We start from the raw sequence: 72,089 nt of genomic DNA, 5'->3' as shown, positions 1-72,089 counted from the left end.
TTAAAATACTATAATATTTTGAATATTAATATTCTAAATATTAATTCTAAACCCTAAACTATAAATTTTGTAAATATGAGATAATATTTAAACCTGAAGTTTCAAAGATTAATCTCAATATATTATCTACAAAACTATAAGTTCTATGAGTATGGACAATATTTGAACCTGAAGTTTTTAAAATTGGATAGATATAATTAAATTGACTTTTTACATGACTCTCTACCTATAATTTATGAGCCTTGAAAAAGTGATTAAATAAAATGTCCCAAAATGACAAATCTAATGCCATTATATTATAGACATCACATTCCTGAATGATTGCAAAGTGAATATGTGGATATAATGATAGATATACTAAATTCGTGGAAAAATTTGAAAGATAAATTTAAATATTAGATTTAATGATACTCCTAATAGCTCTATAATTTAGTACAACTTTGTGATTTTTAGAATTTTTTTCCCTAATTAAAGTAATGTGAAAGAGAAAATATTCTTCACATTTCATCTTTATAATGTGCTCCTGTAATAACAATATCGGGAAAAGAAATTCTAAATTATTGTTATATTTCTTGTTAATGAAAAACCATCAAACTCGTCTAACAAACAATGCATCATTCCCTAAAGTGAACGCAACTACCAAAATTAATTATCATGGGTGTAAGTAAGGTCTTGGATGAAACAATTTTGACCCAAAGATGATTATAATAGAAAATCTTAGTCATACCATTAGAAGTGGATTAAGATTGAAATGAAATAAAAAATAATGTAGAGTAAACTATAAAATAATCAGTGTGGTTGTAAACATCATTGGTTGCATATATGTAGTATACACAAACATTCGGTGGATCTATATTAAACAACTACAAAAAAATAATCAAAGTTTTTGATGATTTGGATCATATTGATCTAATGAATCTTGATGTTTCATGACTTCTTTCAAGAATAAACATATATGTCACTTGACTAATGACATGCATGCCCAAAAATCCTTATTTTCATAAATAAACATATTTATAGTTTCTATAACTAAAGATTTCCTATATTACTCTAGAAGAAATACTGAAAGTTCTCTCAGAGGCCACAATTTCAATTGCCTTAAGGGAAAGCATTTTGTCCTTGTTTGGATTGTCTTGCCACCATGGAAGTGTATTAAAATCTGACATGATTGATTGCTGGGCAGTCTTTACACAACTTTCTTCTAAGTAGATTTCCAACTTCAACTAAACGATTGGTTCTTATTATATCCTCCTCATGTGCTTCCTTAAGCACTGCCAAACTTCATTTCTAACAGATTTACCATGGGAAATTCGAGACTTGGATGTTTTGCCTACAAGGTTGGCATCCAAATAAATGCATAATATTTTAAATAAAGTTTTTAAACAAGTAGTTAATGAAAAATTAGACTTGATTCAATAAACTATGTTTGTGATTGTGCGATGCTTTGTTTTTTTAAGGAAGCAATGTCCACACATTCTTTGTATAATGATTCTATTGTCTTCTATTAACGATATAAAATGGGAAAAGTCAACTTAACATATCAAACTTTATCATAGAAAAATCACAAAGATAAATAACAAATTATAAATAAGTAAATTAGTAATATGTCTAATGAGAACAAAATATGTAAAAATAAAAAAAGCCACAATTCATTTCAAGTTATTTACCTCAAATCCATAGTGCTTAGCAATAGCCATAGACACATTTACCTTTCTTAATACTTATCAAACTTAATCATTATCTCATGTTTGCCAGATACGGATCAAGATCAAATTCCTGTTCTATAAAAATCTCCTTAATCCTGTTACTATATTGGTTAAGTCATTGAAAATCTTCAAAAACTCATAATGACAACTACCTCACCTCACTTGTTTTGACATTCTTAACGCTCTCTTGGATGTTTTTAATAACTTGTTTAATCTTATCAACCCTATCTTCAACCAATAGATTGATAATGTGAGTTATGCACCTAATGTGTTATGAGATTTCTATCACACAAGAGTGTTGCTGGCGATGTGAAACAAAGTCCTTAAACATGGCAATGTATCCAATGGTGGGATATATTTGCATCTTCTAAATTGTTTAATACTAATTGAACTTAACTTTGTAAGAGAAAAAAGCCAATCACACAGTTTAACGCCCATGAATGATCTCACACTGATTTTCTTAAGATTTGGGTGTGGCTTTAGACCTTCTAACACCTCTACTTCATCTATTCCTTCATTTCCTTGAACCTCTCTATCATCACTTCTTCACTAATCCAATGTCAGAGACCGAAGAAATTGCTTCCCTTTTAAGTTAGCCGACTTTCTACTTGCCTTAAATTTTAGGTTTTTAATCTTGAGTTTTCCTCTCAAGTTGTTCAGCATATATAATTCATCTATCCCACTATGATTACTTTTTCTATTGGCTCATTTAGTTCTTTGGCTTACTACAGATAGTGGTAAAGTCTAAAGATTAGTTAAATGCCTCAGTCCATTTGGTATTCCAATTAAAGAATTACACTTTTTATTTATAAGATGTCTAAGGTTCACCATTTTTTTTAAATATCTCTTGGTAGTTCCATAAGCTCACTACAGCAAAGGAGGTCTAATGTTTCCAAATTTACTAGTCTTTACAATGAATCAAAGAGTAGTTTAATATCTATACCAGAAAAATTAAGATATCACAAATGCTTCAACTTACCAATTAAACTCAAAACTTCCCCATTGAATAAAGCAAGGGAACCCGAAAGCCCGAAACAAAGGAAATGGTAGAGTCAAAGACATATAACAACCCAAGAACACCACTCCTTTTCTTTCTATCTCGCCAAACAAAAACAAGATTGAAAACAATAGAGAGCACTGCACATAAAGACTAAAGAACAAACCATACTTTGCCAAATTAATAACACCATACTTTGTAAGTTTAACTCTTGTGGGAAGTTTTCCCTTCATAGCTATCAAAGAAAAAGAAGATGTCTAGGAATATATTTTTTATAACACACCACCCCATTCCAATAAACCTATTGCCTTTTGGCTTTAATTTCATTCCAGGCTACGTTGATAGAGAACTTACCTTCATGGTTGAGGAGCTGCACCAACCTGCCTTTTTCACTTGAAGGTAGAAATCAATTAGGTTCTTAACCTCCATTAAATTCCAAGACAAAACAGTAAGCCATCTCTAAGCTTTTCCATTGACTATCATCTTCACTTTGCAATTTAAATTCAAATGAGCTTTATAGGCAATTCTTTCTCCAAACCTATCAATAATAGGACCAAGGGGATGCCAACAATCTTTACAAAGAAAAGCAGCCTTACCATTACAAATCTCTATCTTGATTCTATTATTAACAAAATCCCAATCACCAAAAATATTTCTTCTAATCTTCTCTATGTTTTCTTTCTTCACCTTGGTGTCAAGAATAACACACAAGTCAATCTTATTCTTAGCTATAACAAGTTTTATTTCCTTTTGTTTTAGTGGGGAGTTTAATCCCCTAATATTCTAAGCTACAAGATTAATCATTAAAAGGTTTGGTGGAATTGGACTCTCTTATCTTCTTAGCAAGTTTCTTCTTTTGGAATTTGCTCATCGTGATACTTAAGGCCCTATTTATATCTTTTTCATCTACCTTTACTAATTTTTTGAATGTTATAACTAAAGAAGATTCCATTTCATCATCATTTGAATGAGGCTCTTCTTCCCCTTTCCCACCTTTATTGATTATAATGCTTGAAGGTTTTCCATTTTTATCTTACTTATCAACAACTCTTTTTCTTTTCTCTTCTTAGCTTGCTCTTTACTAATCTTAATCACCTCTTTTCCTTTTTCTGCTAATTTAGCCTCATAAGCCTTGGGAATTGACTCAGTCCTCATTTCTTTCTCATTGAATGTTACCTCTTTAACAATGTGACAAATTGTTCTAGGAGCTTCTTAGTTCTATTACCAATAATATCCTAAGTTGGTAGCACTTTATTCTTACAATTTTTTTTTAATAAAAGCCTCTTTATCATTGTTTCTTTCTCTGCTTCCAAGACTCTTTTTAAGATGTAGGGCACTACTTTAAGACTTTTTCTCAGCATTTATTCTACATTTTTCTTGAACATGGTCGTAACTTTTACATTTATTACATTTCAATAGCCTCCAACTGTATTCAACCTTTAATTCCATATTACTTTCGTCTGGTAGCTCCATGTCAATAAAATTTGGAAAATTTTCTTTTATCTTCATTTCAATACACACTCTCACAAATTCCAACTATAATCAATCATCTATCACCGAGTCCAAACAAAGTGGCTTTCCAAGGCTACTCGTTAAGTGACTTAGCCATTTGGCACTCCAAAATTCCAATGGAATATCATAAATTTTCACCTAAACTATCACTACCTTGATGTTCTCCGTTTCCATTACAAATTCCTCTTTCAGCTTTGAACAAAAAAAGGCTAGCCTCCCATAACCCAAGTTTCTTCCTCAACAACTCTCATGAGATCCTCTTCACTTTTGAAATTGAGAATATACATTCATCTTCCATTAGTAGTGATCTTTTAAAGGCCTAAACTTGCTCACATGTTGTCGACATATCTCTACACCATGAGGAAAGGAATCTTTCTACTAAGAAAGAAACTGATTGCACATAACTCCCATTTTTTAGCACTTTGGTCTACGACTTCCTTTGGCAAAGCTACAAAAGTTTTGTTTGGAGACCTCTTTGAAAGAGGAGGGAAATACTCCAACTTTATTACAATCTTCTTAGGGTCGAATAATTTACTTCAAGGCTTCGACATGGAGGGATTGCTCTTGGCATCACCACTCTCGATAGAAAGGGCATATCCCTAGAGGAAAAACTAAGTTGAGCGACCCTAACCATTTGACACTACTTACAAAGAACCACATACTTCCAACACCCTGCTTTATAAAGAAACAACCTATATGGAGGAGGAAAAAACATATAACAAGACCAAATAAAACACGTTGGCAAAAATAAACACTCTAGCAGCCACGTAGCAAAGGAACCACATGGATAGAGTCAACTAATCCACAAAATGCCAGTGCATAAAATTGAACCCAACAACATACCACCCATAAGCAGGAACACCTTCTCTTCCAAGGATAAAAAGTAACGAGCACTAGTCGGAGAGGAAGCATTAACATAATTTTTACTATACCACTACAAGGAAACCACTAGAAAGAGGAAACCTGAAGCCACCATACATAAACAAAAATAGAAAACCTAAGCCAAACACACCAACACCACCACCTAAATGCAGAATAACCAGGTACTGTAACAACATAGAAAGGAAAAATGACATAACCACACACTCTACAACATAGACGAAAAGGAAATGACATAAGCAAACCACAAAAAAGGGGAAAAAAGAGAAAAACAAGGGGAAAACTAGAGACTATAGGGGTCCCCAATGGGGAGGCTAGCACCAAAACAACCACCAGCCAAACGAAGGAGATAGAAGAAAATCAACAATGGTTAAGTAATAAATAGGAAGGGATAAGTGTTTAAGGTTTTAGAGAAAGGAGAGAGCACATGATAGAAGAGAGAAAAATCAACCCAAAAAATTCTAAACCCTAATATCCTTGCCTATTTGAACTCAACAATTTTTGAAATCTTAACCCTCCAAAATCTAATGCTCGTAAGTATTCATAACTTGTTAAAATTTCATCACCCTCATCTAAGTTGAAACCCCAATTTAATCTACAAAACAAAAGCAAAGTTCTTATATTATTTCCACTATATAACACAACTAGAAATGTCTATGATGTTTTTACTTCACCACAATCAAGTGATAAATGGTGATATCTTACATTCACACTTTTAACCTTATCAAAAGTTTGCATTGTGCATTCAATTCATATAATTAATTCTGCAAGGTCATGCATATGATCATGCATCTTACAAGCGAGTATATTACCCCATCTATCATGTTCTGGATTTTGGAAAAAAGATCCTAAAAATAAAGTTCTAAAATACTTATTACCAACATCTTCTGGACATTCATTGTTTGACATTTGAAGAAACCTCTGTGCCATCCAAAGAAAAATAAATTTTTGTTTCTTAATCTTATAATCCTTTGGAAACAATGCACAATACGCAAAACATTGTTTCAATTTTGAAGCTACATGATCATAACTGAGCTTGAGTGATGGTAAAATATCACCTTTGGCATTTCATTATCCTTTAAATTTAACCAATATCTACCTTAGTATTACCAGACAATAATAGTGTTATTATCACTATGATAAGAGGTACTCTACCATACTTTGCTACAATCCCCTTTCCCATCTTTACTAATTTTGAATTTGATGATTCCACCCCATGTTTAAAGGTAATTTGAGCAAACAAAGACCAAGATTATTTTTCATCTAGTGCTGCCAAGGTATAGACATAAGATTCAAGTTTACTAGTAACTTTAGCAAATAATTTTGTATGTGTAGTAACAATATCTTGCTTCCTTTTGAACCATTCATTAATAGATTAGTCAACTCATTCCATTTATTTTGCTTATCATTCCATACATCATCCAAAACTAGTAGATATCTTTTCCCATCAATTTCTTTTCTAACGAATTCTTGTAATTCATTTCTTTTTGAGTTGCAAATTTTATTATCTTTTCAATAATTATCTTCACTGTAAAATCCTCGTAGACATACACCCACATCCTTAATTGAACATAGTTTATGACATTCTAATTTGCCTATCTATTTCTATTCATCACCTTGCACCATCGAAGTTCAATAGAGAAATTGTCTAACAAGTCATTTGCACCATAAAATGCATCTTTAAGCCTTTGGAACCAATTGGTTACCTATTGGTTCATTTTGTTGTGTTATTCCTCAACATCAAGAAGAGTAGATTTGATAGTGTTAGCAGTGTCATTGAGTTTTTAAATCTCATCCTTTACGCCTCATGCCAATTTGCCTTTTTGGAGAAGTGTTAGAGACTTAAATGAAAAGAAAGAGTCTTACATCTAATTAAAGTGAGTGGTATATGAATGTGTGGATTAGACTTTAACACAAGCCAATTGGTTTTGTGTAATATAGGTTTCGATCTTCACACTTATAGACCAAATATATATTTTTGACGTATCAAAACACAAGTCAAACGGTAGGTTTAACAACCTAAAGTATTCCTGGATACAAGTGACAATGCACCTAACCAAAAACCAGTTGAGCCAAACAACAAGTTTAATAGCCTATGGTAGTTGCTCTAGAATAGGGGTGTTGGGACTCAAATAAAAAGAAAGAGAGTCTCACATCTAATAAAATTGAGTAAAGTGAGTGATATATAAGTGTATGGGTTAGACCTTAACACAAGCTAAGTAATTTTGTATAATATGAGTTTGGATCTTTACACCTATAAGGCCAATATATTTCTGACATGGTATCAGAGCACGAGTCAAAAAATAGATCTAATAGTCTAAGTGTTCCTTGATACAAGTGACAATGTACCCAATCGAAAATTAACTAAGTCAAACGGTGGGTCTAACAACCTATGGTAGTTGTACTTGAGTGAAGGTGTTGAAGACTCAAATAAAAAGAAAGAGAGTCTCACATCTAATTAAAGTGAGTGGTACATAAGTATGTGGATTGGATTTCAACATAAGCCGATTAGTTTTGTGTAATATTAGTTTCGATCTCCACACTTATAAAACCAATATATATTTTCGACAAGAAGCAAGGACCCCAACCCTTCCAAAATTTTCCAATGTCTTTAGCCATTTGTTGTCAAAATGATTTTTTTCAAGAGATAGCTGTAGAAATTAATTGTAAGACATGCAATGTTGGCGATGTTCATAAACAAAAGTAGTAATATTACGACTCAAACAAAAAATATGAAGAAGATATCTTTGCATTTACATCCATCCCTTTGAGAGTAGCAAATAATGAAAAACATTATCATTATCATTAAAAAGGGTGTCTAAACCTATCACTACAACAAATTTAATAAAAAGGTGGCAAAACTTTTTGTCTCAAAAAGTAAAAAATTCATCCTAAAAAATCATTCAAGACAAAAGATTAAATCATCAAAAAATGTGTGTTAGCAATTGGTAATACCTACGAAAAAAGAAATCATCCCTAATAACTAGTTATTATGGATAAAATAGTGTTTCGTCATAAAAAGATACACATTTTGGGACAAAATTTTTTGTCCATAAATGAGGCAAATTTCATCTAAAATAACTTTATTTCGTCCCAAAAAAAAACACACTTGGGGAGAAAATTTTTTGTTCCAAAAAGAACACATTTAAAGATAAAAATTTTTGTCTTCGATATTGTGGTGAATATGTGATGAATACGGGACAAAATTTTTTATCCTAAATTATATAGTGAATTAGTGACAAATTATTTTGTCCTTATTATACTATGAATTTAAGATAAATTTTTTTGTCCTTTATTATGCAATAAATTAAAAACAATATTTTTTGTCCTTGATTGTATAACAAATTAGGAATAAAATTTTTCATCCTTGATTATATGTTGAATTGAGGGCAATTTTTTTTTGTCATTGATTGTATAATGAAATTAGGGACAAATTTTGTTGTCCTCGATTATGTGATGAATTGAAGACAATTTTTTATGTCATTGATTATATTGTGAATTGGAGACAAAACTTTTCATCCTTAATTATGTGGTGAATTAGAAACAAAACTTTCCGTTTTTGTTCATATAGTGAATTTGATACGGGAATTTCAATCATAAATTAAAATTAATAGTCATATTAATCCTCAAAATTCAACCATTCATACAAAACATCATTTCAACTAAGTAAAAAAATATTAATTATATTAAGCTATTATTACTAAAATCAACTAATAACTAAGCATTAAATTGTTAGTACTACTACAAATCATATTAAAAGCTTTAACAGCAAGCACACAGGGCAGCATGGCTACTAGAAAGTTGGACAACCCCAAACCTGTCTTCCTTGCATGAGTGCACAATCAAAGAAGAAACTGCCCCCGCACACCAAGCACATAGCTGCATAAATTTGCCCAAGTCATTGAATTTGTTGATTTGTCATAATAATTCACATAAAACAAACTTAAAACATACCTAATCTTTAATGTTGGCTGATTTATAGCACAAAAATTGCCTTGATGAAAAGTTTATTCCAAGAGTTTTGAATGATTGTACAAATAGTATCCTAAGAATCAAAACATAATAATATGAAGAGAAAAAAGAATCATTGACAGTAGCACAAGTCATCAACACCTATGCTTCACATACATTAGTATCTTTTCCAAAATGCAAACAGAGGCAATATAAGGATAACACAGAAACAAAGATTAATGCAGACCACTTCTCAAGCTAATTGAACAGACAACCCTCTAAAACCATTAAACAATGCCTAACATCTCTCTGCATCATACAACAAATACTGACCATCTAATATGACAAAACACTTGAATACATTATTTTACAATTTTAATTTACTAATCAAAGATATTATTTTGTGGAACTCAAAAGCAACATATAGCCAAGACTATTTTTTTTTCCTATTTTTTTCCGAGCATCAAAATAGAATAAACTTGTATTACTCATTTGAAAAAAAAAAAGAGTTCAAGAGGGGATAGAAGGGAACAAACTGTCTTATATTCCACCTTACCATAGAGTATTTTTCAAAGAAATGTCATATCTTGACACAACCCATTTTGTACTTTGAAGCCATTGAAACATTACATCATAAGTTTAAAGTAATGGCATAGAACAGAGAGAAAATGATGTTTAATGCTAATAGTTTATAAAAATGTGAAAGAAGAATCATGAAAACCATATGGCTTGTAAGAATATATGATTAAGATCACACTATTTTGAGTCATGTAGCATTGAAACAAGTTGCTTCTATGGAAAATATATGTCCATTAACAATGGCCATAACCCTTTACTCCTCTGTAATAAAGCAAAATTCTTTCAACTAAACTACCCATACCAAATTCCATTTCCAATAAGGTTGAATCACCATTTTCCACCTCACAATCTCTTTTTCCTTCCCTAAATCCACCATAGAAAATGACACATATGAGCAGTTTCACCTATTTGCCACATTAACTTGGATTCAAAAGAAAGAATGAAAGCATAGAGACCAGAAAGATGACTGCAGTAACAATGACATAGATCCTACGAACTTGCTTATGAAAAAACCAAAAGATAGTGTTGCACAAGATTTTAAAAAAAATCAAATTAAATAATTTATCAACTGTCAACATATACACATAAATATATTAAATTGGACCTATAAGATTAATCAACAACAATTTCTTTTACCTGGAAGTTGTCCACTGGCTTAGATGGCATAATAGTCATGTTGTAAACACAAAAAAAAAGAGTCATATATAGCAGCCATGCTCTGTAATTAGCTTTAGCGTAAAAGATGGAGCATAACAGACACATGATATACATAAGACATTTTATGTTTGTTAATTAGGTTTGACTAAAATTTAAAAAAATCAATTAATACCATAGACTCAAATAAACCTTGCCTAAAACAATGAACACGTCAATTCGTGTTAACAATACAAAGCAAAGGTCATATGCAACATAAATGATCATCCAGGAATGAACACAAAACACGAAATCTAACCATATGGAAGGTCTGATAAAGGACAATAAAATGAAAGTTAAGAATCCAAGAAATTAGTCAGGTCAAGCTTAACTAAGTTGACTTACGATTTTTAGCACTTACTCCATAGATATCAAACTAGAGATGAATCATATATCAAAATGAAAAATTTTCTCTAACACAATTAAATATGGAAAACAAATTCTAAAAAAAATTCACAAATGGAAACTAAAAAAAAAAAACACTTCGAAATTCATAAGCTACCACAAATTATAACATAATATATAGGCTAAGTACTATGATTACTAGTGACTACATATTTTTGTGGTTTCATCAGCCGCATTTGCCACCACCATAAAAGAATTGGCACTATGTTGTTTCTTGATCAGAAAGAAAAACTAATAAAAAAGCGAAATTATAGAAAGAATTCGTGCGAGATTAGAATTAATATTAGTAAGTGAAGTAGCAGTAATTCAGAAGAGGATTTACCTTCAAAGAGGAAGAAATGTGATTGATTTTGGAGCCTTGTTTTTGTAAATGTTATTTTTCAGATTTCAGAGAAAATTAGCGAACCAAAAATAATATAATAAAAAAAGGAACGAAGGAGGTTGCCATGAAACTACCCATTTGAATTATAAATTTGTATCTACCTTAGTTATGAATTTAAATTGAATCGAGATCTAAATTTGAATTATTGATCAAAAATCAATCTAAAACAACATCTTTTTACTCAAGGTTTATTTGATTTAAAAAAATATTTTAGGATAAAATTTAAATTTTGTCCCCAAAGTAACATTTTTAGACGAAATTAAAATTGTCGCTAAAAATAAATCTTGCATTTTTGGAAATCCTCTAAAATTATCTTTCAAGGACAAAAATAAACTTGTATCCAAAAGTTACAATTTAGGACAAAAATAAAATTATTCAAAAAAATAAATTCTATGTTTTTGAGATGAAATTAAAATTGTCCTTAAAAATAAATCTTAAATCTAAAATTCATTCCTTAAAATAATCATTTTCTAAAATAATCATTTTTAGGCAACAATATATCGTCTTGAAAATTATTATCCTATGACGTAATTAAAAATGCGCCTAAAAATGAACTCTAGAATTATCGTTTTGGGACAAAAAAAATTATCCCTAGAATTATCATTATTTATGGGGGACATTAAAAATATCCTTAAAAATAAATCTTAACTTATTGGAAACGAAATTAAGATTTCATCTCTAAAAGTAATAATTTAGACAAAATTAAAATTTTCTCTAAAAATAAATTTGATGTTTTTAGAGATGAAATTAAGATTTTGTCCCTAAAAGTAACATTCTAAGATGAAATTAAAATCGTTTTTAAAAACAAATCTTATGTTTTTTAGATAAAATTAAAATTTCATCCCCTAAAGTTATTATTTGGGACAAAAATAAAATCGTTCCTAGAAGTGACATTTTAAGACGAAATTAAATTAAACACTAAAGATAAATCATACAATTTTTGGGACAAAATTAAGATTTTGTCCCTAAAAGTGACATTCAAGAATGAAATCAAAATTATCCCTAAAAATAAATTTTAACTTTTTGGAGATGAAATTAAGATTTCGTCCCTAAAAGTAACATTCTGAGAGAAATTAAAATCATCTCTAAAAATAAATTCTATGTTTTTGGGGACAAAATTAAAATTTCATCCCCTAAATTTATCATTCTAAGACAAAAATAAAATCATCCCTAAAAATAAAACCTATGCCTTTGGGGATGAAATTTAAATTTCATCTCCTAAAATTATCATTATGGGATAAAAATAAAAACGTCCTTAAAAGTGACATTCTAGAACGAAATCAAAATCGTTTCTAAAAATAAATCTTAACTTATTGGGGGCAAAATTAAAATTTCGTCCTTAAAAGTAATATTCTAGGATAAAACTAAAATTGTCCCTAAAAATAAATTCTATGTTTTTGTGGACAATACTAAAATTTCATTCCCTAAATTTATTATTCTGGGACTAAAATAAAATTGTCCCTAAAAGTGAAATTGTAGGACAAAATTAAAATTGTCTCTAAAAATAAATTATACGTTTTTTGGGACAAAATTAAGATTTCATCCCCTAAAATTATCATTTTGTGACCCTAATTAAATTGTCTGTAAAATTATCATTTTGAGACAATATTAAAAATATCCTTAAAAATAAATCTTAACTTATTGGGGACGAAATTAAGATTTTGTCTTTAAAAGTAATATTCTGGGACAAAATTATAATTGTCTCTCAATATTTTGTTCTTAAATTTAATATTTGTTGTAGTGTATAAAAACCATTCAACAATAAACCAAATTCATAGAAGTCAATACTATTATATATATTTTAACCAAGTTCCTAGAGAAATTCAAATTATATCTTAGTTTAAGTAGAACAAGCACTATGACCAAAAATTCATTGAATATCTAAAGCTTATAGGACTTTATGTAGGTATAGGATCTGACTATCTTGCAAACCTAATTTACATATGTCTATTCCTTTTACTACACCCCTAGTATTATTGCCTATATAAATCCATCTAATCTCTTTAAAATTCGATGAAATTCCACAAAAAACCCCTATATCATGAGCTACATGGTTTGTGGTTCCTAAATCTAGAGTCTATATAGAATAAGACTCAGTTAATTGTATAGTACTGGAAACTAACGTTTCATCACTTAAAGTAGAATGAGACAATATCATTTTTAGCTTCGTGCGCTCACGGGCGATATAACCTTTATTGCTACATTTGCAACATGTCATCTTGGTTTTGTCTCTTCTTCTAGCATGTTTATCATTCTATATCGTTTTAATTGCTTGTTCTTATAATTTGCCTTATGTGACCTCCTTCCTTTTCTTAGACTTGTACCACTTACATTTGAAGCCTTACAAAACTCTTGGAACTCGATTTTGCAGTATATGCATGAGTACTTGATCCAATTACCTCAAAGCACTCATCCTTTAGCTTAATGTCGTGAGAAATGTCAACAAAAGTCTTTATATTCTCATTATGGGTCATATGCACCTTTATATGTTCCCAACTATCAGGAAAATATCGTATTCCTACATGAACCTATATTTCATCTATCAAGTTGTGTCTAGTTCACTTCGGCTCTATAACCATATTTGACATGTCCCTTAGATATTATTTCATCGACTTGTTGAGGACCTTTTTCTATATGTCAAATTTGACAATCAACTACCTTAGTTTGAGGATTGTAGTTCCTCCAAAATTTTCTTTCAAAACCATTCTTATGACATATACAGTTGGGCATTACTAGTACTCTATACCAGATTATCATTCACAGAACTGGTCAAGATACCACATGTAATGAAATCTTTCTTTTTACATGCGTGACATATATCACATCATGTTTGTGTAAGACACTATTCAGGTATCTACCCCTTAATCAGTTGTGACTCTTCCATAACCTCATTTTATGGCCTTGAAGACATTTTGCCCATCTAGGATGTAGTGCATTTTTAAATGTCATACGTTATAATTATCCCTATTCAGTCTTTTGGTCTTATTCAAGTCAATAATTTCTAGAATGGCTTGATTAATTAGATCGTAAAGACATATCAAACACAACATTAATTATTGCAATTACATACACATCAATTATCATAATTGCAAATTAAAATTTAAAATATTTCACATAAGACACAAAATCAAAAGTTCACCATATTTCTAATTATCTTTCATGACTCAAAAGTTTGATATTTTAAAATTCAATCCAATTGCGTTAATATTAATTTCTGGATAAGAATTTCATTAAATCCTACAAATCTCAAAATTCCCACATTTAACATTTATAATAGGTGATACAACAAGTGCAACACAACTATAACTAGGACCATTTCATCATCTTGTACAATTCTTTGAGTTACTTTATTTACAATAAGGCCTCTATGATAGGCCAAATGTCTCACATTTCATTCATTTGGAAATAGCAATAAAGTAGTGGGTTTTTTTTATATTTATTACTATGCGCCACTTTTTTGCAATTTGTAATGTATCCACATAATCCCAAAAGTTCTTCATATTATTGTCCTGAATAACATCATTTATTACACGAGTCTAATGGTCATGCATGAATATAATTAGGCTATAAGAGAATGTGACTTACTTTTTAGTCTAAATCTTTATTATATATATATGTATATATTAGATTGTCAGTTAATCATATCTTATATTATATGTAATGGTCCTTAGTTAACAAGCTTGCATGAATTAGAAATATGTGTTTTGAAATACCGATACGTGTTTGCATAAGCGAAAATGAGGTATTACTTGCTTTTACTCTTTGTAGAACCCATAAATTTTGTTCAATGCATCGATCTGAGCATAAAATAGTTGTCGCATATTAGAAGGAAGAATTCATGCGCTCTGGCACACTTGAAACAATAATCCACAAGCTATCACGCACCAAAACATGGTCCCATACACCTCCACAAGTTGAAATAGTCTAGTATTACTAGTACTTGTATAATGCATTCTTATGACGTATGCAATTGGGCAACTTGCAACATATTTTTCAACTCAAACTCCAATCTGGATTCATAACTCGAATGGATTATGTTCAAGAGCGTGCGTGAGACTTTCTTGGGTACCTTTTAAAAGTGATTGACATCCTCGATAAGTAGATTTTCTAGTTTGAATATGGCTTGTCATCTAGCCCAAATATGTATAATATATAGTATTACAATGTAGCCTAAACAGGAATCCTAATCCTCTGAAATAAGAAAAATAATAAATAACCAAACTGAAATTATAATCCTATGAAATAGGAAAATAATAAATAACTAAATTGGAATCCTAATCATATGATATAGGAAAAATAATAAATAACAAGTCAAAATCAAACTAAATCAGAATTAGATTAAATTAGAATCAGATCTGATTAAAATTAGATTAAATAGGAATATGTTTAACACTCCCCTATAATTACAGCGAGAGCTCTCAAAACTACAATTGGAGACAAAAGGTAAAAAGTCAATTGCTTTAGGAGAGAGAGAACACGTTAGAGGGAAAGGTTGGGCTTATGTTGGCTCAATGTTATGTGACCAAAGATAGAAGAAAGATGTTTCCAAAAAGAGAATCACAGACCATTGAAGGCAATGGGGATTGAAAAAAAAACCATAGTAGTAGAATTAATAGTGATTGAAAAAAGGTTCGAATTAGCCATTAAAAGAAAAAAGAGACAAACAGTAAACAAAAACCTTGGTTCATTTCAAAAATAGAGAAATGATGGGACATCAATAGTATGGGTGAGAAAACAACCAATAGTAGAAAGATGAAAGCAGGTGCTCAATAGTGTGAGAGATGAGAGTTAGTGTTTAATTATGTGAGAGACGAGAGTGATGACTCAATCGTGAGAGAGACTAAAGTGAAGGCTCAATTGTGAGAGAGACAAGAACAAAGGCTCAATCATAAAAGAGATGAAAGTAGGGCTAGAGAAAAAGAAAAATCAGTTTTCAAAACTGAAGGCCCAAAATTGATATTAACCACTCTAATACTATGTAGAATTATGAATTGGGTTATAAATCAAATTAATATTATTGACGAAATATTGTATAATATATAGTATTACAATGCAGTCTAAACGAGAATCCTAATCCTATAAAATAGGAAAATGTTGGAAAATAATACCAATTTTGTAAATTATGAAAATAATTAATTACGTACCCAAATTACATCAAATTAATCGTTGGATGATCCATAGCATTCGATACATTATTACTTTTATATCCACAACATAGTTTGCTCATGTACTTGCATTTTTTTGAAAAGAGGAACCTTTGTATTTTGGTGTTGGAAGGAGTAATAAACATTAAGAGTAAATATTAAATAACAATAAAGAGTCTAAAGATATCGAAATAAGGTGAAACTCATAAAGTCTCACACAGTGAATGAGCAGGGATTCATCCTCTCACTATTTCAATTAGTTAACTCATTTATGCACCTATGGTATGAAACATGTGTTATAGTGTGTATTTTTTATAAATGTCATTACATCAACGCTGTAGAGATCTTATTTTAGTCACTACACCTAGCGCCTTACTTAAGTTCTTGATCATCTTCACACTTACAAATATTAATTAAGAACTCACATTTGATTGTCAAAAGTTATTAGGACAAGGGCAATCCAAAGTCATTATCAATTTTATCTATTCATGACCTTATATTGATTAATCATCAAGGCGACATTTCAATTAATAATTCATTTCTCGAGTAACTTGTCTCCTCTTTTTGCACTCTTTCAGCGTTACTTTTTTTAAGAAATATGTCTCATCTTTGCATACTTTTTCAACACCAAAGGTGACTACTCGTGTGAGTGAGCCAATCTTAAACTTGTGTGACATTATAATTTTATTGAGCTTTCAAATAAAATGATGTATATACAGTGAAATAACATGAATTTCGGGATGCAAGTTAAAAAAACAAAAATGATCTTGAATTCATGGTTTTTAACATTGTGTCACTAGTATAATATATAAGCTTAACAATTTATCAATCACAATTTATGCAATAAGAGATTTAACATGTTCAAGATATACATCTCTTAGAATAAGTTTAGTCGAAGCATCAGTGACCCTATGATATGTAGTTTTATATTGTACGCTCACTTTCCTTTTGAAAATGATGTCAATCATAAAATTATGTATAGTGTGATATGTTTGGTTCTTCTATAAAATTTAAGATCTTCTGTAAAGCTATTCCGGCTTGATATGATAGTGAATAACCATTACTCCAACAATATTGTTTTGTATACCCAATTCAGTAAGAATCTTCTTAATTGAATAGTTTCTTGCACAATCACTAAACAAGCTATATACTTGGTATATATTATGGATAAGACTATGCTTGTCTATTTCTTACTGTTTTATGATATGGACCCTTTTATAGTAAGGAAGCATAGCTAGAAATGGGTTTGTGTTGGTCTAAATTACCTCCCCAACTGGCATTTAAAAAGCCAATCAAACACAAATTTGATCCTTGATAACATAAACAATAATCCACAGTACCTTTTAAATATCTTAATCATCTTAAATGGGTTTAGTGTTCTAGTGCTCTTTTTCAAGATTCAACTGATATCGACTAACCAATTCGATAACAAAAACAAATGTCTGAGCATGTACGCGCCATAGCATACATAAGGCATCCGACGACATTTAAAATAGGATACTATTGATATTTCTCTTCTTTCATCTTGAGTTTTGGGACATATCTCTTGACTGAATAGTTCGCCTTTTCGCATAGAAGTATTAATGGGTTTACAGTTTACCATATTGAATCATTTTAGTTACTTTTTGAATACAATGCTCTTATAGTAAAATCAAAATTTCTTTAAATGATCCTTTTTTATTTTAATTCTTGATATGTAATCTGCCACACTTGTATCCTTCATGTCAAAATTCATAGATAATCAACCTTTAATAGTCATCATACGCTTCAAATCGTTTTCAACTATTAACACATTATTTATGTACAAAGATAAAATTATAAATTTATCATCAGACTTCGGCAGATAGACACAGTAGTCATGTTTAATCATTTTAATGTCATAAGATTTTATAGCCTTGTGAAATTTCAAGTACCACTATTTAGATAATTGTTTCAGGTCAAATGTCAATCTTTAAAGTTTACACACTTTGCGTTTCTGACCTGTAATAACAAAATCTATAGATTTTTTCGCATAGATATCTTTGTCAAGCTTTCTACTAAGGAAAGTTGTCTTGACATTCATCTGATGCAACTCTAAATCAAACGTTTCACTATAGCTAGAATCAAACAGACTGAAATGAATTTTACAACTTGCAAAAACATTTCTTAGTTATCTATACCTTCTTATTGAGTATAGTTTTTTATCACAAGATGAAGTTGTATCCATCTATTAAGTCATCCACCTTACGTTTGATTTTGAGAATCCACTTGTTCCCAATAGGTTTTCGACCCAATAGTAAATCAACCAAACTATAAAGTGGTTTTTTATCATCTTGGGGAGTGGTTATGAAAACCTCATTTTCAATTTTAAAACGTCATTTAGGTACTTTTTGATGTCTACTCCTATGTTATGGAGGATCATCACTTCTGCTATCTGAAATAGATTAGAACTTAATCTCACTGTTTTTTCTAGGTTGAGATGGATGAGGCAAACAATTAAGAATTATTGCTTCCAAAATAGGTTGGAGCTCAATCTCATTTGCTTCTACTATCTAGAACAAGTATAAATACTACCTTTTGAGACTCAACTAATGGTCGTCGAGATGTATTTATCCCTATTATTCTTCCATCTTATATAAATGAAGACTTATCTCAGTATCACACCAACTAGGAAAAACATCTTCTATGAATATAGCATCTCTTGATATGATTTCAATTAATATTCCAGTGGAATCCTTTCTAGTGAACACATACCCTTTGGAGTGTTTAATGTATCTTATAAAAAATATGTTTCTTTCTCTTGGTCCCAATTTTTCAAACTTATGGGGAAGAGTCATGGATAAACACTACTAACCTATGAAGTCATAATTAATTTAACTCAGGTTTTCTACTTGTCAATAACTCATAGGGAGTTAAAGTAATTGATTTAATAAACACTCGGTTAAGTACCTAGGTAGTAGTTAACACACATCACCCTAAAGTGATGTTAAAGATTTGTTTGTATTACTATTCCTTTATCATTACACAGTTCCTTGAAGTTTTTAGACAAATTCTCAAAACTTTAATTACTTCTTAAAGCTTATATCCTTTTGCCTAATTGATTCTCAACCTAATTTATATTGTCTAAAACAATTTATTGTCTCTAACTTATATTAGATAATGTAGATATGACCAAATCGAGTACACTCATATGTAAGAGGAATGAAATATGAGGCAACATGCCTTGCTTTAGCATTCATAGGACCACATATGACTAAGTATATGAATTACAAAGAATGTTAAACTCTTTCAGCTTTGTCAAATGGATTTCTAGTAATTTTTCTAACAAGGCAATAATCACATATAGGTAGTTCAAGTTATATGATAGTTCATAATAAACCTTCATAAGGTCATCTATTCATTCTATCTTGGCTAGTGTGTCTTAATCTATCATGTCATTTATTTGCATTCATATCCATACCTTTGGAGTAAAAAATAATGAAAAACTAACATTATCATTATCATAATAAGGGTGTCTAAACCTATAAAAACCATTCAACAACAAACCAAATCCATAGACTTCAATACTATTATATATATTTTGACCAAGTTCCTAAAGAAAATCCAATTATATTTTAGTTTAAGTAGAACAAGTACTAAGACTGAAAATTCGTCAAACATTTAGAACTTATAGGACTTTATGTAGGTATAGGATCTGACCACCTTATAAAACTAATTTACATATGCATATTCCTCTTACTACATCCTTAGAATTGTTGCCTATATAAATCCATCTTGTCTCTTTGAAATTCGATGAAATTTCATAAAAACCCCTTTATCATGGGCAACACTATTTGTGGTTCCTAAATCTATAGTCCATGTTGAATAAGACTCAATTAATTGTATAATATTGGAAACTAACGTTTCATCACTTAAAGTAGAATGAGACAATATCTTTTTTGGCTTTGTGCATTCACAAGCGAAATAACCCTTATTGCTATAATTGTGACATGTTATCTCGGTTTTGTCTCTTCTTCGAACATGTTTATCACTCTGTATCATTTTAATTGCTTGTTCTTGTACTTTGAGCCTTATACAACCTCCTTCATTTTCTTAAAATTGTACCACTTATGTTTGAAGCCATAAATAACTCTTGGAACTCGGTTTTGCAACGTATGTATGAGTACCTAGTCTAACTACCTCAAGGCACTCGTTCTTTACTTCAATGCAGTGAGAAATATCAACAAAAGTTTTTATATTCTTATTATGGGTCATATGCGCCTTCATATGTTCCCAACTATTGGAAAAATATCATACTCCTACATGAATCTGTTGTTCATCTATCAAGTTATATCTAATTGACATCGACTTTGGAATCATATTTGACATGTCCCTCAGACATTGTTTTATTGAATTATTGAAAACCTTCTTATATATGTTAAATTTGACAATCAACTACTTTAGTTTGGGTATTGCAATTTCTCCAAACTTTTCTTTCAAAACCATTCTTATTACGTGTGCAGTTGGGTATTACTAGTACTAGTATACTAGATTGTCATTCGTAGAACTGGTCGAGATACCACACGCAATGAAATCTTTCTTCTTACATGAATGATTTGTGTCTACATCATGTTTGTGTAAGACACTATTCAGGTTTTTACCCCTTAGTCAACTATAGCTCTTTCAAAACCTTATTTACGACCTTGAAGACATTTTGCTCATCTAAGATATAATGTATCTTTAAATATCATACATTATAATTATCCCTATTCAGTTTCTTGACCTTATTCAAATCAATAATTTCTAGAATGACTTGTTAATTAGATCATAAAGACATATCATACACAACATTAATTATTGCAATTACATATACATCAATTATCGTAATTGCACATTAAAATTTAAAATATCTCATATAAGACATAAAATCAAAAGTTCACCATGTACCCAGTCATCTTCCATGACTCAAATGTTTGGCATTTTAAAATTCAATCCAATTGCGCCAATATTAATTTTGGATGAGAACTTCTTTAAATCCTACAAATCTTAGAATTCTCATATTTAACATTTATAATATGTGATACAATAAATGCAACACAACTATGACTAGGATTATTTCATCATCCCATACAATTCTTTGAGTTACTTTATTCACAATAAGGTCTTTATGATAAGCCAAATGGCTCATATTTCATTGATTTGGAAATAGTAATAAAGTAGTGGATTTTTTTTTATATTTATTAATAGACGCAGCTCTTTAGCAAGTTGTAATGTATCCACATAATCCCAAAAGTTCTTCACAATCCTGTCTTAACTAATATCATTTATTACAAGAGTCTAATGGTCATGCATGAATATAATTAGGGTATATATCATCTCTTTTCCAATTAAGAGAATATGACTTACTTTTAAGTTTAAATCTTTATTTTATATATATTAGATTATCAGTTAATCACATCTTATATTATATGTAATGGTCCTTAGTCAACAAGCTTGCATGAATTAGAATCATGTGTTTTGAAATACCGATACGTGTTTGTATAAGCCGAAATGAGGTATTACTTGCTTTTACGTTATGTAGGACTCATTGATTTTGTTCCACGCATTGATCTGAGTGTAAAATAGTTGTCGCACATTGGAAGGAAGCATTCATGCACATTGACACACCTAAAGTAATAATGCATGAGTTGTCACGCACCAAAAGATGGTCCCAAGTGCTTTCATGTGTCAAAATAGTGCTCTGATATCAATGTTGGAAAATTAACTCATCAACCCGAGACTCTAATGCCAATGTTGGAAAATAATGCCAATTCTATAAATTATGAAAACAATTAATTGTGTTCTCAAATTGCATCGAATTATTTGTTGGATGATCTACAACATACGATGCATTATTACTTTCATATCCACAACACAGTTTGCTTCATGTACTTGCATTTATATGAAAAGAGGAGCTCGTGTATTTTGGTGTTAAGAGGAAAGGAAGAACCAAAAAAAAAAGTGTGTAATTCTTTTGCATAGGAAAGGTTGTTTCTGCAGTTTTGGGACATTTAAATATTTCCTCAACTACCAACCATTTTCTCAACTCCGACTAACTACCACCTAGGCAGTTAATTGTAAACGAGTCAAGTTAACCTGTTATAAGTGGATCCAAATATAATAGAAAAATAATAAATAACTAGACTAAAATCTTAATCCTATGAAATAAGAAAATAATAAATAACTAAACTGGAATTCTAATCCTATGAAATAGGAAAAATAATAAATCGTAAATTAAAATCAGACTTAATCAAAATCAGATTAAATTAGAATCAGATCTGATCAGAATTAAATCAAATAGCAATATGTTTAACAAAATTAAGCAAGCAACATACAACAATGTATTCATTCATGGGATTCTAGCCTTCAAGAAGCCATCCAAGGGGCCATCATCAAACCAACAATTCATACAAAAAAAAAACACGTACACAACATATACAAGCACACACTATAAATGCATATTTCATCCATAAATATTTAGGATTCAAGCGTTTTTTTTCCAAGGTTTGCAACAAAAGTCCAATGCATAAAGCCAACAAGAATTAACCCCAAACATGCATAAAACAAGGCCGAGATTCATGAAATCCAAGAGAAGAAAGTGACATCCCTACTCACCTAAAATTTGCTCCAACAAAGTTGGCGACAAGTTGGTTCTTCAAGATTTTGGTTGTCAAAGAGAGTTCCCTACCTGTCAAATTTCTTCTCTTCAGTTGTTAGAAGGTTGCTCTTTGATTTGCTACTTTAATGGGGAAGGAAAGGTGGTAGAATCCTCTTTTAAACCTGGTGGGAAGTTGTTTAAATATGCAATACATCCCACCTCATTTAGGGTTTTATTTTTGTTTTTTTATTTTTTATTTTTTGTCAATACATATTTGGGTGGCCAAATCCAAGCCCCCTTTTATTTTTGACCCAATCAGAATTCTATTTCTGATTTTGAGCTAGATTTGACCGAGTCAAAAATGAAAATTTAGGAAAATGACACTAGTGGCTCGAGCATAACTAAGGATATTACAAATTCAATGCATTTATTATGCGTTTTTTAGAAAAGAAAAAACAAAGAATATGTCATATTTGTCTATGTAATACAAAGACTCATTCTTTACATTTATACACAAATCAATATTATTACTTCTATATGCAGTCAAACAAATTTAATTTATACTATATATTAAATCAACAATCTTTAATGGAAAAACATGAGTTTTTAAAACATGCTTTGATACCACATGTAGGTCATAATTACATTTATTATAAAAAAACAATTAAACATCAAACTATCATATGCATGTAAATCACAATTTCATTCATGAAGATAAGTTAACCATCAAATCATTATACTCGTAAATCTTAAACTTCATGTTTCTTCACATAGTTTAAAGATAGATAAATATATCTTGAGCCATTGTATTTTGAAATCTATAAAACATAAAGAGAAATCATGAAGAATTCAGAAGATATTGATTTCTCTCACTTGACTTATTTATTTAATGATGGATAAAAATAACTTAAGTTTTTCTGTTTGTAAGTTGTTGCTATTAATGTGTTGTAGTGTTAGTATCGTGTAAAGGGTAGAGAAAGGATCAACTTTTATTTATAAAGTAAATTATCACTTTTCATCAAAAATCACATACTTATAATCAGCTACATCTTTCATTAGTCTGACCATTGTGATTGAATGATCATACTTAGAATTGTGTATATTTTTTTAATCTCCTAATAATATGTGAATAATCATATTGAGCTATCAGATCACTTTGGTTTTTCTTCAATTGAGTGTGACATCAAAATGTCCAAACATATCATTCTTTCTTTTAATTTCACACCGAAAATAACACTCAAAGTTAGAAGCTATAAATCCTTTAATTTTATGTATTATCAAAAGACTAGTACCAAAAATGTGCATATCATCTACATATGTAAAAACATATAATCACACATTCATCATCAACTAGTTTAGAATAAACATATTTATGTATTTCAATAGAAGAAAAACCATCACAAAGAAATGCATAATCAAACTTCTCATGCCACTATTTGGGTGTTTGATTTAGGCCATACGAAGAGACTTTTAAGTCCTCCATGACACCACAAAATTATTTTCAAAATTAACTTGTTCATTTTGTGCAATTTGATACATTAGAGATATATTAATTAAGTTGGAAATTACATTATAATTTTTCTTGAGATTATGCAGTAAAAAATGAAGGGTTTAGGGGTAAGGGTGCAAAATTTGGTTTGATATTGAAATTGAACTAAAAATGACCAAAATGACATTGTTTTAATGAATTTATATCAAAATTTTTTATGTTCATATGCTTGACGATTCGAATACCCCGTAAGCTCAAATTCAAATTCAAGCTAGATAATACAAAATTCTTAGGTTTGAGTTTGAGCTCAAACTCGCTAAACTAAGTTCGTTTCAAACTTATTTAAATCGAGTCAATAATTGAATTTGAGTCAACTTAACTCAAATCCATCTTTAAGAAAAGGAATGGTAAATATAGGATATTCTCATATAAAATTTTATCAAATAACTATCTTACTACTCAATAGCATAACCATTTCTCTCTCTCTCTCTTCCTTTCTATAACACTAGGTCATTACAAAATAAATTATTTTTTTCCATCTAAAACTTGACAAACCAAATAATTCCTTAAACATCCTTGATCACATTGCATACTGATAGAAGATTTAGCAAGGGAGCTGATAAAAAACTCTTACAAAAACACTTCCGACAACAAATCGACAAGACAAACATTTCTCCAAGTTGAAACAAGCAGGTAAAACTTTCAACGATGCAATGAGATCAATTTTGTTAATAAGGTTGCTTTAGCTATTATCACCCAACAATGCTTTGCCGATATATCAGTATATCACTAAATAATTAAACTTGTGAATTCCAACCACCAGACCCAGATGATAAAATAATGACAACTTTCTCTTATTCAATATCATAACTTGATTGAAATGTACACTTATTTAGCTTTTGTGGAAGCAATATAAGATGAGGATAGAACTTACACAATGGGAATATGAGATACTCAATTTCAGCGAGTGAGAGGCTTGTCAAAGTCCTTGACTTTACTATACTCCACCGGCAGTGGGATATTGAGCTCTGAACAAACCAACTCCATGATTCTTGTAGTTGTAGCACCATATGAGATTTATTCAATGACACTGCTATAGCAAACCTGTTTTTTATGCCACAGAAACCTGTTGATCCACCCATGCCTGAGTGCCCGAAACCGATAATTGATCCATCAGCAGCTTTATTCCTCTTAAACCCCAGTCCAAATTGCCCATTTGGCAAGGCCAAATACTCGTATTCACCCACACCCAGGAACGCATCATGGATTCGAGGGTTATTAAAAATCTTGCCACCCATATTTATGGGCCTAGTGCTATCATCACCACTAGCATCTTTACCCTTATTATTTGTATTGTTCTCTCAAGCAGAAGGCACATCCTTGTTTTTTTAACCTTTTGGTTTTTTGACTTCTCTTGTGAAGGAAATTTGGGGATGTGAGGGTGACTGCCAAGCGGTGGATTGGATAAAGAGGAATGTGGGGTTGGAATCTCTCCTCCATCAGCTAGAGTTGCATAGTAGCGTGCGACTGCACGGGCTGAGCAATGTAAATTACAAGAAGGAATGACAGCACGGCGAACGTACAAGATGTCGAAGAAAACTATTATTACACCTATCCCTTTTATTATCTTATTATCTCAAACCCGGATTATTTCATTATCTCAAAATACACTAAGTGTGATATAATGAAAGGAGCTCTGAAGTCTACACTATTAGTACATCTTTCACTAACTAAAATGAATAATCTGAGTTCGCTTTGTAAGTATGTATCGTTGGTCTCTCACATCTTTGAGCTTATTGGATTAAATATCAATGTTGATATCCAGCTTAAGCTTTTAGGTAGAGTGGTAACTTAACACAATATCATTGCCAAAGGTTGCAAAGTTTAAATCCCTACATTTCAACTAGATTAGAAAAAAAGAAAAAGAAAATCCATGTTCTATGAGAGAGAGTCTATTGGATAAATATCAATGTTAACAAGCCCCTCCCTACCTACTAGCTTAAGATTTTCGATAGAGGGGTATCCATGTTCTATGAGAGAGAGTCTATTGGATAAAGAAAATAAAGATTTTGGTTATTTTGCTCATGATGAATGACATAAAATGTACTAGAAACTTAAAATCTTTTTTTTTTGGTAAGTAATTCTTTCAAGGTTTCACAAACATGACAAAGTCATCTTCCTAAAAATTTTAATGCTCCACCGATTTTGCTAACCCCTAATTTTTTGTTTTGGAATCAAGGATTAGTTTGCATTTTTATACAAAAAATCCTAAAAACATGAAATATTGGGTAACAATGTGTAAAACCAATCAATAAAACTCAGGTTGAAGGACACTTTGGTAGCCAAATCTTATGATTTTACTTTTTTAATTCTAAATTTCTTAAATAAACAAAAGAAGTAGGTGTATCACAAGAAAACCAAAGGTTTGATGCTAGTTATGACATTTACAAATGCATATCTCTATTGGTTAAGAAGTTCTCAAGTAATATATATTGCATAGTCATCTTTTCTTCATTTACTCAATTACAGGAAAGAACTGTACTTTTTTTTCAAGAAGAGAAATAGATTTATCTCCAGGCATCAATATTTTGGACTATGTCCAGCTATATTACAATAATACCATGATCCTCAATAAAATATATTTTCTGTGTTTCTGAAAAGGGACCAAGAAAAAAACTGAGGAAAATCACCAAAATTTAAAAAAGGTCATGCAAGTAAATCTCTAACCATATCAACATTTAATTCTACCGGATCATATTGAACTAAGTGCTATGTATAACAAAGTCCTTTGTCATGCAGTTTAAGTGGACCATCCAAAACATCGGAAAATCTTGCCTTGTAAAAAAAAAAAAAGAAACACTTCTCTAATATGTCTAGCCAGACCTCAACAACATAAGTTAGAAACCTGATTATCTATTGTATATTTGCAGGGAATAGATATTAATGGACATAAAATAACCAGCCAAATAGAATTTTAGCTCAGCAAAGCATACAGATTTACAAACATAAAGCATAGTACCCATAAGAACATTAACATACCTTTTGTCAACAAGCGAGTGTAACAATCCTGCTGTAATGCCCTTTGTTACCGAAAGACCATTAAAAAGACTATCAGGCTGAACAGGACGAGGATCATATCTACCAAGCACTCCAGCAGCAGTATCTATAATCACCCTACCATCTTTGTACGCACAAACCTGAAGACATCTTTAATGAAAATCTCATAAAAAATTGAGAATAATTGTCGCTTCAATTTTGCTTTTTCATATTTTGGCATCCAAAAATAGAGAAATAAGCTCATTAATAATCCAACAAACTGTACATATTTTTCTTCAGTATTCACTATAAATGCCTATTCCTATTAAACTTTCTCTTGATATCAAAATAGTATAAACATATTATTTATAGCACTCTCCACTTTAATCTTACAGGGGTAGATTAAGGTTTTGTTCATGTCTACAACAAAGGTAAGTCTCTCAAGGTAACCCATGTTACCAACCACCTAGGCGTATGGTGATACGAACCTTATAAGAACCATACTTTAAAATCTAGTTATTGAGATAGGAGAACCCAAGACTATATAAACCCCATACTAGTTGTCTATATTTTCCAAGGTGGGATCTAAGTCTCATACCTTACACTTGTGATCTTAACATACCATCACGCTCCGCAGCCCGATGCCCAAGCGGGCTGGCTATGCGTTGGCTCCCTACTAGTCCCGAACGAACACTGTAATGACGATGTCACTACCTACACCACACGATTGCAACTAGAAAATATGGTGATAGCTCTGATACCAAATTGGTGCATATCCATCAAGGCAATGCAACAATTCACAAACTCAAATCTGGAAATTAATGTTCATATGGCACAGCAGCACTTTGTTTTCCAATTTAACCAATCAAATGACCTCCAAAACATACAAAGGATAGATCATTGGAAAGGGTATTCAAAGAGCTTTCTAATGGTATATTATAGCAATCACAACTCAATCAACAAGACATTCAAAACTTGTTTCAAAGTTTGATGGCAAAATCTGAAAATGGCAAAATTACACACTGTGAACAGTATCCGGGCATACAACACACATTCACACTTTGGATTTCAAGGGTAACAAGAAAGTTAACCAAGGCATAAAGGAAATTTCCACCAACCTTGGGGTCTTCCACCACCAATTCTTCCTTTAAGATGAATTGGATAAAGGAAAAAGCAACTAAAGAAAAGCTACAAAACTTTACTTGAATATTTCATTATCAAAGAAGTCTAGCTTTTTACAAGTGAAAATCTAATTCATATACAAGAGCAAGTGACGGCAAAAATTGAGCATTAATTTGACATAGAAGCTTTGCCTTTCATTTAAGCTCAACCATTCATTTAAACTAAGGTCATACCACATTAATGAAGAAACTAACAAAAGGGAACAACTTTTCCTTAAAAGGTGGAACTATATCCACAAACTAAAGTTACTTGCTTCCTTTTAGTTGCAATTCAACTAAATAGGCTTCATGGCATCTTGGGCTCTAATTTAAGTGATGGATGGCTGCCTCATCTACTTGGGCTTCAAAGTGGGCTTGTAGTTGGCTTCTTGGACTCATTTAAGCTTTCATCTCATTAAGGCCTTGGATGCAAGTAACGAGAGTGCACCCAAAAGTAAAGTTGAGCCAAATTGGAGAGTCCAAAGGTTCTTTGGACTTGCATGGAGCTTTTCCCTCATTCTCAATGGTGGCTAGAGCCAAATGAAGATTTGATAGAGACTTGGAAGCTAAAGTTAGAGAAGTGGCCGAGAATACATCACAAATGATATGAACCTTAGAAGAATCACATTTTAAAAATTGGCTATTGAGATGGGAGAGCCCAAGGTCATGTAAACCCCACAATAGTTGCTCATACTTTCCACTGTGTGATCCAAGTCTAATACCTTGCACTTAGAATCCTAACACATAATTTTGCTTCCCTGCTTTGTTTAGCAGCAATGTAGGTGATTTTCATGATTTAAAGATCTTGGAGATTAGCTCTACAAGCCATTAAGTGTTATTATTTCTAAAGCAATACAGGTAATCAGGTTTATTATATGCAAAGTCCTGCATTTACTTACAAATCTATTTCCAGCAACATATTAAATGTCACCATACCAAAAAAAAAGTAGCTCAACAACTTATATCATATCAACAACATTTGCAGATACTGGATCATCCAATATTCTCTAGGGGATAGAGGCATTAATTAGTTGCCATTGTTTATTGGTTGTATTTAATAATAATAATCATTATTATTATTATTATTTTGCATCTAAAAACTGGTTACACTTTAAATAAATGAAAAAAATTGAAGGCTTCTAAAAAAGTCAATGGGCTCAATCAACTTATTCTCGGTTAACTGAGACTACTACAACACCCCAAGAATAAAAAACTAACAACCCTAGAAGTGGAAGGGAAAGATATAGAAGGTAAACAAAAAAAATATTACAAGCTTTGAAAATGAAATAATTGGGAAGATACCATTCAGGTTATTAAGCTGTCATGCAAAAATTAAAATTGATGCAGACCTGAATTCCAAGTATTTTGTCCTCATTCCCCAACTGAACTAAGAATTCCCTCAACTTGGCCTCCACTTCAGAATGGGTTAGAGAATCATAAATCCACTGGGGATTTGTTGCTGGTCCCTTGTTCATGTTTCTAAGCAGTTAAATTACACTGTAGTCAGATATATGACAGTAGCAAATGTAATGAAATGACATATCAAGTTTAGAATGAACTGACCCTTCTAAAACAGATTCAGCAAATGGTCTCATAATATCCAGATATACAATGCGAACATTCATAATAGATGAAGACCTGAACAATGTTAGACAGTGAGGTAAAAATGCAAAGTTGGTTAAAAAAACATAAGCAATTAAGGCCTCTACACCATACCTCTAAGAAGAGGAAGGACTTTTGAAAACATCACAAAATCATCAGGGAAGGCATCAAACTAGAACCAAAGAGTTTAACTATGTTATAAAAATATAAACGTTTATTTTTAATGAATGTCTTAGACAAACATACCGAAAAAGGGAGATGGTATGGCCTTACAGGATCAAAGAGTTTAATTTCTTTTTGGGTAAACTGCATCTTTTCCTGTATATGTTTCATGCTTCTTACCTTTTCCTGAGTTATGGTTTCCCTGGTTTTCTGTACACAAAGAGATTAGCTTCATTTAATGTACACAAGGAGAATCCCAGTTGAGAAGAAAATCTTAGAGTAGTGTAAACATACATGAGATTCATCTGCTGGCGTGGACTCACGGAAGAATAGAGTTGTGACCTCCATAGCGCGCTCAGTCATGTCTAGACGCAGCTTAAGTCCCATTTCTGCCATGGCAGACAAAAGAGCTACATGGTCTCCCTATGAAAAAGACAAAAATATTCATTTCTTAGTTTGTAAAGAGAAATACTTTGAAGATATGTCTAAAGCAGAAAGACAAGCTCTAACAAAGGTTAGTTAATTCAAACTCCTAAGGACTCAGATTTAAAATTCTGATAAATAATAAAATTTAAAAAAATTCATATACAAATCCCACTCACAAAGTTGATGAAAAATATTGAAAAAAGGATATTCTCCCCCATCAAATCAAGCTAGTAGCACTATGATAAATACTTAACAAGCTAAGTACATAAACTAATGAAGGACTAGCCTCAGCCATTTAATGAAACTAATGAATGTTGAGAGAAAGTAAAAGATTATTGCTAAGAAGAACAGACGAGTCTTTCATGCAAGAGCAATTAACTCATAGACACTCACACAATCAATATATTGCGTCATCAGATAATTTTTAAAATTTGTACAAGTTCTTTATAATATAATTTTTATGATGAAAAAAATAACAAAAAATTTGACCCAAACAGCCAAACCTCTGCACAAGCCAACAAAAATTTTGCAAGTGCTTGTTTCACTGAGTTTGATAGTTTCTTCGTGAGCCCAAAATCAAGCAAAATTGGACGGTGGGGAGCCTCCTTGCTAACAAGGAAATTTCCTGCATTAAAACACCCAGGAAAGCATTGAAGTAGGTCAGAGGAATTGACTGTAGAACAAGTGGTATATTAGTAATCAGAAAAAACCAATTTTCATTGTAGTGCCAATATTAGAATTCATTCTGAAGGTGAAAAATATTGTTTAAGAGATAAAGGATAAATAAAAGAAATCAAGTGAGAACAAATACCAGGATGAGGATCACCACTGAAAAATCCATCAACAAAAATTTGGTGGGCATATGCATGTGTAATTTCTTCGACAATTTTCTGCTGGCCAACACCACAAGCTTCCAGAGATTTAGAGTCATTTAAACGTTTCCCATCCATATACTCCAGCATGAGGACAGATTCAGTTGACTGAGAATTTAAAAAGAAAAAAAAAAGATGAATATTAAGCATTTGAAAATGAAAAGGCAGTGTTATCTATTCTAAGAAAGTCAACTTCCAAAGTAAACAGTAGATCAAAGTATCGCAAATATACCAGTTAGGTCAACCACCAATCTAAACTAAAAGCACAAAATAAAAAAACTCCCTCCTTTCCATTACATAAATACCATGCTACATGTTACATAATAGTTACAACAAAAAGATGTGCCTATTTGTTAAAAGAATAAGCCTGAAATATAACAGTTTTATATTTAGTGATAAAACTTGAAATTATTTTCTTTGGGAAAAAAGCTTTCTGCTTCTCTAAAATTTTTGTCATAACTTACGATAATAAAAGCATAAACAAATATTCCAGACTTTTCACTCTACAAATCAGACCCAGCACTTTAAATTTGAATCAGTAGAGAAATTCATGCCTGAATAACTTCGGGAACAAGAACATCCACTGTATTGGCGGACTTGTTATCTTCGCATTTGTTTTTGCAGTAAAGATTGGCATACACAGTTCTAGTATTTTCTACAAACACAAAACAAGCATCAATAAGAAAAATAAGTAAGCAATCTTTTAACAAAAAACTCATGCACATATCACATTTTGAACAAGAAAATTAATCCATACATTGTAAATGCAAGGACATTCCCTAATTATCTTATCAAAACTCATGCACGTATCACATTTTGCAGGAACAAAAAACAGCCGCTTTTTGTTGAAAAAAGAAAAATAGAAAAAAAGAAAGTTTGAAGTCAAGTTCTTTTGGGGCTTCTCTGCACCACTCGTCTAAAACAGGATTGAAGTTATATACAGGGTCTGCCCAAGCTATCCAGTCGACAACGTATTTTACATCCTTCAGGTCCTATAAAATTGGGCCATACCTAAAAACCATTTAATCACTGCAACTTTTACTTAGCATCAAAATTTTATAAACAAAAGCATATAAAACCTCCAAGATAATTGTCTTTATGCCCGGATATTGAACTTTGACAACAACATCCCGCCCATCAATCAGCTTGGCACGGTGGACTTGTGCAATTTGCATAGCGTAAAACATAAAAATCCCATAATGCAGTGACTGATTTAATAGCTAATACGACCAATTATGGTAGGAGGATCTTGCTGATGCTGTTGCCAAAGGAGTTCTGAAAAAATCCATGAAGACATCGTCGATGGATTTACCAAACTCTTTCTCTATGGTCTGACGAAACTGTCTAAACAACACTGACCACATTTAAACATTCCAAAAATGTAGGAATATGCACATACCCTGCGGGAGTCTTGGCAGCGGCCACATGAGGCCTCCAACGCCACCGTACACCCAATTTTCCTCTTTTCTTTTTAATTTTAACCTTCTTAAAACCCGAAAAATTTGATGATTCTGGTTGGAAAAGGAAAATGATATCGTTTGATATGGGGTGAATGGTGACCATAACTGATAAATTTTGAGAATATTTTGGTGGAATTTGTCTCGATCATGCAATGAAACTCCTTGGGTGCGTTTAGTTGAGCGGATTAAAGATTATTTATCTATCTTTTATTATTTATATTAATTTATTTAGTTTATAAGTAATAAAAAATTATGATAATTTTCTATTATTAATAATGATGTGACAGGTAATATAAGAGTTAATCTGATTACTATATCTAATTTAGGTATTAAAAGATTACTCAATAATCTTTAAAGTAATTTATCTTCAAAATAGTTTTTCAATTTTAATAATAAAACATTTCCAAAGTCAAACGTCTCGTTTGAGGTTTTAGCGAAGCATGTCGTCAGCCCTAAAGTTTTTTGGACAATAACATTTTATTCATCAAAGGCCAAAAGAGTATTTTCCACTTAGGTTTGATGTAAACTCAATTATTCACTTGCTAATTATTGAAAATTTAAACAAAGATTTAAAAATCAAACTGAATAATAAACCATTTTGAGGTTTGATTTTGGATAAATTGATTAGACCATTTTAACCAATTGATCAAATCGAATTTTCAATTTTGTATAAGAATATGAACAATTCATAATATATAATAGTAAAATATATTTATTTTAGTTTACAAATTTATAAATATGAAATATATAAATTTACAGTAGAGTCCACTTATTAGTTTATAAAATAAAGTTATAGACATACACAAAATATGCACTCAGATTGCATAAAATTATAATTTTTTAATAATTAAATCAACAAAGTACTAGGTTTTAACTTTGATTTCATTTCTAAGTCAATATGTGACCAAAAATGTATTATCTCATGATTAAAATAAAACGTAGATATGTGGCTAAATATTTGCTAAATGTCTTCAAATCTGATTGATTGGATAAGATTCGTTGGATCACCAAAATAATAAAAGCAAACAACAAGAAGAGGGGCCAGGCAGGTCGAATGGGCAAAGGGATTTAGCCATTGAATATGGAGCCTTATCAGCAATGCCACCAATCCTTTCACAAGAAGGGCACATGGTGAGTGTCTCCGCCGGTGATTGAACATAAAACTTTGAGATTTGAAAGCTCTTTCTGCAGGAAGAGTCGAAGTTGAAGAAGAAGCAACGCGTCAGAAGAACATCGGCAATACAAAAGAAAGGGTTGGAGCAGAGGTGTTTTTGGTTTTTTAATTTATATTTTTTATTATAGAGGACCAAAGCCGGCTGAACCGGACTGGACCGCGAACCAAAAATGAACCGCCAGTCCAGTCGCAGTCTAGTCCATAAACATCCATTAAACAGGTTTTTTATCTTTAGAAACCATTTGAACTATCGATTCACAATTTGACTGGTTTAGTTCGATTTTGTAAACCATGAATCCAAGTATTTATCTATCTATTAAATTTTACTGTTACAGTCAGAAATAAAATCTTTACTTAAAAATTTTATTTGAACTCATATTTTGAATTAATCTCAAGTTTTGCAATTTTTATTTCTACCCCCAAACCTAATATTTTCTAGCTTAAAAAACTAACTCTTCCCCTCCCCAAATTTAGTTGCAAACTCTCATTTTTTTGTCTTAAACAGTTGCCCCCCAGAGTTTTAAAAAACCTCAGTTTAACCCTTATTCAACTTGGGTTTCCAAATCTTCATCTTTAGTGATCAACCTCTCGTCATTAACTGTTGATTCTCTCCCTCCCACCTTTTCAATCAACGTATTTGTAAATTAAATGGTAAAAAATTAGTTCTTTTAATTTTAAAAATATTTAAAAATTTTTATGGGTCATTTTAAACTTGCCTTCTGGATCTCGACACAAGCCACCTTAAAAGTAGGGGCACATCCGATTACCCTCTAGGTTTTTAAATTGTATTTTATGAGCTCAATAAGTGCAAAAGCTGAAAGCTTTGTGGTACGACCGACAACAATGGCCAAAACAATAATCGAAGGAAGAACCACAACACTTCACAATAATGTCACAAATGACAACCAACAATTTCACAGAATCATTCTTATTAAACAAATAAATAAGAAATCTTACCGAGTCAAAACTAAAAACTTATGGGAGAAATCGGTTAACCTTTATAGGAGACATAACGTCAACTATGATTACAGTGTAAATAACTAAGATTTGAGACGTTTGGAGGACTGTCTGAGAAAGAGATTAGGGTGTAAAACTATAAAAATTCATCACATTAAAAACGAAATAACTTTGATAAATTTGAAAAATGAAAACATTGCTTTGACTACAGCTATATAGCAAAAAGACGTTATTTTGCTTCAATCTTATATTATGTAAGCAATGCAAAATGACATCATTTTGAATTAGGTAAAACGATATTATTTTATCTATATATGCAAACTTCTGACAAGTCTACTAATTGAACACTCTTATAGTTTGAGTTCAAAGTTGAACTTGATAGCATCACATACCCATGACTCAAGCTTGATTCGTGATTATTTATTTCAAGCTTGAATGAGCCAAGCTGACAATTGAGCTAGTGTCAATTTGGCTCAAACCCCTAGTTAAAATAATCTCAAATTCTCTATTTCAAGGTACACAATAGTTTACATTATCCAAATGATAAGGAAATAAGATTACGTTTTGCAGTATAGCCAGAAAATATTATATTTAACATATACACGGAGTTGTTTGAATTTTTTATTCACCCTAGTAAGAATAAGAAATATTACCGGATAGTTGATGATTCTTGCATCTGCATATTGTTGAAGCAGCATAACAATTGCAAATAGAATAACAAGGAACTGAACCAGAAGACATTAAAAGGACAAGTATTTACTCAAAAATAGCCAAAGGGAAAAAAAAAGTACTAAGAATGATTGATTAAGTAGTATTGACCTGTTTAAGAAGAAGTCTCCTCTGGATTCAACCGAAATCGGGTATGAAACGAAGACCCATACGACGAATATCTTCCCATCCGGCTCAGGTTCTTCATAGGATGTAAATTTCCAACTTTGCAAAGATGGGAGAAACTTTAATGCTTGATCCAGTTGACTAATTTTTGGACATGACAAAATTTTCAAATCCACAAGAGCAGTCAGATTTTGCAAGGCACCCACTGGAAGAGATTCTAGATCAGGAATTTTAAACATAAGCATTGACTTTAAATTGGAGAGAGGGGCAGAAAAGCAAGAGGAAGTTGATGGTTCCCCTTTATTCTTCAACGTCATCGTCATCATCCACTGCAGTGGTTTCGAGCTAGTCTTGAGCAATTTCAATTCTACCAAAGATGGATACAGTGGCATGAACATCAAATTGGGGCAGTTTTGGATATCTAATTTGGAAAGACAAGGAAATGAAGGCAACTCTGTATCATTATAATCATGCTTCCTCCACCATCCCTTTAATTCAGGACAATCGCAAAGGGTGAATTGCTCCAGGGATGGGAAGAATGTTGCTGGCAATGTGGACCAACTCTTATTTGCTTCATCTGAAATATACTCCAGATCATCTAGATGGCTAAGACACAGAGCCTTCAAACATGGCAATTTATCCAATGGTGGGACATGTTTGAATCTTCTACATTTTTTAAGACTAATTGAAGCTAACTTTGTAAGAGACAAAAGCCAATCACACAGTTCAACACCCATGAATGATCTCACACTGATTTTCTTAAGATTTGAGTGTGGCTTTAGACCTTCTAACACCTCTACTTCATCTATTCCTTCATTTCCTTGAACCGCTCTATTATCACTTCTTCCCCAATCCAATGTCAGAGACCAAAGAAATTGCTTCCCTTCTAAGTTGGCCGACTTTCTACTTGCCTCAAATTTTAAGTTTTTAATCTTGAGTTTTCCTCTCAAGTTGTTCAACCCATGTAATTCCTTTGTCCCACTATGATTACTTTTTCTTTTGGACTGTTTGCTTACCACAATTGGTGGTAAAGTCTGAAGATTAGTTAAATGCCCCAGTCCATATGGCATTCCAGTTAAAGAATCACACTTTCTGTTTATAAGATGTCTAAGGTTCACCATTTTTTTAATATCTCTGGGTAGTTCCATAAGCTCACTACAGTAAGACAGATCTAATATTTCTAGATTTATTAGTCTTGACAATGAATCAGAAAGTATTTTAATATCTACATCAGAAAAATTGAGATATCGCAAATTTTTCAATTCACCAATTAAACTCAAAAGCTCCCCATTTGAACTCAGCAATTTATGAAATTTTAACCCTCCAAAATCCAGTGCTCGTAAGTATGCAATTTATGCATCACCTTGCACCATTGAAGTTCAGTAGAGAAATTGTCTAACAAGTCATTTGCACCATAAAATGAATCTTTAAGCCTTTGGAACCAATTGGTTACCTATTGGTTCATTTTGTTATGCTATTCCTCAACATCAAGAAGAGTAGATTTGTTAGTGTTGATAGTGTTGTTGAGTTTTTGAATCTCATCCTTAACACTCTATGCTAATTTGCCTTTTAAGAGAAATGTTAGAGACTCAAATGAAAAGAAAGAGAGTCTTATATCTAATTAAAGTGAGTGGTCTATGAATGTGTGGATTAGATTTTAACACAAACCAATTGGTTTTATGTAATATAGGTTTCGATCTTCACACTTATAAGCCCAATATATATTTTTGACATGGTATCAAAGCACAAGTCAAATGGTAGGTTTAACAACCTAATGTATTCCTAGATACAGGTGACAACGCACCTGACCAAAAACCAGTTGAGTCAAACAACAAGTTTAACAGCCTATGGTAGTTACTCTTGAATGGGGGTGTTGGGACTTAAATAAAAAGAATGAGTCTTACATATAATAAAATTGAATAAAGTGAGTAATATATAAGTGTATGGGTTGGACCTTAATACAAGCCAATTAATTTTGTATAATATGAGTTTGGATCTTTCCACATATAGGGTTAATATATTTTTGACATGGTATCAGAACATGAGTTAAACAATGGATCTAACAGTCTAAGTGTTCCTTGATAGAAGTGACAATGCACCTAATCGAAAATCGATTAAGTCAAACGGTGGGTCTAACAGCCTATGGTAGTTGTACTTGAGCGAAGGTGTTGAAGACTCAAATAAAAAAAAAAAGAGTCTCATATCAAATTAAAGTGAGTGGTATATAAGTGTGTGGATTGGATTTCAACATAAGCCAATTAGTTTTGTGTAATATGAGTTTTGATCTCTACATTTATAGAACCAATATACATTTTCGACAAAAAGCAAGGACCCCAACCCTTCCAAGATTTTCCAATGTCTTTAGCCATTTGTTGTCAAAATGATTTTGTTCAAGAGATAGCTGGAGAAATTAATTGTAAGACATGCAATGTTGGCGATGTTTATAGACAAAAGTAGTAATATTAGGACTCAAACAAAAAATATGAAGAAGATATCTTTGCATTCACATCCATCCCTTTGAGAGTAGCAAATAATGAAAAACATAATCATTATCATTAAAAAGGGTGTCTAAACCTATCACTACAACAAATTTAATAAAAAGGTGACGAAACTTTTTGTCTCAAAAAGTAAAAATTCATCCTAAAAAATCATTCAAGACAAAAGATTAAATCATCAAAAAATGTGTGTTAGCAATTGGTAATACCTACGAAAAAAGAAATCATCCTTAATAACTACTTATTATGGATAAAATAGTGTTTCATCATAAAAAGATACCCATTTTGGGACGAAATTTTTTGTTCATAAATGAGGCAGATTTATCCCAAATAACTTTATTTCATCCCAAAAAAAAAACACAATTAGGGACAAAATTTTTCATTCCAAAAAGAACACATTTAAGGATAAAATTTTTTGTCTTTGATATTGTGGTGAATACGAGAAATTTTTTTTATCCTAAATTATATAGTGAATTAGTGACAAATTTTTTTGTCCTTATTATTCAATGAATTTAAGACAAATTTTTTCATCCTTTATTATGCAATAAATTAAAAACAATATTTTTTGTCCTTGATTGTATTACAAATTAGGAAAAAAAATTTTCATCCTTAATTGTATGTTGAATTGAGGACAATTTTTTTTTTTTGTCATTGATTGTATAATGAAATTAGGGACAAATTTTGTTGTCCTTGACTATGTGATGAATTGAAAACAATTTTTTATGTCATTGATTATATTGTGAATTGGAGACAAAAATTTTCATCCTTAATTATGTGGTGAATTAGAAACAAAAATTTTCGTTCTTCTTCATATAGTGAATTTGATATGGGAATTTCAATCATAAATTAAAATTAATAGTTATATTAATCCTCAAAATTCAACCATTCATACAAAACATCATTTCAACTAAGTAAAAAAATATTAATTATATTAAACTATTATTACCAAAATCAACTAATAACTAAGCATTAAATTGTTAGTACTACTACAAATCATATTAAAAGCTTTAACAGCAAGCACACAGGGCAACATGGCTACTAGAAAGTTGGACAACCCCAAACCTGTCTTCCTTGCATGAGTGCATAGTCAAAGAAGAAATTGCCCCGCACACCAAGCACATAGCTGCATAAATTGGCCCAAGTCATTGAATTTATTGATTTGTCATCATAATTCACATAAAACAAACTTAAAACATACCTAATCTTTAATGTTGGCTGATCTATAGCACAAAAGTTGCCTTGATGAAAAGTTTATTCCAAGAGTTTTGACTGATTGTACAAATAGTATCCTAAGAATCAAAAACTAATAATATGAAGAAAAAAAAGAATCATTGACAATAGCACAAGTCATCAACACCTATTCTTCATATACATTAGTATCTTTTCCAAAATGCAAACAGAGGCAATGTAAGGATAACATAGAAACAAAGATTAATGCAGACCACTTCTCAAGCTAATTGAGCAGACAACCCTTTAAAACCATTAAACAATGCCTAACATCTCTCGGCATCATACAACAAATATTGACCATCTAATATGACAAAACACTTGAATACATTATTTTACAATTTTAATTTACTAATCAAAGATATTATTTTGTGGAACTCAAAAGCAACAATTTTAATTTACTAATCAAAGACTATTTTTTTTCCTATTTTTTTCCAAGCATCAAATTAGAATAAACTTGTATTACTCATTTAAAAAAAAAAAAAGAGTTCAAGAGGGGATAGAACTGAACAAACTGTCTTGTATTCCACCTCACCATAGAGTATTTTTCAAAGAAATGTCATATCTTGACACAACCCATTTGTACTTTGAAGCCATTGAAACATTAAATCATAAGTTTAAAGTAATGGCACAAGACAGAGAGAAGATGATGTTTAATGCTAATAGTTTATAAAAATGTGAAAGAAGAATCATGAAAAACTTATGGCTTGTAAGAATATATGATTAAGATCATACTATTTTGACTCATGTAGCATTGAAACAAGCTGCTTCCATGGAAAATACATGTCCATTGACAATGACCAGAACCCCTAACTCCTCTGTAATAAAGCAAGATTCTTTCAACTAAACTACCCAAACCAAATTCCATTTCCAATAAGGTTGAATCACCATTTTCCACCTCACAATCTCTTTTACCTTCCCTAGATCCACCATAGAAAATGACACATATGAGCAGTTTCACCTATTTGCCATATTAACTTAGATTCAAAAGAAAGAATGAAAGCATAGAGACCAGAAAGATGACTGCAGTAACAATGACATAGATCCTACGAACTCGCTTATGAAAAAACAAAAGATAGTGTTGCACAAGATTTTAAAAAAAATCAAATTAAATAAGTTATCAACTGTCAACATATACACATAAATATATTAAATTGGACCTATAAGATTAATCAACAACAATTTCTTTTACTTGGAAGTTGTCCACTGGCTTAGATGACATAATAGTCATGTTGTAAACACAAAAAAAATGAGTCATATATAGCAGCCATGCTCTGTAATTAGCTTTAGCGTAAAAGATAGAGCATAATAGACACATGATATACATAAGAAATTTTACGTTTGTTAATTAGGTTTGACTAAAATTTTTAAAAATCAATTAATACCATAGACTCATATAAACCTTCCCTAAAACAATGAACACATCAATTTGTGTTAACAATACAAAGCAAAGGTCATATGCAACATAAATGATCGTCTAGGAATGAACACAAAACACAAAATCTAACCATATGGAAGGTCTAATAAAGGACAATAAAATGAAAGTTAAGAAGCCAAGAAACTAGGTAGGTCAAGCTTAACTAAGTTGACTTATGATTTTTAGTACTCACTCCATAGATATCAAACTGGAGATGAATCATATATCAAAATGAAAAATTTTCTCTAACACAATTAAATATGGAAAACAAATTCTACAAAAAACTCACAAATGGAAACTAAAAAAAAAACACTTCAAAATTCATAAGCTACCACAAATTATCACATAATATATAGGCTAAGTAATATGATTACTAGTGACTGCATATTTTTGTGGTTACTCAATCAGAAAGAAAAACTGATAAAAAGTGAAATTATAGAAAGAATTCACGCAAGATTAGAATTAGTATTAGTAAGTGAAGTAATGGTAATTCAAAAGAGGATTTACCTTCAAAGAGGAAGAAATGTGATTGATTTTGGAGCCTTGTTTTTGTAAATGCTATTTTTTGGATTTCAGAGAAAATTAGCGAACCAAAAATAATATAATAAAAAAAAGGAACGAAGGTGGTTGCCATGAAACTACCCATTTGAATTATAAATTTTTATCTAACTTAGTTATGAATTTAAATTGAATCGAGATCTAAATTTGAATTATTGATCAAAAATCAATTTGAAACAAACATCTTTTAATTCGAGGTTTATTTGATTTAAAATAATATTTTAGGATAAAATTAAAATTTTGTCCCCAAAGTAACATTTTTAGATAAAATTAAAATTGCCGTTAAAAATAAATCCTGCATTTTTGGAAATCCCCTAAAATTATCTTTCAAGGCCAAAAATAAACTTGTATCCAAAAGTTACATTTTAGGACAAAAATAAAATCATTCATAAAAATAAATTCTATGTTTTTTGAGATAAAATTAAAATTGTCCTTACAAATAAATCTTAAATCTTAAATTCATTCCTTAAAATAATCATTTTTAGGGAAAAATAAATCATCTCTAAAATTAATATCCTATGACGTAATTAAAAATGTGCCTAAAAATGAACCAAATTTTTAGGTATGTAATTAAGATTTCATCCCCTCAAATAATCGTTTTGGGAAAAAAATAAAATTATCCCTAGAATTATCATTATTTATGGGCGACATTAAAAAATGTCCTTAAAAATACATCTTAACTTATTGGAAACGAAATTACAATTTGCATCTCTAAAAGTAATATTTTAGAAAAAATTAAAATCGTCTCCAAAAATAAATTTTATGTTTTTGGAGATAAAATTAAGATTTTATCCCTAAAAGTAACAATCCAAAATGAAATTAAAATCATCTTTAAAAACAAATCTTTTGTTCTTTAGATAAAATTAAGATGTCATCCCCTGAAGTTATTATTTTGAGACAAAAATAAAATCATCCCTGGAAGTGACATTCTAAGATGAAATTAAATTAAACACTAAAGATAAATCATACATTTTTTGGGACAAAATTAAGATTTTGTCCCTAAAAGTGACATTCAAGAATGAAATCAAAATTATCCCTAAAAATAAATCTTAACTTTTTGGAGATGAAATTAAGATTTCGTCCCTAAAAGTAACATTCAGAGAGAAATTAAAATCATCTCTAAAAATAAATTCTATGCTTTTGGGGACAAAATTAAAATTTCATCCCCCAAATTTATCATTCTAAGACAAAAATAAAATCGTCCCTAAAAATAAAACCTATGCTTTTTGGGATGAAATTTTAATTTCGTCTCCTAAAATTATCATTATGGGATAAAAATAAAAACGTCCCTATAAGTGACATTCTAGAACGAAATCAAAATCGTTTCTAAAAATAAATCTTGACTTATTGGGGGCAAAATTAAAATTTCATCCTTAAAAGTAATATTCTAGGATAGGATAAAAGTAAAATTGTCCCTAAAAATAAATTCTATTTTTTTGTGGACAAAATTAAAATTTCATTCCCTAAATTTATTATTTTTGGACTAAAATAAAATTGTCCCTAAAAGTGAAATTCTAGGACAAAATTAAAATTGTCTCTAAAAATAAATCGTACATTTTTTGGGATGAAATTAAGATTTCGTCCTCTAAAATTATCATTTTGCGACCCTAATTAAATTGTCTGTAAAATTATCATTTTGGGACAACATTGAAAATATCCTTAAAAATAAATCTTAACTTATTGGGGACGAAATTAAGATTTTGTCTTTAAAAGTAACATTCTGAGACAAAATTATAATTGTCTCTAAATATTTTGTTCTTAAATTTAATATTTGCTGTAGTGTATAAAAACCATTCAACAATAAACCAAATCCATGGAAGTCAATACTATTCTATATATTTTAACCAAGTTCCAAGAGAAATTCAAATTATATCTTAGTTTAATGTTTACAAACACACTTGTTTTCTGAAATTATAACATGATAGAATCAAAAAACCCTAGTGTTGTAGAAGATTTGGGTAAAACCAAGGCTTTTACAATGCAAGCGATCTAACAATAGTTTAAGCGACTTTTTAATGTAATGGGGAGTGTTAATGATAGGTTGGACAGATTAGAGCAGCAGTAGAGTGATAAAGGGGGAAGTAGTACAACTAAAGGTAGGAGAAAAGCACCGGTGGTGAGGGATAAGGATAGGATAGTCATCAACAGTAAGGATGATGAAATAAGTGATAGGTTGAATAATATATAGAGTAAGGGAGGACATCGCAGTCATTGAAACGGTATGTATAGAGAGTAAAAAGAGTGATAGTAACCTCAATAGCATTAAGATGAAAATTCCACCTTTTCAGGGTAGAAACGATCTAGAGGCATACCTAGATTGGGAGCGAAAGGTAGATTAGGTTTTTGACATACATATGCATTCTAAATAGAAAAAGGTGAAGTTGGTTACTGTAGAATTCACTGATTGTGCTAGTATTTGGTGGGACCAATTATTGAAAAATAGACGTAAAAACTTAGGTAGACCTATAGATACTTGGGATGATATGAAGAGTGTAATGAGGCAGTGTTTTGTTCCTAGTTACTATCATAGGGATTTACTTTAGAAGTTATAAGGGCTTAGGCAAAGGGACCAAGAGTATGGAAGACTATCACAAAGAGATTGAGATAACTATGATTAGGATTAATATAGGGGAAGATAGGGAAAACACTATGGCTAGGTTTTTAAATGGGTTAAATAGGGATATAACAAATGTGGTAGAGCTCCAACACTATATAAAACTAGAGGATTTGGTCTATATGACAATGAAGGTACAGAGACAACTACAACGAAAGGGTAAAAAGGATATAGATTCCTATTCTAATTCTTTGAAGCTGAGATGATAAGCCACCTTTTAAGCCAAAAACTAAGTACTCTAAACCTAAGGGAGAGGAGTCCAGCCAAGAAAAACCTAGTATCAAACCTGAATCATGATGTTAAGAGAGAATGGTGAATATAAGACAGAAAAAGAATCTAGTGATGAGTCTATGCCACCATTAGAGGATGCTAGTGATGCAGAGTTAGAGTATGCAATAGAGCCTGAGGCATTAATGTCTAGGAGAGCTTTGAGTTTGCAATATAAGGAAGAAAATGACGAGCAGAGAAAGAATATTTTCTATATTAGATGTCATGTGAAAGGTAAGGTGTGTACTTTAATTATAGATAAGGGTAGTTGCACAAACGTAGCCAGTACCAAATTTGTAGAAAAACTTAGTTTACCTACAACCAAACACCCTAGGCCTTATAAGCTTCAGTGGTTGAATGATTGTGGAGAAATTAGGGTGAATAAACAAGTGGTGGTGGCCTTGTCCATGGGTAGATATCAAGATAAGGTGTTATGTGATATAGTACCCATGCATGTTGGATACATCTTGTTAGGGAGACCATGATAGTATGATAGAAAGGTAACACATGACGAATTCAAGAATAGGTACTATTTTATGATGAGTAATAAACTCATCACACTTGTACCATTGTCACCAAAGCATGTTTATGAGGATCAAGTGAGGAGAAGAAAGATGAGTAAAGAGAGAAAAGAAAGTGAGAGTGAAAACAAAAAAAGAGATAATGTGAATAAGGATAAGCAAAGAAAAAGTAAGGCTAAAAAGAGGAGAGAGGAAAAAGAGGGTGAGCAATTTGGCCGTGAAAGAAAAAACAAGAGAGAAAACAAGAGGCAAAAAAAAAAGAGTTTTTATAGGAAGATTAGTAATGTGAAGACTGCCATTGTGACTAAACAATATCTATTATTGTTAGTTTACAAGGAAAGCTTTTTATCTTTCACTAACGCTGACAATTCTCTTCCTAGTGTGTTTGTTTCTCTTTTGTAAGAGTTTGAAGATGTATTCCCTAAAGAGATTCCTGATGAACTACCTCCAATTTATGGGATCAAGAACCAGATTAACTTCATACTTAGAGTGGCAATACCTAACCGACTGGCCTATAGAAGTAATCCTAAAGATATAAAGGAGCTTCGAAGGCTAGTAGAGGAGTCAATAAAGAAGGGATAGGTGAAAGAGAGCATGAGTCCATTTGCCGTACTAGTGATTCTAGTGCCTAAGAAGGATAAGATGTAGAGAATGTGCATTGACTGTCGAACCATTAACAAAATCATTGTAAAGTATCACTATCCTATACCTAGGTTAGATGATATGCTTGATGAGTTGCATGGATTATGTATCTTTGCGAAAATTGATTTGAAAAGTGGGTATTATCATATTAGGATGAAAGAGGATAATGAATCAAAAACTGCCGTTAAAACCAAGCATGAATTATATGAATGGTTGGTAATGTCATTTGGGCTTACTAACGCACCTAGTACATTTATAAGATTAATGGACCATGTTTTACGTGCATTTATAGGCAAGTTTGTAGTCGTCTATTTTTATGATATTTTCATTTATAATCGTAGTTTAGATGAGCATATAGGACTCGTGCGTGATGTTTTGCTAGTGCTTAAGAAAGGGAGGTTATTTGGTAATCTTAAGAAATGTTCCTTTTGCACTGACCAAGTTATGTTCCTAAGATTTGTGGTTTCATCTAAGGGTATTAAGGTAGATGAGGAGAAGGTTAAGACTATCCGAGATTAGCCAACGCCTACTTCTATGACTTTTGTGACTGAGGTTAGAAGTTTATATGGTTTAGCTAGTTTTTATAGGAGATTTGTATGAGACTTTAGTACACTAGCGGTAACACTAACTGAAGTTATTAAAAAGAATGTAGGATATAGGTGGGGTAAGGAATAAGAGCGTGCATTTGCATTAATTAAGGATAAGTTAAGTTCTGCACCTTTACTTGTTTTACTTAATTTTTCTAAACTATTTGAGCTTAACTGTGATGCTTCAGGTATAGGTATTAAAGCTATTTTGATGTAGGAAAATAGGCCTATAGCATATTTCAATGAGAAGCTCAATGGGCCTGCTTTAAAGTACCCTACTTATGACCAAGAGTTGTACGCTTTGGTGAGAGCATTGGAGATGTGGCAGTATTACCTTTGGCCACTGAGTTCGTCATCAGGACAGATCATGATTTCCTAAAACATTTAAAGGGACAAGGTAAGTTAAACAAGAGACATGCAAGGTAGGTCGAATACATCAAAACTTTTCCTTATATCATTCATTACAAACAAGGTAAGGAAAATATTGTGACAAATACGTTATCTTGCAGGTATACTCTAATCTTGACTTTAGATACTAAGTTACTTGGTTTTGAGTATATAAAGGATTTGTATGTAAATGACTCTGACTTTTCCAGTATTTATGAAGCTTGTGAGAAAATTGCATTTGGTAAGTTTTATAGGCATGATGGTTATTTATTTTGAGAAAATAGATTATGTGTGCCTATGAGTTCCTTACGTGAATTGCTTGTGAGGGAAACCCATGGGGGTGAATTAATAGGTCATTTTGGTATATCTAAGACTTTAGATGCACTACAAGAGCATTTTTTTTGGCCATATATGAAACGAGATGTATAGCGCATTTGTACTCATTGCATTAAGTGTAAACAGACCAAGTCTAGAGTCTTACCCCATGGTTTATATACACCTTTACCTATTCCTACTACATCTTGGGCGGATATCTTTATAGACTTTGTTTTAGGGTTACCTAGGTTTAGGCAGAGTAGTGATTTCGTTTTTGTCGTGGTTGATAGGTTTTCAAAGATGGCACATTTTATTCCATATCGTAAAACTGATGATGCAACTTATATTGTTGATTTGTTTTTCAAGGAGATCGTGTGTTTGCATAGACTTCCAAGAAGTATTGTATCTAATCATGATGTGAAGTTCTTAAGCTACTTTTGGAAGGTATTATGGGGTAAGTTAGATACTAAACTACTGTTTTTTACAACGTGTCACCCATAGACGGATGGACAAATAGAGGTAGTCAATAGAATTTTATCTCAGTTATTACATGTTGTATTAGAAAAGAACTTAAGAACATAGAAGGATAATTTGCCACACGTAGAATTTGCATATAATAGGGTTGTGTATACATCTACTGGTTATACACCTTTTGAAGTTGTTTATGGTTTGAATCCATTCACACATTTGGATTTGTTACCTTTACCTATTGAGGAACGTACCAGTTTAAATGGTAAAAGGAAGGCAGAGTTAGTTTGATAGCTTCATGAGAAAGTTAGGCAAAATATTAAGAGGAGAATTAAACAATATACCAAACAAGCTAACAAAGAAAGGCACAAGATGGTCTTCCAACCTAGTGATTGGGTTTGGGTGTACATGCGAAAGGAACAATTTCCATCCTAACGCAAATCAAAGTTACATCCGAAGAGTGATAGTCCATTTCAAGTACTCGAGCGGATCAAGGATGATGCCTACATATTAGATCTTCCAGGTGAGTATAATATGAGTGTTACTTTTAATGTTTCTGACCTATCTTCTTTTGATGATGCAGATTTGAGGACAAATTCTTCTCAAGAGGGAGGGAATGATGAAGGCATTGTAGAAGCATCGAGCTATCAAGGAGATCTGCTACACATTTCGATTGGGCCAATTACGAGGAGAAGAGCTAAGAAGATGTAACAAGCCTTAGTTGGGCTCATAGAGGGCTTAGAGACTAAAACCAGCTCACTCAAGGACAATTGGATGCTTAAAGGAGCCAACCAAGAGGTCAACTTGATTTAGGCCCGAGCTTATGCACAAATAGACTTTAAATAGCCATAACTTTTGATCTAGGAGCAGTTATGAGGCCTATAATATATCAATGCGAAGCTCATTTTGAGCTTTATAACAACAACCAGTTTGTTGGTTGCATCCAATTTGGAGGCCTAATAAAATCTGTTTCAGTCTGTATTATGTAGTTTTAGTTTACCAAATTTAGGGTTTTTAGTTTTTTATAATTTCTTATTAAGCCCAATTGACATATATTCTTTTTAAGTTAATTAGTGTTTTGGGTAGTTATTTAGGTAATGGGCTTGAGAAGTTTGGAAGTCCATTAGGTCATGGGTAGTTTAAGGTTAAGTTGGCATTGTAATATATAAACTCACATTTTTATGATGAATGGATCTTTTGGTTGACTTGCATAATTTTGCTTACTCTTGAACTATCAAACCTTTGAACTTATCAAACTTTCAGATCTGACTATCTTGCAAAACTAATTTACATATGTCTATTCCTTTTACTACACCCCTAGTATTATTGCCTATATAAATCCATCTCATCTCTTTAAAATTTGATGAAATTCCACAAAAACCTCTTTATCATGGGCTACATGGTTTGTGGTTCCTAAATCTAGAGTCCATGTAGAATTAGACTTAGTTAATTGTATAGTACTGGAAACTAACGTTTCATCACTTAAAGTAGAATGAGACAATATCTTTTTGGCTTCATGCACTCACGGCCGATATAACCTTTGTTGCTACAATTGCAACATGTCATCTTGGTTTTGTCTCTTCTTCTAGCATGTTTATCACTCTATATCTTTTTAATTGCTTGTTCTTATAATTTGAGCCTTATGTGACCTCCTTCCTTTTCTTAGACTTGTATCACTTACATTTGAAGCCATAAATAACTCTTGGAACTCGATTTTGCAACGTATGCATGAGTACTTGATCCAATTACCTCAAAGCACTCGTCCTTTACATTAGTGTTGTGAGAAATGTCAACAAAAGTCTTTATATTCTTATTATGGGTCATATACACCTTCATATGTTCCCAACTATCAGGAAAATATCGTATTCCTACATGAACCTATATTTTATCTGTCAAGTTGTGTCTAGTTCACTTCGACTTCATAACCATATTTGACATGTCTCTCAAATATTATTTCATCGACTTGTTGAGGACTTTTTTCTATATGTCAAATTTGACAATCAACTACCTTGGTTTGAGGATTGTAGTTCCTCCAAACTTTTCTTTCAAAACCATTCTTATAACATATACAGTTGGGCATTACTAGTACTCTATACCAGATTATCATTAACAAAACTGGTCAAGATACCACATGTAATGAAATCTTTCTTTTTACATGCGTGACATATGTCACATCATGTTTGTGTAAGACACTATTCAGATATCTACCCCTTAATCAGCTATGGCTCTTCCATAACCTTATTTTACGGCCTTGAAGACATTTTGCCCATCTAGGATGTAATGTATCTTTAAATGTCATACGTTATAATTATCCCTATTCAGTCTCTTGGCCTGATTCAAGTCAATAATTTCTAGAATAGCTTGATTAATTAGATCAAAGACATATCAAACACAACATTAATTATTGCAATTACATACACATCAATTATCATAATTGCACATTAAAATTTAAAATATTTCACATAAGACACAAAATCAAAAGTTCACCATATTCCTAATTATCTTTCATGACTTAAATGTTTGATATTTTAAAATTCAATCCAATTACGTTAATATTAATTTCTAGATAAGAATTTCATTAAATCCTACAAATCTCAAAATTCCCACGTTTAACATTTATAATATGTGATACAACAAGTGCAACACAACTATAACTAGGACCATTTCATCATCTTGTACAATTCTTTGAGTTACTTTATTCATAATAAGGTCTATATGATAGGCCAAATGTCTCACATTTCATTGATTTGGAAATAGCAATAAATTAGTGGGTTTTTTTTATTTTTATTACTATACGCCACTTTTTAGCAATTTGTAATGTATCCACATAATCCCAAAAGTTCTTCACATTATTGTCCTGAATAACATCATTTATTATGCGAGTCTAATAGTCATGCATGAATATAATTAGGCTATATATCATCTTTTTTCCAATTAAGAGAATGTGACTTTCTTTTTAGTCTAAATCTTTATTTTATATATATGTATATGTATATGTATGTATTAGATTGTCAGTTAATCATATCTTATATTATATGTAATGGTCCTTAGTTAACAAGCTTGCATGCGTTAGAAATATGTGTTTTGAAATACTGATACGTGTTTACATAAGCCGAAATGAGGTATTACTTGCTTTTACTTTTTGTAGGACCCATAGATTTTGTTCAATGCATCGATTTGAGCATAAAATAGTTGTCGCATATTCGAAGGAAGCATTAATGCGCTCTGGCACACTTGAAACAATAATCCACAAGCTGTCACACACCAAAACATGGTCCCACACACCTCTACAAGTTGAAATAGTCTAGTATTACTAGTACTCATATAATGCATTCTTATGACGTATGCAGTTAGGCAACTTCCAACATATTTTTCAACTCAAATTCCAATCTAGATTCATAACTCAAATGCATTATGTTCAAGAGCGTGTGCGAGACTTGCATGGGTACCTTTTAGAAGTCATTGACATCCCCGATAAGTATATTTTCTAGTCTGAATATGGCTTGTCATCTAGCCCAAATATGTATAATATATAGTATTACAATATAGCCTAAATAGGAATCCTAATCCTCTAAAATAAGAAAAATAATAAATAACCAAACTAAAATTCTAATCCTATGAAATAGGAAAATAATAAATAACTAAATTGGAATCCTAATCATATGATATAGGAAAAATAATAAATAACAAGTCAAAATCAGACTGAATCATAATTAGATTAAATTAGAATTAGATCTGATTAGAATTAGATTAAATAGGAATATGTTTAACACTCCCCTATAATTACAACAGGAGCTCTTAGAGCTACAATTGGAGACAAAAACTAAAAAGTTAATTGCTTTAGGAGAGAGAGAACATGTTAGAGGGAAAGGTTGGGCTTATGTTGGCTCAATCTCATGCGAGCGAAGATAGAAGAAAGATGTTTCCAAAAAGAGAATCACAAACCATTGAAGGCAATGGGGATTGAAAATAAAACCATAGTAGTAGAATTAATAGTGATTGAAAAAAGGTTTGAATTAGCCATTAAAAGAAAAAAGAGACAAACAATAAACAAAAAACTTGGTTCATTTCAAAAATAGAGAAATGATGGGACATCAATAGTATGGGTGAGAAAACAACCAATAACAGAAAGATGAAAGCAGGTGCTCAATAGTGTGAGAGATAAGATCTGGTGTTTAATTATGTCAGAGATGAGAGTGATGACTCAATCGTGAGAGAGACTAGAGCGAAGGCTCAATTGTGAGAGAGGCAAGAACAAAAACTCAATCATGAAAGAGACGAGAGTAGGGGCTAGGGAAAAAGAAAAATCAGTTTTCAAAACTGAAGGCCAAAAATGGATATTAACCACTCTAATACTATGTAGAATTATGAATTGGGTTATAAATAAAATTAATATTATTGACGAAATATTGTATAATATATAGTATTACAATGTAGTATAAACGAGAATCCTAATCCTATAAAATAAGAAAATGTTGGAAAATAATACCAATTTTGTAAATTATGAAAATAATTAATTATGTACCCAAATTACATCAAACTAATCGTTGGATGATCCAAAGCATTCAATACATTATTACTTTTATATCCACAACATAGTTTGCTCATGTACTTGCATTTTTTAGAAAAGAGGAACTTTTGTATTTTGGTGTTGGGAGGAGTAATAAACATTAAAAATAAATATGAAATAACAGTAAAGACTCTAAGGGTATCAAAATAAGGTGAAACTCAAAGTCTCACACAGTGAATGAGCAGGGAGTCATCTTCTCACTATTTTAATTGGTCAACTCATTTATGCACCTATGGTATGAAACAAATGCTATAGTGTGTATTTTCTATAAATGTCATTACATCAATGCTGTAGAGATCTTATTTTAGTCACTACACCTAGCACCTTACTTAAGTTCTTGATCATCTTCACACTTACAAATATTAAATAAGAACTCACATTTGATTGTTAAAGGTTATTTGGACAAAGGGAATCCAAAGTCATTATCAATTTTATCTATTCATGACCTCATATTGATTAATCATCAAGGCGACATTTCAATTAATAATTCATTTCTCGAACAACTTGTCTCTTATTTTTGCACTCTCTTAGCATTACTTTATTGAAGAAATATGTCCCATCTTTACACACTTTCTCAACAACAAAGGTGACTACTCGTGTGAGTGAGCCAATCTTAAACTTGTGTGACATTATAATTTTATTGAGCTTTCAAATAAAATGATGTGTATACAGTGAAATAACATGAATTTTGGGATGCAAGTTCAAAAAAAAGATCTTAAATTCATGGTTTTTAACATTGTGTCACTAGTACAATATATAAGCTTAACAATTTATCAATCACAATTTATGCAATCAGAGATTTAACATATGTAAGATACACATCTCTTAGAATAAATTTAGTCAAAGGATCAGTGACCATATGATATGTAGTTTTATATTGTATGCTCACTTTCCTCTTGAAAATGATGTAAATCATAAAATTATGTATAGTGTCAACATGTTTGGTTCTTCTATAAAATTTTGGATCTTTTGTAAAGCTATCTTGACTTGATATGATAGTGAACAACTATTACTCCAACAATATTGTTTTGTATACCTAAATTCAGTAAGAATCTTCTTAATTGAATAGTTTCTTACACAATCACTAAACAAACTATATACTTGGTATTTATTATGGATAAAACTATGCTTCTCTATTTCTTACTGTTTTATGATATGGACCCTTTTATAGTAAGGAAGCATAACTAGAAATGGGTTTGTGTTGGTCTAAATTACCTCTCCAATTGACATTTAAAAAGCCAATTAAACACAAATTTGATCTTTGATAATATAAACAATAATCCACAGTACCTTTTAAATATCTTAATCATCTTAAATGGGTTTAGTGTTCTAGTGCTCTTTTTCAAGATTCAACTAATATCGACTAACCAATTCGATAACAAAAACAAATGTGTGAGCATATACGCACCATAGCATACATAAAGTGTCCGATGACATTTAAAATAGGATACTATTGATATTTCTCTTCTTTCATCTCATACAATTCTTTGAGTTACTTTATTCACGATAAGGTCTTTATGATAGGCCAAATGGCTCACATTTCAATGATTTGGAAATACTAATAAAGTAGTGGATTTTTTTTTTATATTTATTACTAGACGCAGCTCTTTAGCAAGTTATAATGTATCCACATAATCCCAAAAGTTCTTCACATTCTTGTCTTAACTCATATCATTTATTACGAGAGTCTAATGGTCATGCATGAATATAATTAGGCTATATATCATCTTTTTTCCAATTAAGAGAATATGACTTACTTTTAAGTTTAAATATTTATTTTATATATATTAGATTATCAGTTAATCACATCTTATATTATATGTAATGGTCTTTAGTCAACAAGCTTGCATGAATTAGAAACATGTGTTTTGAAATACCGATACATGTTTGTATAAGCCAAAATGAGGTATTACTTGCTTTTATGTTATGTAGGACCCATTGATTTTGTTCCACACATTGATCTGAGTGTAAAATAGTTGTTGCACATTGGAAGGGAGCATTCATGCACATTGACACACTCGAAGTAATAATCCATGAGTTGTCACGCACCAAAAGATGGTCCCAAGCGCTTTCATGTGTCAAAATAATGCTCTGATATCAATGTTGCAAAATAAACTCATCAACCCTAAACTCTAATGCCAATGTTGGAAAATAATGCCAATTCTATAAATTATGAAAACAATTAATTGTGTTCTCAAATTGCATCTAATTAATTGTTGGATAATCTACAACATATGATGCATTATTACTTTCATGTCCATAATACAGTTTGCTTCATGTACTTGCATTTCTGTGAAGAGAGGAGCTCGTGTATTTTGGTGTTGGGAGGAAAGGAAAAACCAAAAAAAAAAAAAGTGTGTAATTCTTTTGCATAGGGAAGGTTGTTTCTACAGTTTTGGGACATTTAAATATTTCCTCAACTACCAACCATTTTCTTAACTTTGACTAACTACCACCTAGGCAGTTAATTGTAAATGAGTCAGGTCATCCTATCATAGGTGGATCCAAATATAATAGAAAAATAATAAATAACTAGACTAAAATCTTAATCCTATGAAATAAAAAAATAACAAATAACTAAACTAGAATTCTAATCCTATGAAATAGGAAAAATAATAAATAGTAAATTCAAATCAGACTTAATCAAAATCAGATTAAATTAGAATCAGATTTGATTAGAATTAGATCAAATAGGAATATGTTTAACAAAATTAAGCAAGCATCATACAACCATGTATTCATTCATGGGATTCTAGCCATCAAGAAGCCATCCAAGGGGCCATCATTAAACCAACAATTCATACAAAAAAAAACACGTACACAACATATACAAACACACACTATAAATGCATATTTCATCCATAAATATTTAGGATTCAAGCGTTTTTTTTCCAAGGTTTGCAACAAAAGTCCAATGCATAAAGCCAACAAGAATTAACCCCAAACATGCATAAAACAAGGCCAAGAGATTCATGAAATCTGAAAGAAGAAAGTGGCATCCCTACTCACCTAAAATTTGCTCCAACAAACTTGGCGATAGGTTGGTTCTTCAAGATTTGGTTGTCAGAGAAAGTTCCCAACCTGTCAAATTTCTTCCTTTCAGTTGTCAGACGATTGCTCTTTGATTTGCTACTTTAATGAGGAAGAAAAAGTGGCGGAATCCACCTTTAAACCTGGTGGGGCATTGCTTAAATATGCAATACATCCCACTTTATTTAGGGTTTTATTTTTGTTTTTTGTTTTTTTATTTTTTGTCAATACATATTTGGGTGGCCAAATCCAAGCCCCTTTTTATTTTTGACCCAATCAGAATTCTATTTCTGATTTTAATCTAGATTTGACTCAGTCAAAAATGAAAATTTAGGAAAATGACACTAGTGCCTCGAGCATAACTAAGGATATTACAAATTTTAATGCATTTATTATGCGTTCTTTAGAAAAGAAAAGACGAAGAATATGTCATATTTGTCTATGTAATACAAAGATTCATTCTTTACATTTATACACAAATCAATATTATTACTTCTATATGCAGTCAAACAAATTTAATTTATACTATATATTAAATCAACAATCTTTAATGGAAAAACATGAGTTTTTAAAACATGCTTTGATACCACATATAAGTCATAATTACATTTTTTATAAAGAAACAATTAAACATCAAACTATCATGTGTATGTAAATCACAATTTCATTCATAAAGATAAGTTAACCATCAAATCATTATACCCTGTAAATCTTAAACTTTATGTTTCTTCACATAGTTTAAAGATAGATAAATATATCTTGATCCATTGTATTTTGAAATGTATAAAACATAAAGAGAAATCATGAAGAATTCAGAAGATATTAATTTCTCTCACTTGACTCATTTATTTAATGATGGATAAAAATAACTTAAGTTTTTCTATTTGTAAGTTGTTGCTAGTAATGTGTTGTAGTGTTAGTATAGTGTAAAGGGTAGAAAAAGGATCAACTTCTATTTATAAAGTAAATTATGACTTTTCATAAAAAATCATATACTTATAATCAGTTACATCTTTCATTAGTCTGACCAATGTGGTTAAATGATCATACTAAGAATTGTGTGTATATTTTTTTAATCTCCTAATAATATGTGAATAATCATATTGAGCTATCAGATCACTTCGGTTTTTCTTCAATTGAGTGTGACATCAAAATGTCCAAACATATCTCTGTATAATGTTCTTGAGATAGCATTATCTTATCATTCTTTCTTTTAATTTCACACCAAAAATAACACTCAAAGTTAAGAAGCTATAAATCCTTTAATTTTACGTATTATCTAAAGACTAGTACAGAAAATGTGCATATCATCTACATATATATAAACATATAATCACACATTCATCGTCAACTAGTTTAGAATAAACATATTTATGTATTTCAATAGAAGAAAAACCATCACATAGAAATGCATAATCAAACTTCTCATGCCACTATTTGGGTGTTTGATTTAGGCCATACAAAGAGACTTTTAAGTCCTCCATGACACCACAAAATTATTTTCAAAAATAACTTGTTCATTTTGTGCAATTTGGTACATTAGAGATATATTAATTAAGTTGGAAATTACATTATAATTTTTCTTGAGATTATGTAGTAAAAAATTAAGGGTTAAGGGGTAAGGGTGCAAAATTTGGTTTGATATTGTAATCGAACTAAAAATGACCAAAATGACATTGTTTTAATGAATTTATATCAAAAAATTTTATGTTCATATGCTTGACGATTCGAATACCCCATAAGCTCAAATTCAAACTCAAGCTAGATAATACAAAATTCTTAGATTCGAGTTTGAGCTCAAACTCGCTAAACTAAGTTCGTTTCAAACTTATTTAAATCGAGTCAATAATTGAATTCGAGTCAACTCGACTGAAATCCATCCTTAAGAAAAGGAATTGTAAATATAGGATATTCTCATATAAAATTTTATCAAATAACTATCTTTCTACTCAATAGCGTAACCATTTCTCTCTTTCTCTCTCTCTTCCTTTTTATAACAGTAGGTCATTACAAAATAAATTATTTTTTTCCATCTAAAACTTGACAAACCAAATAATTCCTTAAACATCCTTGAGCACATTGCATACTAATAGAAGTTTTAGCATGCGAGCTGATAAAATCCTCTACAAAAACACTTCCGACAACAAATCGACGGATAGACATTGAAAGGCATCATAATGTCATTGATTACGGTAGACTACAAAATTTCTGTTCTTTTTATTAGAATATAATTTTGTACACATGTACCTGTCAGCTTTGTACGAAGTAACATGAGAAGATTAAGAAAGTGGAGTTTGACGAGTACCTGGTGGAATTCCAACATACAACTCCCCTTCTATATTTAGGGGTCGAACGGATATTTCTTCAAGAATCTCCTGAAATTTCTTGCCAGATGCTCTCTGTATTATTGAAATTTATCATTAGCATAGGGGACTACATAGAGAAGTTGAAAATATAGTCAAATTCTTTGATCACTCTGAAGGCCAGCAAAAGATCTACTCACAATCAATCCAGCTGGCATACCTAGAATCACATGGCATCTTTACACATCAACATATAAATATAGGCAAGATATTTGTTATCTACAGATTTCAGGGTTCATAAATCTTCTGATTGAAACCATAGTTGAAAGTCAAATTCAATTGAAAGCAACAGAAGCAAGCTATAATACCTCAATTATTGCACCACACAGCCAAACGAAAGACAGATAGTGATAGACCGGCTTTTGGCCTGGTTTACTTTCAGGTTCTAATGCAGCAATTTTACTCAAACAAACATCCCAGTCAGTATATTGAATGGGATTTTCCTGTCCCATCTCATCTAAAGCATTGTGCAAACCACTAGTATGGTTAAGCACATGATGGACCTAAAATCCAAAACCAAGTTATGTTCAGTTACCTTCATAAGAATGGCTAACCACAGTGCATGTTTAAAAAGGTCATAGGTTAAGATTAAACCTTTATGAGATCTTTTCCATTTGATCCGAATTCAGGCCAAATGTCAGCAACATTATCCTCAAGCTTGAGTTTCCTGCAAGACAAAATGCCAAAATTTGTAAAATTGAAGAACAGCTAAACTAACTTTGACAATTGAGATCACACACTGGTCTCTCATGTACCAAAGTATCCATTAATTTGAGAATCTTTATGGATCAATTTGCTGTTTGCAGATTTGTTCTCAGTACAAATCATTGACAAATTCACAGAATCTTTTTGGAATTCTATAGGGTATGATAGAATAGTTCGTGAACTAAAGCCATATGATTTCAAACCCGCATTATTTAATTATCTCAAAATACACCAAGTGTGATATAATGAAAGGAGCTCTCAAGTCTACACTATTATTACATCTTTCACTAACTAAAATGAATAATCTGAGTATTTACTATTTCGCTTTGTAAGTATGTATCGTTGGTCTCTCACATCTTTGAGCTTATTGGATTAAATATCAATGTTGATATCTAGCTTAAGCTTTCAGGTGGAGTGGTAACTTAACACAATATCATTGCCAAAGGTTGCGAAGTTTAAATCCCTACATTTCAGCTAGATTAGAAAAAAAGAAAAAGAAAAAGAAAATCCATGTTCTATGAGAGAGAGTCTATTGGATAAATATCAATGTTAACAAGCCCCTCCCTACCTACTAGCTTAAGATTTTAGATAGAGGGGTATCTTGACACCTAAAATAAAGATTTTTGTTATTTTGCTCATGATGAATAACATGAAATGCACTAGGAACTTAAAATCTTTTTTTTTTTTTTGTAATTAATTTTTTCACAAACATGGCAAAGACTCAAACCCTTCCTAAAAGTTCTAATGGTCCACCAGTTTAAGTGCTATGTATAACAATGTCCTTTGACATGCAGTTTAAGTGGACCATCCAAAACATCAGAAAATCTAGCCTTGTAAAAAAAAAAAAAAAAAAAAAAAAGAAGAAACACTTCTCTAATATGTCTAGCCAGACCTCAACAACATAAATTAGAAACCTGATCATCTGTTGTATATTTGCAGGGAATAGATATTAATGGACATAAAATAACTAGCCAAATAGAATTTTAGCACAGCAAAGCATACAGATTTACAAACATAAAGCATAGTACCCATAAGAACATTAACATACCCTTTGTCAACAAGCCAGTGTAACAATCCTGCTGTAATGCCCTTTGTTACCGAAAGAACATTAAAAAGACTATCAGGCTGAACAGGACGAGGATCATATCTACCAAGCACTCCTGCAGCAGTATCTATAATCACCTTACCATCTTTGTACGCACAAACCTGAAGACATCATTAATGAAACCTCATAAAAAATTAAGAATAATTGTCGCTTCAATTCTGCTTTTTCATATTTTGGCATCCAAAAATAGAGAAATAGGCTCATTAATAATCCAACAAACTGTACATATTTTTCTTCAGTATTCACTATAAATGCCTATTCCTATTAAACTTTCTCTTGATATCAAAATAGTATAAACATTTTATTTATAGCATTCTCCACTTTAATCTTAGAGTGGTAGATTAAGGTTTTGTTCATGTCTATCTACAACAAAAGTAAGTCTCGCAAGGTAACTCATGTTACCAACCACCTGGGAGTATAGTGATACGAACTTTATGAGAACCACTCCTCAAAAACTAGCTATTGAAATGGGAGAACTCAAGACCATATAAACCGCACATTAGTTGTTTATATTTTCCAATGCGAAATCTAAGTCTCATACCCTACATTTGGGATCTTAACATACCACTACACTCCGCAGCCCCGATGCCCAAGCGGCTGGCTATGCGCTAGCTCCCTGCTAGTCCCAAGCGAATACAATAATGTCGACGTCACCACCTGTGTCGCACGATTGGAACTAGAAAACGTGGTAATAGTTCTGTTACCAAGTGATACGAACTTTAAAAGATCCATATTTTAAAAATTAGCTATTGAGATGAGAGAGCCCAAGGTCATATAAACCCCACACTAGTTGCTCATACTTTTCACTATGTGATCCAAGTTCCATACCTTGCACTTAGGATCTTAACACATAGTTTTGCTTCCCTGCTTTGTTTAGCAGCAATACAGGTTGTTACAAAATCTGTAAATATGTGCATTAGTGTATATAGAGCTTAATTATAGGAATTAATTATGGTAGACGCTGATTATAGGATCTCAATTATAGGAATCAGATATTCTGTTTCCTAATCTAGAATACCTAATGTGTATATATAAACGTATCTCTGTAATAGTAGATATATGAATAAAAATATACTCTGAATTTTAGTTTCTACATGGTATCAAAGCTCGATTTACCCTAGTGTGCAAATTCAAAAATTTCTTCTAGCCCTTGTGAGCAATTTTGTAGTTCACCGATATAGAGTGACCATTAGTTCTCACAGCCACCCTAGAAAAGAGCGCGTTTCTCGATTGTTAGTTTCCCAGAATCCGACCACCAGAAACTTAGCGCGTGACCCATACGCTTCTCCTATTTCTTTTGAAAATGAACACTCAGATCTCCAATTCTGTGGTGCATTAGTTCTCACCGTCGACACAGTCAGACTCAGACGACGCCGACCATTCAGATCCTCATACTTCCATTGCATTTCACCGTCACTGTCGATGAATCTCTCTTTCAGACTAGGCTTTTGCTTCTTTTTCGCTGTTCTTTGTCACCTATGCAGTGTATTCAGATCTTAGTTGATGTAGAAATCAATTTGTGCAAGGGTTTTTCACTATTTATTCTATTCGGCTATTTCGAGCGTTATTATGGCAGATATTAAACTGATAACTATGGTTGAAATAGTTTCAGCAATGTCAAAGATCACTGAACACAAGCTTACTGGTTGCAATTATCTAGAATGGAGTAAAACTATTCGACTATATCTGTTAAGCCTTGAGAAAGATGATCACCTCACGCAAGCTCTTCCTATGGATGGTACTAGACAAGCATGACTAAGAGATAATGCTCAATTATTCTTGCAGATTCGAAATTCTACTGAAAGTGAGGTAGTCAGTTTAATTAATCATTGTGAATTGGTTAAAGAACTAATGGAATATTTAGATTTTTTGTACTTTGGAAGAGATAACCTTTTTCATATATATGAGATGTGCAAAGCTTTCTATTGTGTAAAAAAACAAGACAAGACTATCACATCTTATTTTATGGATTTCAAAATAACTTATGAAGAACTTAATATGTTGTTACCATTTAGTCCTGATGTGAAGGTTCAGCAAGCCCAAAGAGAACAAATGGCCATTATGAGCTTTCTAGTTGGTCTTCCATCTGAGTTCGAAACTGTCAAATCTCAAATACTTGCTAGTCCCAATCAACAAACTGTCAAATCTCAATTTAATCTTTGCATGACACATTTACTAGGGTACTTCATACAGAAAACACCCCATCATTTTAGAGTAACAACACTCTTATTAGTCGAAGTGGTGCACTTGAAACTAAACGTTCATATAAAAATAGAGGAGGGAGTAGCAGCAACCATGACAAAGTTATTGATCGTAATCATGAGTTAGGAGGGATTGTGTGTTATTACTACCACAAGCCAGGCCATACAAAGCGCACTTGTAAGAAGTTACATAATGGGCCTCCAAAATCCCAATCAACAAATGTTGTAACGACCAACATTGCTACCAATTCATCATCTGGAGAGACTATTATGATTTCTGCAGATGAGTATGCCAAGTTCTCTCAATATTAAGAATCACTAAAGTCTTCATCAACTTCTCTCATTGCCAATGCTGAGTCAAGTAAACCAAATACATGCCTTGTTTCCTCTTCATCCAAATGGGTCATTGATTCTGGTGCTATAGATCATATGACAGGTAATCCTAATCTCTTTTCAACCTTTCAGTCATTTGCATCCCTCTCTAATGTTACTTTAGTAGATGGATCAATGTCATCTATTCTTAGTTTTGGAACTGTTAATCCAATTTTGTCAATTTCATTGTCATCTATTTTGAGCTTACCATATATTTTTTTTTAATTTAATTTCTGTGAGTAAACTCACTCGTGCTCTCAACTGTTGTGTCTCATTCTTTCATAATCATTGTTTATTTCAGGATCTTATGACGAAGCATATTATTGGTAGAGGACATGAATCTGGGGGTCTCTATATCCTAGATGTGAAAATGCTAAGGTCCATTGCTTGTTCTAGTGCCATAACTCCATTCGAAGCTCATTGTCGATTGGGGTATCCTTCTCTACCTGTGTTGAAGACTATATGTCCATAGTTTCATCATGTATCTTCGTTAGATTGTGAGTCATGTCAATTTGCCAAACATCATCATCTGTCTTCAAGTTTTAGAGTCAATAAATAAGCTAACTCTCATTTTGAGTTAGTTCATTCAGATGTTTGAGGTCTTTGTCCTATTGTGTCCAAAACTGGATTTAAATATTTTATTACTTTTATTGATGATTATTCTCGTATGACTTGGCTTTACTTAATGAAAAATCGTTCTAAAGTGTTTTCTCATTTCTGTGCCTTTTATGTAGAAATAAAAACACAATTTAATGTTTCTATTCATACCTTACGTAATGATAATGCTAAAGAATATTTCTCTGAATCTTTTCAGTCATATTTGATCCAAAATGGCATTCTTCATCAATCCTCTTGTACTGCTACACCATTTCAAAATAGAGTAGTTGAGAGGAAAAATAGACACCTGTTTGAAACAGCTCGAGCACTCTTGTTTCAAATACAAGTTCCCAAACAATTTTGGGCTATGCGGTTTCCACATCCTTTTTTTTAAGTAGCCGTATGCCATCATTAGTTCTCCAAGGTTAGATTCCTTACACTGTTCTTTTTCTAAATGAATCTTTATTTCCTATTAAACCAAAAATATTTGGTAGTACGTGTTTTGTTCGAGATATTCATCCTATTGTCACAAAGTTTGATCCCAAGTCTTTAAAATGCGTGTTTCTTGGCTACTCTCATCTTCAAAAAGGATATAAGTACTTTTGCCCTACCCTAAACAAATATCTAGTGTCATCTGATGTTACATTTTTGGAAAATATTCCTTTCTTCTCTACTTCTCTTACTTACAACATTCAAAGGAAGATAATGATTTGTTGGTGTTTACTGTTACCTCATCTCGCCCTCTAGAGGATGCTCTTACATCCATTAGTTCTTCAGAAATTCCTCTACTTGAAGAGTCTCCTTTTACCAGACCACCTATTATGTAAGTGTACTCTAGACGACAATAACCTTTGGATATATATCCTGAACCATTCTCTTCATTGTCTGATCTAGTTCCTAATGATATTGATATACCAATTGCTCTTCGAAAAGGTAAAAGACAGTGTACTTATCCTATCTCTTCTTTTGTTTCTTATGGTCACTTATCCCCTATTTCTTATTCCTTTATTGTATCACTTGATTCTATTTCTATTCCTAACACCATTCATGAAGCTCTATCTCATCCTGATTGGCATGAGGCTATGATAAAGGAAATGAATGCCTTAGCTGATAATGGTACTTGGGACTTGGTCAATCTACCTGCAAGAAAGAAAGCCATTGGATGTAAATGGGTGTTCACAATTAAGGTTAATCCGGATGGATCAATGGCTCACCTTAAGGCTTGATTGGTTGCTAAAAGATATGCACAGACTTATAGGGTGGATTATTTTGATACTTTCTCTTCTATTACTAAGCTGACCTCTGTGCTACCTATAATTGGCCTTTACACCAGCTAGATATCAAGAATGTCTTCTTGCATAGTGACCTTCAAGAAAAAGTTTATATGGAGCAACCACCTAGTTTTGTTGCTTGGGGGAGTATGGAAAGGTTTGTCGGCTTCACAAATCTTTGTATGGTTTGAAACAAAGTCCTCGTGCTTGGTTTGGAAAATTTAGTCAAGCAATTCAAAAGTTCGGCATGATAAAGAGCAAATGTGATCATTCAGTTTTCTATAGATAGTCTGAAATTGGTAGTATTCTTCTAGTTGTGTATGTTGATAATATTATCATTACTGGAAGCAATACTGTGAGAATTTCTTCTCTTAAATCATTTCTTCACACACAGTTTCAAACAAAGGATTTAGGGGGGTTGAAATATTTCTTGGGTATCGAAGTAATAAGAAGCATGAAAGGCATCTTCCTATCTTAGAGGAAATATGTGTTTGACTTATTGACTGAGACAGGGAAATTGGGAGCCAAACCATGTAGCACTCCGATGGTTCCTAATCTACAGCTTACAAAAAATGGTGAATTGTTTGAAGAACTTGAGAAGTATAGAAGATTGGTGGGAAAGTTGAATTATCTTACAATGACTCATCCTGACATTGCATATTCTGTCAGTGTTGTAAGTCAATTCATGTCATCTCCAACAATCAATCATTGGGTAGCTTTAGAGCAAATTTTATGCTACTTGAAGGGTGCTCCTAGACGTGGTATATTGTATGAAAATCATGGTCACACTAATAGTAAATGTTTCTCAGATATAGATTGGGCAGGTTCCAAGGTAGATGGAAGATCCACCACTGGTTATTGTGTATTTGTTGGAGGAAATTTGGTATCATGGAAGAGCAAGAAGCAAAGTGTTCTATCTCGATCTAGTGCAAAATTAGAATATAGAGTTATGGCTCAGCCCGTGTGTGAAATAATGTGGGTATATCAACTCTTGACTGAAGTAGGTTTTCAAATGTCCTTATCAGCGCAATTATGGTGTGATAATCAAGCTGCTCTTCATATTGCCTCTAATCTTGTGTTTCATGAACGAACTAAACATATTGAGATTGACTGTCATTTCGTTCGAGAGAAGATTTAGCAGAACTTTATTTTTACAAGATATATGAAGACTAGAGAATAGTTAGGGGATATTTTCACTAAGGCTATAAATAGGGTTCGGATTGATTATATTTATAACAAGTTGCGCATGATTAACATCTATGCTCCAACTTAAGGGGGAGTGCTACAGAATCTGTAAATATGTGTATTAGTGTATATAGAGCTTAATTATAGGAATTAATTATGGTAGACGCTGATTATAGGATCTTAATTATAGGAATCAGATATTCCGTTTCCTAATCTAGAATATCTAATGTGTATATATAAACGTATCTTTGTAATAGTAGATAAATGAATAAAAATATACTCTGAATTTCAGTTTCTACAGATTTCTAGGATTTAAAGATCTTAGAGATTAGCTTTACTAGCCATTCAGCAGACATCTCCACTTTCAGTATTTTGGATGAGTCACATAAATTTCAGACTAAATAAGTGTTATTATTTATAAAGCAATACAGGTAATCAGGTTTGTTATATGCAAAGTCTTGCTTTTACATACAAATCTATTTCCAGCAACATATTAAATGTCACCATACCAAAAAAAAAGTAGCTCAACAACTTATATCATATCTATAACATTTGCAGATACTGGATCATCCAATGTTCTCCAGAGGATAGAGGCATTAATTAGTAATCATTGTTTATTGGTTGTATTTATCATTATTATTATTATTATTATTATTATTATTATTTTTCATCTAATAACTGGTTACACTTTAAATAATTGGAAAAAAAGAAGGCTTCTAAAAAGGTCAATGGGCTCAATCAACTTATTCTCGGTTAACTGAGAATAATACAACACCCCAAGCATGGAAAACTAACAGCCCTAAAGTAGAAGGGAAAGATATAGAAAGTAAACAAAAATAATATTACAAGCTTTGAAAATGAAATAATTGAAAGATACCATTCAGGTTATTAAGCTGTCATGCAAAAATTAAAATTGATGCAGACCTGAATTCCAAGTATTTTGTCCTCATTCCCCAACTGAACTAAGAATTCCCTCAACTTGGCCTCCACTTCAGAATGGGCTGGAGAATCATAAATCCACTGGGGATTTGTTGCTGGTCCCTTGTTCATGTTTCTAAGCAGTTAAATTACACTGTAGTCAGATATATGACAGTAGCAAATGCAATGAAATGACATATCATGTTTAGAATGAACTGACCCTTCTAAAACAGATTCAGCAAATGGTCTCATAATATCCAGATATACAATGCGAACATTCATCATAGATGAAAGACCTGAACAATGTTAGACAGTGAGGTAAAATGCAAAGTTGGTTAAAAAAATGTAAGCAATTGAGGCCTCTATACCATACCTCTAAGAAGAGTAAGGACTTTTGAAAACATCACAAAATCACCAGGGAAGGCATCAAACTAGAACCAAAGTGTTTAACTATGTTATAAAAATATAAACGTTTATTTTTAATGAATGTCTTAGACAAACATACCGAAAAGGGGAGATGGTATGGCCTTACAGGATCAAAGCGTTTAATTTCTTTTTGGGTAAACTGCATCTTTTCCTGTATATGTTTCATGCTTTTTGCCTTTTCCTGAGTTATAGCTTCCCTGGTTTTCTGTACACAAGGAGATTAGCTTCATTTAATGTACACAAGGAGAATCCTAGTTGAGAAGAGAATCTTAGAGTAGTGTAAACATACATGAGATTCATCTGCTGGCGTGGACTCACGGAAGAATAGAGTTGTGACCTCCATAGCTTGCTCAGGCATGTCTAGACGCAGCTTAAGTCCCATTTCTGCCATGGCAGACAAAAGAGCTACATGGTCTCCCTATGAAAAAGACAAAAATATTGATTTCTTAGTTTGCAAAGAGAAATAGTTTGAAGATATGTCTAAAGCAGAAAGACAAGCTTTAACAAAGGTTAATCAATTCAAACTCTTAAGGACTCAGATTTAAAATTCTGATAAAAAATAAAATTTAAAAAAAGTCATATACAAATCCGACTCACAAAGTTGATGAAAAATATTGAAAAAAAGATATTCTCCCCCATCAAATCAAGCTAGTAGCACTATGATAAATACCTAACAAGCTAAGTACGTAAACTAATGAAGGTCTAGCCTCAGGCATTTAATGAAAATAATGAATGTTGCGAGAAAGTAAAAGATTATTGCTAAGAAGAAACAAACAAGAGTCTTTCACGCAAGAGCAATTAACTTATAGACACTCACACAATCAATTTAAGGAAATTTCCTGCATTAAAACACCCAGGAAAGCATTGAAGTATTTCAGAGGAATTCACTGTAGAACAAGTGGTATATTAGTAATCAATTTTCATTGTAGTGCTAATATTAGAATTCATTCTGAAGGTGAAAAATACTGTTTAAGACATAAAGGATAAATAAAAGAAATCACATGAGAACAAATACCAGGATGAGGATCGCCATTGAAAAATCCATCAACAAAAATTTGGTGGGCATATGCACGTGTAATTTCTTCCACAATTTTCCGCTTGTCAACACCAGAAGCTTCCAGAGATTCAGAGTCATTTAAACGTATCCCATCCATATACTCCAGCATGAGGACAGATTCAGTTGGCAGTGTTATTTGTTAAAAGAATTTCTTTGGGACAAAAGTTTTCTGCTTCATTAGATATTCTCTAAAATTTTTGTCATAACTTATGATAATAAAAGCATAAACAAATATTCCAAACTTTTCACTCTACAAATTTAAACATAACAGTGAGTCATGCATGAACAAAAAAAATTAATCCATGCATTGTAAATGCAAGGACATTCCCTAATTATCTTATCAAAACTCATGCACGTATCACATTTTGCAGGAACACAAAACAGCCACTTTTTGTTGGAAAATGAAAAAAAGAAAAAAGATACCCTCTTCAAGTTTGAAGTCAAGTTTTTTTGGAGCTTCTCTGCACCGCTCGTCTAATACAGGATTGAAGTTGTATACAGGGTCTGCCCAAGCTATCCAGTCGACAATGTTTTTTACATCCTTTAGGTCCTATAAATATTAGCGGATAGTTGATGATTCTTGCATCTGCATATTTGTTGAAGCAGCATAACAATTGCAAATAGAATAACAAGGAACTGAATCAGAAGACATTAAAAGGACAAGTATTTACTCAAAAATAGGCATAGGGAAAAAAAAGAAAGTACTAAGAATGATTGATCGAGAAGTATTGACCTGTTTAAGAAGAAGTCTCCCCTGGATTCAACCGAAATCGGGTATGAAACGAAGACCCATAAGACGAATATCTTCCCATTCCGGCTCAGGTTCTTCATAGGATGTAATTTTCGAATTTTGTAAAGATGGGAGAAACTTTAATGCTTGATCCAGTTGACTAATTTTTGGACATGACAAAATTTTCAAATCCACAAGAGCAGTCAGATTTTGCAAGGCACCCACTGGAAGAGATTCTAGATCAGGAATTTCAAACATAAGCATTGACTTTAAATTGGAGAGGGGGGCAGAAAAGCAAGAGGAAGTTGATGGTTCCCCTTTATTCTTCAACGTCATCGTCATCATCCGCTGCAGTGGTTTCGAGCTAGTCCTGAGCAATTTCAATTCTACCAAAGATGGATACAGTGGCATGAACATCAAATTGGGGCAGTTTTGGATATCTAATTTGGAAAGACAAGGAAATGAAGGCAACTCTGTATCATTATAATCATGCTTCCTCCACCATCCCTTTAATTCAGGACAATCGCAAAGGGTGAATTGCTCTAGGGATGGGAAGAATGTTGCTCGCATTGTGGACCAACTCTTATTTGCTTCATCTGAAATATACTCCAGATCATCTAGATGGCTAAGACACAGAGTCTTCAAACATGGCAATTTATCCAATGGTGGGATATGTTTGCATCTTCTACATTTTTTAATACTAATTGAAGTTAACTTTGTAAGAGACAAAAGCCAATCACAGAGTTTAATACCCATGAATGATCTCACACTGATTTTCTTAAGATTTGGGTGTGGCTTTAGACCTTCTAACACCTCTACTTCATTTCCTTGAACCTCTCCATCATCACTTCTTCCCCAATCCAATGTCAGAGACCAAAGAAATTGCTTCCCTTCTAAGTTGGCTGACTTTCTACTTGCCTCAAATTTTAAGTTTTTAATCTTGAGTTTTCCTCTCAAGTTGTTCAGCCCATGTAATTCCTCTGTTCCACTATGATTAGTTTTTCTTTTGGACTGGTCGCTTACCATAAATAGTGGTAAAGTCTGAAGATTAGTTAAATGCCCCAGTCTATATGGCATTCCAGTTAAAGAATCACACTTTTTGTTTATAAGATGTCTAAGGTTCACCATTTTTTTAATTTCTCTTGGCAGTTCCATAAGCTCACTACAGTAAGACAGATCTAATGTTTCCAGATTTACTAGTCTTGACAATGAATCAGGAAGTATTTTAATATCTACACCAGAAAAATCGAGATATCGCAAATGCTTCAATTCACCAATTAAACTCAAAAGTTCCCCATTTGAACTCAGCAGTTTATGAAATTTTAACCCTCCAAAATCCAACACTCGTAAGTATGCATAACTAGTTAAAATTTCGTCACCGTGATCCAAGTTGAAACCCCAATTTAATCTACAAAATAAAAGCAAAGTTCTTATATTATTTCCACTATATAACACAGCTGGAAATTTCCATGATGCTTTTACTTCACCACAATCTAGAGATAAATGGCGACATCTTACATTCACATTTTCAACCTTTTCAAATGTTTGCATGGTGCATTCAGTTCCTGCAACGAATTGTGCAAGGTCATGCATAAGATCGTGCATCTTACAAGCGACTACATTGCCCCATCTATCATATTCTGGATCTTGGAAAAATGATCCTGAAAGTAGAGTCAAAAAATATTTATCACCAACATCTTCTGGACACTCTCTTTTTGACATTTGAATAAACCCTTGCGCCATCCAAAGATGAATCAATTTTTGCTTCTTAATCTTATAATCCTTTGGAAACAATGCACAATAAGCAAAACATTGTTTCAAGTTTGAAGGGAGATGATCATAGCTGAGCTTGAGCAATGGTAAAATATCACTTTCTTCTTTAATCACCTTTGACATTTCATTTTCCTTAAAATTCAGCCAATCATCCTCTTTATTATTACCAGACAGTAATTGTGCTATTGTCATTATGACAAGAGGAACTCCACCACACTTTGCCACAATCCCTTTTCCTATCTCTATTAATTTTGAATCTTTTGGTTCCACCCTATGTTGAAAGGCTTTTTGGGTAAACAAAGACCAAGACTTTTTTTCATCAAGTCCTGTCGAGGTATAGACATAAGATTCAAGTTTGCTAGTAACCTTAGCAACTACTTTACCACGTGTAGTAACTAGTATCTTGCTTCCTTTTGAACCATTCATTAATAGATCAGTCAATTCATCCCATTTATTCTGCTTTTCATTCCATACATCATCCAAAACCAGTAGATATCTTTTCCCATCAATTTCTTTTCTAAGGAATTCTTGCAATTCGTTCAAATGAAAATTTTCAAGTTCTTTACGAGTTGCAGATTTTATTATCTTTTCGACAATTGTCTTTACAGTAAAATCCTCAGAGACACACACCCACATCCTTAACTGAAAATAGTTTATAACATTCTCATCATTATAAACAAGCTGAGCAAGTGTGGTTTTTCCTACTCCTCCTAGTCCAACTATGGTAACAACTGAAACATTCACAGAATCATTTGAGTCCAATACAAGTCTTATAACTTTACCTTTATCATTTTCTCTTCCAATTACCTTTTCTACACATATGAAAGAATGAGTTTCCCTTTCTATACTTATGACTCCTTTTTCAACAAGGTGCTCAGAAAAGTGGAACTGCTTATCATTTTTAATCTCATCGAGTTTCTCCCTGATAGTCTTAATCTTATGAGCCATTCTAAGACTATATGCAATTTGATTATATTTGGAGAAAAAGATTTGTACCTCATATGCCAATTTGTTTCCAGTCATCACCTCTCGCCGTCGAAGTTCAGTAGAGAAACCATCTAACAAGTCATCTGCATCATAAAAAGCATCTTTAAGCCTGTGGATCCAATCGGTTACCTGTTGGTTCATTTTGTTGTGCTGCTCCTCAGCATCAAGAAGTGTTGATTTGATAGTGTTGACAGTCTTGATGAGTTTTTGAATCTCATCCTTAACACCCCATGGCAATTTGCCTTCTTGGAGAAGCAAGGATCCCAACCCTTCCAAGATTTCGCCCACAAAACTAAATAGAATGCCTTCAGCCATTTGTTCTCAGTTGCTGTGATACAAACTGATTTTTTTAAAGAGGTAGCTGTAAAAATGAGTTGTAAGACAATATTGGTGATGTTTATAGACAAAAGTCAGGACTCTTAACATAAAATATGAAGAGGACACTTGACTTGTTGATGGAATCCAAAGCGAAAAGGAAAAAGGTCGTAAATTCTGTTGGCGTAATGATGAAAAAGACGAGCAACTATCAACAGAATGTTTTGCTTTGTGAATATTAAACATTAATCTATTAAGGGTTTGTAATTCTTTATTTGCATCAAAACATTATTTACTACCAATTTTTTTTGTGGCCACGTTCTGTGGTACGCCGGGCAGGGTCTAACCACCAGATGGTGGATATCCCATTAGCCGGCCAGCATAGGCGAGCAATAAGCATCAAGTAATTGGGGTGTGTGCAGTCGAGTTTAATATGTTTCGAGAGTATTTTTAATCCAAACTGGAATTTTGAAACCTAACCAAACTAAAAAAAATACAGTTTTGTTTGGTTTAAATTATAATTTGAACATATTAAACTCATTCATTTATAAATATATATTATTTAATAAAATTAAAATTTTTTAAAACATAATATATATTCAATATAAATATAAAAAAATTGTATATCTAATTATTTATCAAAAAAGTTTATCAAATATATATAATACGATTTACAATCATTCATTGACATTGAGATGATTGAGTCTTGAACATGTCCGAACAATGCCTGTGTGAGAATCAATCACACAGGCAATAGTTTCTGCTATTGCTATATTTACACTTAGGGGATTTTCGTTTAATATAATATATATATATATATATATATATATATTTATTTATTATGTTTTTCAATTAGACGTTATTTTCAAAACCACTCAAAGTTTTGGTAAAATAATTGATTTTGATGTGATGGCATAAAATTCAAATTGGAAAAATAAAATATGCTTTATGACTTGTAATGAGAAACGTTA

General features: G+C 31.8%; 2 protein-coding genes and 1 pseudogene across 7 annotated transcripts; all 3 read right to left on the bottom strand.

Annotated features, from left to right (window-relative positions):
* Positions 1-25,079: 25,079 nt before the first annotated feature.
* On the bottom strand, positions 25,080-31,692 carry LOC123226732 (annotated as a pseudogene).
* A 3,816-nt stretch (positions 31,693-35,508) lies between these two features.
* LOC123227697 (putative disease resistance protein RGA1) lies at positions 35,509-37,259 on the bottom strand. The gene is made up of 2 exons (XM_044652807.1): positions 36,001-37,259; positions 35,509-35,906 (listed from the first exon to the last, which is right to left on the bottom strand). Exons 1-2 carry the CDS (start codon positions 37,161-37,163, stop codon positions 35,831-35,833), a joined length of 1,239 nt encoding a protein of 412 aa, XP_044508742.1. The 5' UTR covers positions 37,164-37,259; the 3' UTR covers positions 35,509-35,830.
* Positions 37,260-54,947: 17,688 nt separating this feature from the next.
* On the bottom strand, positions 54,948-71,427 carry LOC123227693 (beta-lactamase domain-containing protein 2-like). 6 transcript variants are annotated; one of them, XM_044652798.1, is made up of 11 exons: positions 66,854-67,014; positions 66,546-66,674; positions 66,363-66,461; positions 66,204-66,261; positions 66,051-66,126; positions 65,837-65,966; positions 59,230-59,387; positions 58,071-58,143; positions 57,785-57,979; positions 57,419-57,512; positions 54,948-55,164 (listed from the first exon to the last, which is right to left on the bottom strand). In XM_044652798.1, the coding sequence occupies exons 1-11, from the start codon at positions 66,893-66,895 to the stop codon at positions 55,133-55,135; spliced, it is 1,086 nt and encodes a 361-aa protein (XP_044508733.1). In that variant the 5' UTR covers positions 66,896-67,014; the 3' UTR covers positions 54,948-55,132. The 6 variants fall into 6 exon arrangements, 4 of the variants coding, with proteins under 4 accessions (XP_044508733.1, XP_044508731.1, XP_044508732.1 ...); XM_044652796.1 differs by lacking the exon at positions 66,854-67,014 and adding an exon at positions 67,272-67,896 and having other exon boundaries at positions 54,950-55,164; XM_044652797.1 differs by lacking the exons at positions 54,948-55,164; positions 66,854-67,014 and adding an exon at positions 67,272-67,896 and having other exon boundaries at positions 57,009-57,512.
* Positions 71,428-72,089: the final 662 nt, after the last annotated feature.

The sequence above is a fragment of the Mangifera indica genome, chromosome 10 (genome assembly GCF_011075055.1).
Source record: "Mangifera indica cultivar Alphonso chromosome 10, CATAS_Mindica_2.1, whole genome shotgun sequence".
Classification (NCBI taxonomy): domain Eukaryota; kingdom Viridiplantae; phylum Streptophyta; class Magnoliopsida; order Sapindales; family Anacardiaceae; genus Mangifera; species Mangifera indica.
This window is presented reverse-complemented; position numbering and strand designations above follow the sequence as displayed.

Bases quoted from the DNA above. Each gene is read 5' to 3' on its own strand.
- LOC123227697 (XM_044652807.1), bottom strand. From the start codon at position 37,163: ATGGAACTACCCAGAGATATTAAAAAAATGGTGAACCTTAGACATCTT. The intron at 35,907-36,000 runs GTCAATACTACT...CTTCTGGTTCAG, and splicing joins GGAGACTTCTTCTTAAACAG to TTCCTTGTTATTCTATTTGC.
- LOC123227693 (XM_044652796.1), bottom strand. From the start codon at position 67,391: ATGACTCTGAATCTCTGGAAGCTTCTGGTGTTGACAAGCGGAAAATTG. The intron at 66,462-66,545 runs GTATGTTTACAC...CCTTGTGTACAG, and splicing joins CGCCAGCAGATGAATCTCAT to AAAACCAGGGAAGCTATAAC. The intron at 66,262-66,362 runs GTAAGGCCATAC...CTTTGGTTCTAG, and splicing joins AAATTAAACGCTTTGATCCT to TTTGATGCCTTCCCTGGTGA.